At 44.4% G+C, this 72,089-nt stretch overlaps 1 protein-coding gene across 1 annotated transcript; it reads left to right on the plus strand.

The window, feature by feature from the left end:
- The first annotated feature begins 14,783 nt into the window (after positions 1 to 14,783).
- On the plus strand, positions 14,784 to 48,145 carry LOC142784780 (solute carrier family 41 member 1-like). Its single transcript, XM_075883280.1, has 8 exons — positions 14,784 to 14,885; positions 17,573 to 17,680; positions 22,760 to 22,831; positions 26,810 to 26,970; positions 42,092 to 42,237; positions 44,222 to 44,357; positions 45,228 to 45,304; positions 47,850 to 48,145. Exons 1-8 carry the CDS (start codon positions 14,784 to 14,786, stop codon positions 48,143 to 48,145), a joined length of 1,098 nt encoding a protein of 365 aa, XP_075739395.1.
- The last annotated feature ends 23,944 nt before the right edge of the window (positions 48,146 to 72,089 follow it).

The following is a 72,089-nucleotide window of genomic DNA, read 5'->3' on the forward strand; positions in this document are numbered from 1 at the left end:
AAGGTAATTATAAAGTGGGAAAAACAGGTACCCAAGCCTACAGAGTTAAAACGGGGGCTTAGGCAGGGGTCTCCCCTGTCACCCTTATTATTCATAATGTACCTACAAGGATTAGAGGCCAAATTAGAGGGAAGTGGACTGGGCTTTAACCTCTCTTCCGTCAAACAAGGAAAACTCATTGAACAGGCACTACCAGCATTGATGTACGAAGATGATATAGTGCTAACGGCTGACAACAAGAACGATTTGCGGAGATTGGTGGACATCTGCGGTAGTGAGAGATGTAGGTCAGATTTCAGATGCAGTAAAGAAAAATCAGCAGTCATGACATTTAATTACAATGAACGTAGTTAGCTTAGAATAATGGGGGTCACGCTAGAGATTACAGGTAAATACAAATATCTTGGCGTATGGATATGCAATGAGGCCGAGTACCTAAGGGAACACGAAATATACCTGACGACTAAAAGTAAGAGCAATGCAGCGATAATGAAAAACAGGGCACTGTGAAATTACAATCGGTATGATGTTGTGAGAGGAATATGGAAAGGGGTCATGGTTTCTTGTCTGACGTTCGGCAATGTGGTCTTGTGCATGAGATCAGAAGTTCAAGCAAGATTGAAAATTAAGCAACGTGGAACAGGTAGGCTTGCCTTAGATGCTCACGGGAATAGACCAAATCAGAGAGTACAAGGTGATATGAGTGGACATCATTTGAGGGCAGGGAAGCTGTCAACAAGATAAAATTTGAGAAGCGATTTAGAGAAATGGGGGACGAGCGTTGGGCTAGGAAGGAATTCAGCTACTTGTACAATGAAGAAGGTCGATACGAAATGGAGGAAGCGAACCAGAAAATTGACTAGTAAATACTTAAAAAACAGCAGGGGGCCAAACCAAGAATTACCGGTAAAGAAGAAGGTGAAGGAATCTGAGACCGATATGTGGAGAATTGTCATGATTAAGAAGTCCGCACTAGAAATCTATCAAACATTTAAGCAGGAAATGGGCAAGAAAAGGATCTATGATAATACTCGGGGTAGTTATCTACTGTTTGAGGCCAGGACGGGAGTATTGCGAACCAAGAAATATCGGGACAAATACGAAGGGGTAGACTCGGTATGCAGTGCATGTGGAGATGAAGAGGAAAGGACCGAACACTTGATAATGTTCTGTGAAGGGCTTCATTCTTTAGTTCAGGATGATGGCGCAGAGTTTTTCACAGCACTGGGGTTTAGGGACAGGGAGGGCAAGATCAGGGAGGGCAGGACTTTAAGCGGGTAGAAATAACTAGAAGGAGGTTATCTGATTGGTGGCTAAAGTCAAGGCACGAGTGAAAATGAAACACTTCACTGCAAAGTACGAATCCTTAACCTCATTATTTAAAGGAACAAAGATAAATATAGTTTTTCGTTCATTAAGTATTACGGCTTGGTTCGCTTGCCACCACCCGATATAAAGGGTACAGCCATATCCATCCATCCATCCATCCATCCATCCATCCATCCATCCATCCATCCATCCATCCATCCATCCATCCATCCATCCATCCATCCATCCATACATACATCCATCCGTCCGTCCGTCCTTCCATCCATCCATCCATCCATCCATCCATCCATCCATCCATCCATCCATCCATCCATCCATCCATCTATCGGACGGACGGACATATGGATGTCCGTTCGTCCGTCCGTTTGTCCATCAATCCATCCAAACATGTTCCATTTCTCGAACAGCATGTGCTCGATACTGTCTTCTAAGCTGTCTGCATGGACGGTTTAAGTGCTCTCTAAGAATTTGAACACAGCCAATATTCTGGGTTTTTTGTTTTAGGGCTCCGGTTCTAGATAAGCGCTTGGCCTGGGGTGGACGTATTTATATGTGTGAGTTCAAACGCAGCAGAACTCAAAATGTTTCGTTTCGTTGTTGACACAGCCGCTTAAACATTTAAAATTTCCTTCCTTTCATGATCAGGTTCTGCCATGCTCAAAAATTATGTACGCTACCTCAGCATTGCAGCTAAGATCTCTGCTTTCCCTTTCGCTCATGTTCGTCCATGTTTGCATGTTTATTTCTACGACACATTTTACGAGGAATTGTGTCGTGTCTAGGTGTAATGATATTCACAAGGCACAGGTAGCGAGATATGTATACTAAGAGCGTAACTGCAAAGACTGAAATCACCGGGGTCATCTGATAAAGCCACGTTCGTACCACTGATCTTAAGATACATTTATCGCATGTTGATTTTTTTGGCGTCATGTGTAAGCCCAAATTTGACGTGTTTAGGCGTTACAGAACGCACGGCACAGTGCTTGTATCGAATTAAATGTTATTCGAAGCTGGATTGCCCTTAAATTGCGAGGTGTTGCACGCCGAAAAAACAGAATCATCTTTTTCAATGTACCCGCAGTTCGTTTGAGGAGCTTGCAAATTTTCTGAAGCGAGGTTTGATTGACGAAAAAAGCTTGCCAGGTCCTAAACTTTTATAAAACCGTGCATAATCATCGACAAAACATGGCTTAAGCACTTTCGGTTGCGGACGGCTCTCTTCACAAAACATTTTTAGAATCAGCGCAGCAATTAGAGAGGGCTGGTGGCGGCGTTTTTCGAAGTGCCACCTAGGCAGAGCCTGACGTCTATGGCCGCCGTAGAGCGAGCTTGGACCAACCATAGCGGGATCGTAGAGCTCTACTGTTAGACTATAGAGTTATCTCGGGCTGCCCGAGAAGCTGGCTCATCTTGTATAAAACCACAGATCCAGTCTTTTTCATCGACACAGCCGCGTCACAATATCTGTTTTGAATTAAGTAGAGCTGAGCTATGTTGTAGTTTAGTGAATTATTATTTAAACGCAAGGCCAGTTTTTGACTGGTGTGTATTTAGAATAATACAAACAATGAGCAAGTTTATCGAATTAGCAAAATCTAAAATACATATGTGACAAATTCATGACCCAGTGGCCTACTCGCCGGCATTAGAAAAGTTATCTTTGCCTAAGCAATCAGGTTGACACATTTAACTTCCAACCGAACTAAGATGCGCTATGTATTCAAAGCTGGCGCAGAGAACGCTTAATAGCGCTATGTTAGTGTTAAAAAGTGCATTTTATTTCGAAGCGAGTAAGTTGTACCGAAGCAGTCAGGACACTTCGACAATAAGGTGCTATGCGCTTGACGTACGAGAAGACATCGGAAACACATACAATAATTCTTGCCTTAAAAGCACATTCATCTGCCCTAACGATGATCGACGATCATTTAGACATTGTGTAAATGAGTGATTATTTTCCAACAGGTGCTGGTAAAGTGATCCATTTCATAAATCACTTAGTGTCAGAAAACGCAATACAGCGATGCCAATATCTTATTTCGTTGTCTTGGTGACATTTATTATCGTGTTAAAATATCATCGTCAAAAAATTAACTTCAGTATTATAAATATTTTTTTCCGCTGCATACATCTTGAAGCGGTGCTTCTAGCTTTACTTTAACGTTTGAACGCATTGAAAAGCGTTTAGTAGGCACAATGTTTTTTTTCTTTGATCTTCTAGCTCAAATGAATGATTTTCTACGTGCAATGATGCACTTTCTTCCACTGATGACCGAAATGAAATAAAACCTTGAAAGATTCCGCTTTCTGCATTCGCTCACGGGCATCGATCAAGAGAAAACGTTTTTTTCACAATCAAGTCATTATGTTCGCAAAAAAACGTACAGAAGGTATCCCTACATCTAGGAAAGAGCATTTAAGATCCCAACAGACAAAATGATCTATGCACTCAATCGCCTTTATGTAATACTAAATTCGAGTGATTTCTTTGCGTATGGCAATACGGCAAGCATCCTTGGCTTCTATCTATCTATCTATCTATCTATCTATCTATCTATCTATCTATCTATCTATCTATCTATCTATCCGCCTACATTTGGCTGCGGCGGCGAGCACCCCATTACCTTGGGTTAAGCCAAAAGTTGCATGTGAGGGTAGGAGGGTTTCACAAATACGACTTGCTGGTCATGAACAATATTAGGCTACTATGCTATCGCGAAGTTGTCAAACACTTCTCGCTAGACAATGACACACACCCGCGGGCGTGTACATGCCACAGGTGATTGACACTTTATATCTACCTAGGAGTGGCGAAAACACACATGAGTAGTTTGAACGGGTGAGCTTCAAGGAAAAGCTGACATTGGCTTCGTTGGAGCGGCGAATGTAAAGAAATAATGTCCGGCTCCCAGCAGATATGGAACCGCAGTATTTTGCTTGGCAAAATGTATTCTACTACAGATAGATCATAATCTTCGAGAAGCGTGAATTGGGGATGCAGGGATGAATACCTATATTTTTTACCAATACATATGTACTCCAACGAAACAGCCCTCACATGGCGTTAAGATCAGTTGCAGTTAAACGCATTGCGCCGAAAGTGATTGAGAGTTTAAATTAACCAAAATGTGGCATGAACAGACAATAGGTTTACTTCGAGAGCGTTAAGAAAATTCAGTGCAGCTTCACGAAGTGAATGGAAACTTATGGGTGAAGGAATAGGTCCCAAAATTCATGATGTCTTTGTTGAAGACCCCGACTAGTAAAAAGGACGAACAGATAGACGGACCGATGGACAGGCAGACTTAAGCACGGGTGCACGGACGGTAGGACGCTCGAATGAAGAGACGAACAGATGGGCCGACGGACAGATGGATGAAAGGGCGAAGAGAGCGGGTGGTCATCTGTTGCGCTGTCAAATAGATAATTACACGCAATGCCAGTTGTTCACACTTATGTTCTCGTTTGTGTGTGTGTGTGCGGGGGGGGGGCTGAGGAGCTTCGCCCCCAGAAGCTGGAACCAGCAGCAAGGGCGGAACGTGTGCACAGAGGGATTATAATTGTCTCAGTGGGGATCCAGCCCCACATTCTGCGTTGCGACCCAGTATTCTACAACAAAGCGATGCTTTGTAGACCGTATCAGCTTTCCGCTTGTCATCAATTTTGTTCTGGTTCATCTCTTGTCCGTGGCGCATACCCACGGTGGGGGATTGGCCAAGAATTGAGTGTTTTTATAAAATACTAGGCAGTTTAAGAATAATCTAGTATATATAATAGAAAGAATTCCGATGACTTAGATAATTGTGGTGCTTAGTCTAGTGCATATATATATATATATATATATATATATATATATACTAGAAAAAAATTTCTTTTCAATGAGCTCAATACTCTGATTTTTATACGTTTATAATCTTGTAGACACGTTAGGATAATATTTTAGGATAATTTGTCAACTGACTAGTTTCATCAATATATTCCCGCACAGTCGCGCATACTGCCGCATTGTAGAACTCCAAAATGGAAGCTCCAAAAGAGAAAACGACATGCACAAAAATGCATACCAATACCACGTAAAATTATTTCTAAAAGGGGTTTTCCTATTGCGTTAAACCACCTGCAGGTCAAAAAGAAATCATCTATTGTTTCTAGTTAACCACAGAACGTGCATGGTGACGAAGGTGCCTGAGCGGACCTGTGTTTGTAGAAACTTAGATTTGGTACCCCGCAACAAAGCCTTGTTACTTCTTGTTAGGAGGTTGGCAAAAGGCTCTTCGGCAGGGATGTAATAAATGGCAATATTCAGTCTGTCAGTATTGTATCTTTGAAGACTTCCATAACTGCACGTCCGCGGAATGAAGCAACTTCAAGTCGATGTTTCAAACCATAACCAAACCTGGTTCACACAAAACATGAAAGACGTTTGCTACGTAGACAGAGCTTCCCAAGATCTCGTGCCCATGACGAGAAATGGTGTTGCCAATGACCACTTTTTCATAACAGACATGAACAAGTCCAAGCAACTGAACTATATGTTATACTTCAGTGTACATAGGCCTCCTATTGGCGCATTATTAAATGATTAAAGGAACAACTGTACTTTCGCTGAAGGTGCTGATATTTCACAGTGATTTGATCCAAATTAAGGAGGCGTCAACAGCCCCCTGGACGTGTATTCATGACCCATTGGCACAGGAACGACGCAGATGCGTGGCAGATGCACGCCCGTTGGCGATGTATGCGCACGTAACCTTGATCGCGTGCTTAGGAAACACTTCAACCTACCACAGTTCATGGTGGTGGTACATGTCGAGCGCGTATAGCTAACGCTATTGCATGAGCATCCTTCTCATAACGCCGATTTTCAAGGTTAGTGAGATCTGCCAAACTTTCGAATGACGAACGAAGGGCAGGACCCTTGTCACCCTTGTGCTTTCTGAGTTCTTGCCCATGCTTATACCTTGCAATATGCATGAAAAAAGAAATGTGAACTAAATGAGGAAGATAATTTTGTTCCTAAAATCTCGACTCACAGCTCTTCTGTTGTAGTTTCATATATTTGCTGGAGTCTATTTTTAAGCACTTAGGGTACTCTATCTTTTGAGCCGTTGTACGTTACGTGGTATACGCGACAGCAACATTTCAAAACATAGTTGAGATAACAAGTATGCAACGAAGTCGCCCAGAAAAAGATGTGTGAGTTAACCCATACCGAGTACTGTTTCATGAAAAGTAAACTACCTAAAAAACAAGTACAGAGAGACAGAAAAAAGAAAGGATGCAAGGGAAGGATAGGACGGTAAGGACAACCAGGTAATTCCTGGAGGAAAAAAAATTCTTTGCTGATGCGAGGTTCGAACCCGCGCATGCACCATACGTAGGTGAACGTTTGAATCATTTGTCTACCCAGGCTTCTTGTTCTTTATTTCCTCGTTTATAATTGGATATCAGGCACGATGGTAGAGCAGAAGTTATCCTTGTGTACGCGGGGAGATCGGGCTACCTCCGTGCACGTTTGCATAGGCGGTGTGCGGCACGTATACATACACGCAGTGGCGCTTTGTTGCCTGCGGACTGAGACGATTGTCGGCGAGTAGAGTGTGTGGATCGCAGTTGATTGGTAATATCTACGCTCCTCTCTACTGAATCGGTACACGAAGCCTATGCAAGGTTACTATTGCCAGCGAGCAAAGCACATTCTGCCTTTCAAAAGGATGTTCGCACGGGGTGACTCTCGGCGCTCTTTCGCACTAAATCACGCTTTGCCTGTATTGTTCGTTTGTGTTTAGTTTGTGTTCGCCTGCTACTTTCTGCTGTAGTTGGACGGAACTACTTACTTACCTCTTTCTCATCAGCATACAACAAAAAAGAAAGAAAGATAGTAGAAAGCACGCATATCTGTGCGATGAGTTCAGTATCATTATTTGCACTTATACCCAAATGATAATTTTTCCTCATTTTGTACACCATCATTTGTGATACAGTCGATTAGTCTGTCCAGGAAAGATTAGTGGCTGGCAGTGTTTTGTGCCCCACTGCTTTTACCACATATACGCACGCGTTCGTGCACCAGTCGATATAAAAACCTCATAAGTATTCAGCAGAAAGCTTTCATCGATGCATAATACCTGCATGATAGTGCTACATCAGAAGTCTGCTTATTTTATGGAACAAGTTCACATTTTTTTCCAAAAAAGAATGACCATTGCCTTCCGCTGGCCAATAACAATGCCACGCAAACGCTCAACACACTGTAAAAAACGTTCAGTTTTTTAGTAAATTTATGCAATAGTGAATAGAATTCATGCCGTTTTAATTAAATTTGAACGTGTGGGCTCTTTAAAGCATATGTAAAACTAAGCACACAGTTGCTTCGTTTTAAGTACAGTTTAAGTACAGAAAGGTCACAGTTTACGTGATAGTAATATTTCTCTGTAGTGGTATCATGGACAAATAAACCCAACCGATGCTCCTTGCCGATTCAATAAACTACAGTGCCGTAGATTTGCACCTACAAACAACTGCAAGTGTGGAGCCCGGAGTCTCATTTTTTTTTTACAAGCAAGTCCCTAAAACACTGCATTCACACTTAATTTAATAGTACTCACGCTTGCGAGGATGTCAAGAGCGTTTTGAAATATGCTTGAAGTGAAAGTGACACCTATTCCTAAATAACCTCAGTAAATGGACGGCATGCGACAGTCAACAGCACTGTGGAAAGTTGCTCTCGATTATCTTAATACATTGCATTAGCAAAGACCTCAGGTGGTAAATATTTCCGGAGCCCTTCACTACGGCGTTTCTCTTATGGTGGTTTCGGGACGTTCGACCCCACATATCAATCATCAATCAATGCATTAGCGGCTGAGCAAGGTCAAATTCATTCGTATGTCTCTTCAGGCATACGCTCAAGCAGTTACACTCGCGCTAACATGACCGGACAAACCACCCTTTGACAACGGGCATAACGTACGCACACATAGAAACCCGACATGGCTGAACATCGAATAAAACGATAGATGAACATCAAATAAAGCGTCCATGTGGCTGTACCTCAATGTAGAAGCTTCAAAAGAAAAGAAAAAAGAGCAGGTTCTGATAATTTCAAGACCAGTTCTCGAAGCAGTGTTTCTAGTATGCTTTTCCTGAATAAATGGAAACGGCAACAATGGCGTGCTTAAAACAGTTTCCACTAGGCGGCGACTCCCCTCGATCTCTCAGCCAATAGTAGTGCACAGTGAAGGAAATGAAACAATAACGACGAGAGGAGAAGGAAAGGACGGGTACAGATAGAAAAAAAGGGCAAAAGAAAGAGAGCAAAAAAGTAGAAACTCAGATCATTTCAAGTGAATGAGAGCCACAAAAAACGATGAAAGGCGAGAGGCTGACGACAGAAAAAAAGCGAGGAAGAAAAAGAAACAAATGAAAAAAAAACTCAAAAGATAGAATACGAGTGACTGAGTAGCAAAAAGAGAGGAAAATAGGTGCATGATAACAAAGCTAAAAAAACAAAAACAGAGAAAAAGAATGGTGATAGAAAAATGTGGAGACAAAGAAAAATATACAGTGAGAAAGTTTTTATTCGCAGTTAGATCTCTAAACTAAGTTTTCAGACTGGTTTTAGTTTTATATAGGTATCCTGCCACCCGGCTCTTGACCCATCCCCCTTTGTTGGTGAGCGCCATTCATCTCAGGTCATCATCATCCTCATCAAACCACACACGCACACAAACACACAAAAGAGAGACAAAAGAAAGACCAAAGGCATAATCACACTTTGTACAGTATTGTAAGTATAGTTTGCCGTGTGGAGTAAAATAAGCTATCATCTTCATGAATCCATACCTCGTCTCTCGATCGTCTAGTTCAACTTAATCTTGTCCGAACGGAACGTTTTCTCCGAATTGTACACAGGGAGATGAAATAACAAGGGCGGGTAAAATATGTGCCGTTAAACCGAATAAACAGACATATTGAATGCACTGCACCACTCCACGACCGGTTCAACAACTGTGTTGTTACTCAGTGTGACGCGAATTCGTCTAAACTGAGCCATTTTTTTCGGCAGAAGGAGAGCACGTGCTGTGATCGATTCACTAAAACGTGAACAAAAATTAACGATAAAGGCACGCGTTACACGAGGAAGCAGACGCAGAAGAAGAAGACTGCGTTCGCGCCTGCGCCTGCGTTCTGTTCCCGCCACGTCACAAGGAGCGTTCTTCTTCAGAAGAGGCTCAGCTATTGCTTTAAAAAGGTGAAAATCTTTTTGTCGTATCGACAATCAAGTCCTAGATGTTAGGGGCTGAACAATGGTCATAATTGCCGGAACAGAAACACTATATCGTCCTTCGTGCAAGCCTCTCTAACCAGCCACTCTTTCTGCAACGTTATTATCATAAGGCAGCATAAAGAAGCGTGGAAATAGAATCCCTTAACGTTTGCAATGTCACATGGACTTATGCTCGACTTAGCACGTCTTCCTCATTTAGAAAAGTAATGAAATCTCATTCACAGTCTCAATCAACTTTAATCCGCTTATAAACCGTGCTACAGGACTTACGTCTCGGTCAGTATTTTGAAAACATTTGACTACGCTAACAGATCGTGTACACTCCGCTGTGTAGGCTAAACTGTCTGTAATCTCTCTACACTACAACTAGGTTTGTGTTAGATACGCTCTTGGTGAAAATCTTTCAGAATATATCCACGTGTAATTGGCGAACCACTGTCGGAAAACACGTGTATCTCGCTTGCTCATGACTAGCTTCGAAAAGTAAGCTCGCACCTACGATGTTCAGCGGACAAAGGATGGCCTTGTTGAGTCTTACAATTCTGTTGTTCACGTGTGCTACGTGACGTAACGCTTCTACATTACGTAAATGAGAGCTTATGCATCCCTCTTCGCCGTAATTCTACAATTATGAATCGGCCTTTTTTACGGCGCTTATCGCACGCACCCTTCGTCTAGTTGAAATATCGTTAAACATTACTTCAGGAGGCTTTACTTCTGGGCCATCACAGGAAATGAAAAGGGCGGATTGGGTGACTGATATTCGGAAACGATAACTGCCAGATACGGCCTCGCATGTAAATTATATCTTAATGATTCCCAAGAAATGTGTGTGTGTGTGTCGTATGTATGTGTATGTGTTAAGTGTTGTTAAAAAGGCGAGACACCAACACGGTCCCGAAGGCGCTACTGCTCCGAACTTCTCCGCCGAGGTCACCAGCCGTTTAGTAGCGTAGGTTTCTCAGCTCATGACTGCTACTGCGCAGAGCTGATAGACGAGTTGAAACGACGGTGAGTAAAGGCAAGGTTTATGTACAGCAAAGAAATAGAGGCTTTACAAATTCGGCACTGGGGCCGACAGTTTAGGGACTCGAAGAGCCAAAATGTCTTCTCTCGCAAGCTGTTACGATGCGCACCGCCGACGAGGTTACGAAGGGCGCCACGAAACTCGGCGCTTCCAAGGACACCGGGCGCACCGACTACAAAGGGGCTCGAAGCAACGAGAGGGTTCTCTGACATATAGGTGTACTGCTGGCGACGCGCCATAGGGCTTTTTTTTATAGGCGCCGGGTGGATCCTTTGAGTCACCAACGTCCAACCAGAAGAGCCGCTGGCCGTGATGTCAGAATCCTCCAATGGGGCCCGCCGCTGGGCCACGTCATGCTCATCGAATCCGAAGCCACAGTGCGTGGTTGTACCCAAGGACGAGTGACGTGGCCATGCTTTGCATAGACTCGCCAGACTGGGAGGCGCCTATTGCGTCAACGGGCTCGTGGGCTGAGGGAGCTCACTGTGCGTTGCGTGACAGACCGGCACCGCCGCTTGATGACGTCGTTGAATTGATCGCGTCAGGTGGGTTCGAACGCTGGCGTTTAGACAGATTGCCTTTGCAGAGGCATTGACGTTCGGTGTGGACTCACAGGTGTAACAGTGTGTGTGTGTGTGTCTTAGTTTGTGTGGATGTGTGGGTCTGTGTGGCCCTGCGTACGCGCGTGCGTGCGTGAGAGTAGAAGAAAATGATTGTCGCTTTTGAATTTTCTGTCCGCCCTTCTTTTATCGATATGGAATGTGGCACCTACTGTTGTACTGCTCTTCGAGTTTCAGTCTTCTGTAATGAAACTTGCGCTCTCCATAAATTGACACGCTTACGACAGTAAGTCTGTATTTGATCAAACTTGCCAGGATCACGAGAAGTAGCTAAAACGGGGGTAAGTTAATCTTGAGCAATTAGGCACAATGGCATGTATATTCCTATTACCAACGACATGAAAATACTGTTCACCATTACATTGGAAATCACGTAGTGGAATTGACAAATATTTATCTCAATGAAGTTGGATAAGACGTTATCATTGTTATCGCGTGCTCCTTGAGAGAGATTTTTATATCCCCTACTCTTCCCGTATATATGGTGCTTGAGGATCACAATGAAATGCTTACTCGCGATAAACATCTACATCACAAATATCGATTTTTTTTTTCAATCCTTACACCCTACGAAATATTTCGCTATCGAAGACCCCCGCTCTTTTATTGCGGACGCAGTTCCTGACCACCGGGAATCGTGCACGAGTGAACTCATCCTACGCTATAGTTTCGTGAATTATCACGATTCTGTGTTTGCGAAAGTGTGCGTCTTAGAAGACTGATGAAGTTAAACATTTTAGTGTAACAATTCATTCCCAACGGTGGGGAGCCGATGATGTTCTCTTGTTTACCTGCGCTCATAAGAAAGGAAAACTTCGTGACAATTTTTGACAGCATGAGCAGGAAAACATCATAAACTTAGAAAAAATAACAGGCTACCTCTTCCCAGAAGAACACAAAATCAAGCCTGTGCATTCAAATTTTTCATATGGTGTTACCTTGACCGAGCAACAAAAAGAGAATTTTTAAAAATTTTCCTTTTCCATTTATGTTGTTTTTCAGCTCATACATCTGAATGTTTTACAAGCAGCCTAGTCCACCACCATAATGCCCCTCGAGGTTTCGTTGTTTCTGTCACACGGTTGAAATTAGATACCTTACTTTAGACGCTCACTCGTGCTGACAGTGACTATTTAGCGAACGTTCACTAAACTGGTGGTGGTAGGTCGGCGCTATGCCTCCTAGAAGAAGTATGCACGGAACGTGAGCCTCGAACGCGCCGCCCTACCCTTGGATTTTACCCTCCCCCTCCGGTATGGAAGTTAACGCCTTTGGCGGCTACCCCTTGCGAACGCAGCAATGCTCTCACAGTTGCTTCCGAGCAGCTGTGATGTCACGTGACAGTGAGCGTCATTGATTTACACGTCCAAGACGGCTCCGGATGGCCCCGGACACCGGCGCCGCATTCGTTGTCTCGGAGACCAACTGGAACCTCCGCCCACTGGTCCGGTATCACTCAGACGCATGTTCGTTTTTCGCGTGCCTGGCGGCCTGCGGGCGGCCCGGGACCGGCCGAACATTTTCAGGCAGCTGGCAGACGACCGCGCGGTGCGCATGCTGTGCGGCCATCTTAAGTTAGACACGGAAAATTTTCGATGCGCTACTCTCTCTATGCTTTTCTGTCCGCTTCTCGCATTTTTCAGGATTTCGCTTTGTTAGCGCAACCAGTTCTTGTCATCGGTGTTCTGCGCCACGTCGAGCATGTGCGTATTCCCGAAGCTCGAGCTAATACGCGTTATGCTCGCTAGGAAAAACAGTGGTGAAACGACCGTGCCGGTCTACGATGCACACGCGCTCGAGTAGTTCACTTACAGTAAGTTGCATCACAACAGAAATAGTGATAACTCACTACCTAACTGCTGTTTAGGTTGCAAATGAGTCAGCGTTGTGGCCTGTGCTTCAGCTATGGAGGGAGCAGACGGCATTGCCAGGCATAGCAGACGCCACAGCGGATGCAGTCAGCCGCAGTCAGCATCAAGCGCGCAGATGGCCCGAGGCCCCTTGGGCTGTTTTGGGACTTTTAGATCACGTGCATCGGACGTAGTCACCTGTGCGCCGAGGCGTCCGCGGGCCGTCCGCGAGTGATCCGGTACTGATTGATTGATTTGCGGGGTTTAACGTCCCAAAACCACCATATAATTATGAGAGACGCCGTAGTGGAGGGCTCCGGAAATTTTGATCACCTGGCAGTGATTCGGGACTTGGTAAATCGATGAAGCTCAGAGTGGTGAGGTAATATCACGTGACTGAGCGGTACGGAGGTGAGCGGTTCCACGCGGCAGATGGTCGCAACACGTGGTAGGAGGCATGGCCTCCGAGATTTCGTGCTAGCAGGAAGCTCCCAATTGGAAAGAGAGCGACGTTCTAGGCATTGTTTCTCTTGGAGGCGTTGGTCGGCGTTTAGGATTGACAACGTTTGACCGTCCTATAACTGAAATAAATTGCAGCACGAGAAATGCCACCTAAGAATAAGACACGAGATGACAAACCAGACGACATAGCGCCGGTATGTCATTTCGTGTGTTACATTGTGTCTGCATTTCGAATCGTTTCTGATGTAAAACCGCAAGACCCAATGAACTGTTTTCATAATTTGCAAGCGCGCTTCCTCTGCACTGCTTTTTTAAACAAGTAATGGCGGCACTTGTGCTTCACGCGAAGACGCGATCGTAGTAATGGGCATGCGCAGGGTTCGTGTTCAAGGGGGCGAAGGTCCATCGCTGTGCCGCCCCTCCCCATTAGGACAATATTAGGGGAAGATTTTACGATACCCCTCTTGTGGGGATAGCAGGGCACCTCGCTCCCTAGTCAATGTATGGAGCAGATCTCGCGCCCCCCTCTTAGGTGACTAGGGGGCGCCGCGGTCCTTTCTGCCTTCTTTTTGCGCACGCCTGGGGTTCTAGATGAACGTGCTCGGTCTTGTCTATTATAGGTGCTTAATTTTGGGAGGCGACTCAACATTTTTCACGCCTTTGCGTGTGTAAACCCCGCTTAAACAAGCTCTTTTGACTAAATGGCAAGCCACCATTTGTTGCTCAAGCTGCATAGCAGAAAAGCGAACTTTACAATTTTGAAAAGGGTCTATATTAGGCACAATTCAGAAAATCCTAATAATTTTAGCATAGTGCCTACACGCTATTACCCACAAGCGGTTAAACCAAGTCTCACGCTATTTTGAAGCTAGTCCCATGATGTCTCCACAAAGTGGCAGTATTGTGTAAAATGAAGGCAGCAGATCACAGTTTTTTCAACGCTTACGCACTGTAGCACGGATGCGGCCATCCACCATGGTACCGTCGGAGAAAGGCCGCCAGGACCCTCGCAACAACGACGTAAGCTTGTCGTTGCCTGTTCGTGAGATTGGCCAGGCGTCGTTCATGCTTTCACCAACGTCGGATCACTCTCCGAAGCGGGTGCACCCCTCTCGATTGACGCCTGCGTTGGCACTGCCCTTATCGGCCGTGCAAGTGTGCCACGCACGGATATTGGGAGCGCCAGTCCTAGTGAAGGAACGATGAACGCCCAGCTGACCTCGACGGCGCTGCAGGTGTTCGTGCCCTTTATGCTGGCTGGCTTCGGCTCCACCTTGGCTGGCATCCTGCTCGACGTGGTCAAGGTAAAATTGGCTGGAGTGTGACTGCGAACTAATGAGTCACTCAACATAAAAGCTTCATAAACCATTTTCATGAATGTGGCGAAATATTACAATGCATTTTTGTAACAGGAGAGACACTCACGAATGAAGAAAGGAAAAAAACAGCCAGAAACAGGTAGGCACAACCTCTCAACTGTGAATAATTTGTGAGGAAGCAATTGGAGCCGCTCTATGAAAGAAGAGAAGAAAACGAGAGTAGGAATAAAAGTAGATTATGGGAGAAAACATGGCTCTCTCTGTCTGGGAATTAGTATATCAGGAAAGAGAAACGTGCCCTAACAGAGGCAGTTAACAGTTTCTTTTGTTTTGTTCGTGCACAAAGGACAACGAATATATGCAACAGAAACAAATTATACTGTCACGCAAAGAACGGCAAGCAGTTCAAAACTTGCAGCGTGCAGCTAAAGGAGAAAGCACGCACGAAAGTAGCATACACAGGACGCGCGCAGAGTAACAAATATCAGGGATCGAATTCATACTTATTTCTGAGTGAGCAGCTTCGGATAAACTTGTTTGGAGCAGCTGGTGAAGTAACCTTCGCGTTTTCTTTAACTACTGTAACTTGAAAGCAATCTTGCCGTGGAAAGACAAGTACATAGCGTTCGAATCACGAGATTAGCGTGCGTGCATGAACCAGCGCATTTTGTGAAGACACGCGCGCATCTTCAGACACAGGACGATGACTTTGCCACGTGCCCAATGCATGTCTTTCGGGCCATTTTGTTACAGATGTGAACGCGCTGAACGACCAGTCATGTATATGAAAAGCTGGACAACGTACACTCCATGGTCTAGAGGTTTTGTGCCGCCCGCTGTGCATTGGGAGGTTGTATGTTCGAAACCCGGGGAGAAGTTTGCCATCGGTTAGGATATATTTTGCGCGATATCAGTGACGGAAATAGGTCATCGGAGTTGGGGTGCACCTTGGCAAAAACACATTTGTGGTAAAACCGATAAATCTAGAGATCCTATCGTGGGCGTGGGTAGGGTTGCCCATTTAATGTGAGAGTGAATTTTCATCGCACTCGCCCCCCCCCTCCCTCTTCGTTGGCAAAATCCAAACGACAACGTGCTTTACAATGGGTTAAGAAATTGGAAATTATGCGGAGACTTCCTTCACCCAAGGGCTAGCCTGAGTTGAAGACGGGAAGTAGACAGTTCCTGAAATGCAACGTCAGGTGTCTTCAGCTGCCAATAGTTTAAAATACCTGTGTATTCATGATTGAACAAACGTATAAGGCAGACTCTACAAACACCCTTTTAAGTGATTAATAGAATGCCGCGTCCCTGTGTCTCTCCTGTACGCACTCCTATGATGCTACATATGCAACTATTGACTTGAGGCACAACATCATGTTTAGATTGGTTCAAAAATTTGTTGCAGTTTCATCATAACATTCGAGCACTATTCAACTTTCAGATGGCTGGCGGTTAAACCCAATAAGTTGCTTATATATCACACATTGCCAGCGCCATAGCATTTTCCCCAGAAGAAACTTGCTAAAAAATAAGGCCTTATTACATGCTTGACGTGCCTTTACTGCAGGATTAGCGCAATGGAGCGTATCAAAACTTTATTCCATAAAAAAGAGAGCAACCCGTATTTACGACACTAGACGCACCATTGAGTTCATGTGCATGCACTGGTCGTGTGCGTGTCGCTTTTAACAATTCCTTCAAGTATTTCGGCAAAACAAAAGTAACGTGGAAGATATTTTCTATCACAGTCCTAAACACATAGCCTGAATTGATTATTCGCACAATGTCAAGCTTTGAAACCTTCAAATTGATAAATTGTTCCCGATCGCGCCCTTTAAAACTGCACTGCACGACCTGTGGTAATAGTGCGGAATATAAACTGTTGTACTGCGTAGTTCCAGTATACTTCATTCGCAGTAATTGTATTACCTCGTATTTCAAAGTGAATGGTTCTAGTTGCAACTTATGAATTTAGTAAGGAAATCGCAGTGAATTTTTCGCCTCCTTAAGCACGACCAAACAGTTTATGGTTATTGTTTTTGACGGCCACGTATTTGATATATACAAAGTGGCTGACCAAAAGCCACCACCTTCTAAAAATAGGCGGACTTGTTGGGTTGAGTAGCTATCCAATTTAAACCATCATTAGGTCTTTGTAAATGGAGTTCCGTCAAATTGAACGGATAAAAACTATTCGCATTGTTTTAAAAGTTCTAATTAAAGCTTTGTTTTAATGTACGGTACAACTGAAATCTGTTTTTTTAATGTAAAAAGTGGCCACATTTGCTATGCTTACGTGTCCTGGTCGAATGGTTAGTAAAACAGATTTTACCCTTATTAAATTAAAAATATATGGTTTTTGCTTATACACGCATTGCAGCATGAGGTGGTCGCTCAAGTTCTAGTACGACACGTGCATATTAGTCTTACTGCTCACAACCGAGAATTTCTAGAAATTTTCAAGCTGGACTAAATCATAGCAATATCGTTTGATTGCTCGTAGGAAAGCTCAAGAGACACTTGTTGAGTTTAGTTCCTCTGTAATAAGGTGCAAAGAATTGAGAGAAAAAAATGTTCGGACTTTTATTGGTGTTGGGGGACACCGCATTCTGTTTTGCGACTACACCTTGTTTGAGCGTGCTCTATATGTTCTCATTTCAACAATGCAGGAGTGGCCGGTGTATGTGATAGTGCAACACATATTCGTGGTCATTCCACCCTTGCTGGGACTCAGCGGCAACCTGGAGCAGACCCTGGTTGCGAGGCTTAGCACCCAGGTGCGTATTTAGTGTGCCACTCTTTGACCCACATAATACAGAACTAATCCACGTCCTCGCTTGTCTATTCCACTTGCACTATTCGAATATGCGTTTTCATGCGTGCCTGTAAGAATGTAGCTTTCAGTTGCTCTGTAGAGTATCATGTTTAAATTTTAATCACAATCTCACCTAAATTACAAAACTTATTGATTTTCGATGGCGTCTTTCATAGCATAAGCTCCTTTTGATGGTTGCACCTCATAAAACAACGAATCCATTGTTCCTTGTTTAGGCACACTTTTAAGACGCCTAACTGAAGTATCTGACTCACCCTAATACTCGCAGTTTTGTCCATAAGTGTGTTCCCCGTTCCACTACTGTTATTTTGCATGGTTTTCAGAAGATTTGAAGAGGAATCGTCTATAAGATGGTATCCTGAAGCTAGTTAAGTACAGTTACTAGACAAAATGCAGTCATTATTTGAACCAGTGTGGCCTAAAAGAGAAGCAAAGTTCACTAATTTAGGTGTGCTTGTTAAGGTAATAAAAATGTAAAACCCTTCAGCGCTCTGTATAGGTACAAAATAAAGGTGACGCTTTGAAAGTCATTCAAATTTGATGCTACTATTGCCACTTAGCATAACTTTAGTTCCTTTTTATCGCAAAAACAATGCAATAGACATAGATTCGTGTACACAACTTGGCATGCATACTGGAACTTATGTTTGTAAAGTTAAAGGGACACTAAGGTATATTAACTATTTCCGCCAGAAAGAAAGCTCAATGCATGACTGCATCTAAAACGACAATTTTATCAACGACAGTGCGCTACTTACCGTGAAATTGGGTAAATTCACAAGAACACAAGTGCCGCAGTGAGACATTCTTAAAATGATCCCGATTACATCAGATGAACCACGTACAGTTATTTTGTAGTAATTTGTTTAACTGCACTAGATAAAGAACCTTCCGCGCATCAAAATACGCAATAAAATGCTGCTTTTTGTTTCTGTTTGAGTAATGAAAAAACGAACCGGCTGACGTAACTATGGGGAATGGCGCGAGTTGTTCAGAAATGCAATTTCCGCGTAGTTACACTGTACAGATGGTGCCATATAGCGGGGCACAGTTGAACCGAAAAACGTCTACAATCTTGGAGCCAAGCGGGAAGTTGATCTTTGGCCGTATTTTCTGCTGTGGCTCCCACTGCTTTCAATCTGCTGCTAGAAAGCCGGGCAACCTCGTGCATTGCAACAGTGACGTGAGTTGGTCCGAACTGTCCACTTTTTGAGGCGAGTAATTTGAAGTGCGCTAACCTGTTGCGGACCACTAAAACGTGATTTTATTTCAAAATAGGCCTTTTTTAGTACAAAAATAACAATTGATGCTTATGGACCAGTATTTATACAGTCAACGTCGACCTAATAGTTTCCTTTAGTATCTCTTTAGAAGTCATCGAAGTCATGACCCGCTAAGTTAAAGCGTTGTGCCAAAGCCAACTTCCAATCGCTAGGAAAGAAATTACGCAGTCATAACTTAGTTATGAACTTTTTCAAGGGAGTTTTTGTATCCATGCAATATGACATAGTACATACCCAACAAAAACAGATGACAGTGGAGCCCTTATATCAACTTCTGACGTACAATTTACACGTGCGGCCTCCGTCAGATTGAGAATGAATTGAGCATAATCATAATATATTTCGTAATTCAGTGATGCATCTACCCCTCTCCCCCTCCAACGTCGACCTAATAGTTTCCTTTAGTATCTCTTTAGAAGTCATCGAAGTCATGACCCGCTAAGTTAAAGCGTTGTGCCAAAGCCAACTTCCAATCGCTAGGAAAGAAATTACGCAGTCATAACTTAGTTATGAACTTTTTCAAGGGAGTTTTTGTATCCATGCAATATGACATAGTACATACCCAACAAAAACAGATGACAGTGGAGCCCTTATATCAACTTCTGACGTACAATTTACACGTGCGGCCTCCGTCAGATTGAGAATGAATTGAGCATAATCATAATATATTTCGTAATTCAGTGATGCATCTACCCCTCTCCCCCTCCAACTCCACGCCCTCGCATTTTTTTCCGTTTTGAGGGAATGCTTGTTTCCCTTTGAAAAACCTAATTCGAAATGCCGGCCTCCTTATCGCCACGATGCCCGCTTTCAAAGTTGCCCTCTACTAATTTTTGCTTGTTTTGAAGGAGAGGGTATGAAGCACGCATACAGAAGCACTGAAGAAAGTAGTGCAGAATTGAAGACAAGATGTCGAAATGACGGCTCTAGCGTATACTGAATGCAGGAATTTTCCTTAACCATGCATAATATTACATAGCATAGCAAAAAGGTGGGAAGGGAAGTTAGGGCGAGGAGGAGTCTTGTGACGATGACAGAGGAAATGAGGAGGCGACAGGGTGAAACATGACGTAGTCTTATAAGGTTCACTTTAACAGAGAGCTAGAGCTTGCGCCCAGGCATATGAGGAATGAATGTGTAGCTTTGCTGCAGAAAGAGTCGTCCGGACACAAAAGTAAGTCGTCTTGGCAGGGCGGTCTTGCTACACGTCAGCAAATTCCAGTCCGAGCACATCTTGATAACGCTGCCCCAACATCTAACAATTTTCCCATGGATTAGCCACACTTTTTTCATGTGATAACGTTAGAAAGCTTGTTTCGCAGATATGCTGGCGTCTGCATCGGGGCCGCCATCGTTCGTCGGCAGCAAAAAATCATGATCTTGTCCATGATTGACACAAGAGTCAATGAAATGAATTAACAATAAACATGTCCGGGACCAAGTGAGGATCGAATTCCAGCCAATTTCTTTTCAAGCAAGTATTCTGCCACACAGCCACGTCGATGTTCGGAAATGCAGCTAAAATTACTTCCTCTACTAGGAAATGCAGTCAAAACAACTTTCATGCTTTACAAACACAAGATCGTTGTATACAGGCTTCATAATATAACGTGGCATAGCGCTGTAAAAATCGCGTGGTACAGGAGTACATTGACACTGGGTGTAATAACACCCGATAATCATAATGACGGCGTGGTTTGAAGCCGGCCACAGATGACAAAAATCACGGACGTTAAGGCATGTATCCCCTTGCTACCATGTAGTGGGTGCATAGAAAGCTAATATTAGATACTTCGCATAAATGTTTCTAGTTGAAAGTTTGCTACCCTCTACAGAGAGTACAGTTAAAACTTTATTGACACAAGCTACTTTCACCTTTATTGCTTACTTTCAAGTAATCCATGATTTGAACTCTTCGTGTTATATGACACATAAAACATTTTCGTCGAGGTTTTTGAAATACGCACTTTAAGAACAGGACATTGCTCTCGCGTTACACTTTTCACCCATTCTAACCGAACGTACTTTTCAAAGTACACTCCAATTTTCGTGAATAGAAAATACTGAATATAATATTCTGAACTTGTTCACTAAAATTTAGAATGCCAAACGTCCCAGCAAGCTAATTGTAAATGGTATATTCACTCGGTTCTGCTCTTTTTTGTTTCATAAGTCGTTAAAATTTATAAAAGTATAACGAATCTTAGAACAAATAAAATTTTCCTACCTTTAGGAAAACGCAGAACCCGTCAAATGCACGTAGTCATCTGCTTTACCAAAATTAATTTCAGTTTTCCCATTTATATATTTCAAAAACGAATTTCTTGTACTTCAGCAAGAACAAAATACTTCTTCCAACGCGCGAGATGCACATAGAGTGCATAGGTTTGCTTTGAGGTATAATAAAATGTGAGTGTATTTTGTATTCCACGTTAGAACTTCGTGGGAGCACATATGGCCTGTTGTGCATTGCCTCAGAGACTAAACTTTAGCTTTTTTAGGGGTGTGGTATTGGGGGAAGGTAGGCATTTTTTGCTTATATGAGGCTCACGAGACTGCACCAGTTGTGCGTTGGTGGTGCCTTGGCGCCGCCTTCAGGGCCACCCACGGTAGTATTCTGTCGTAAACGCATTTGTGTGGCATCGAAGGTGGCGGTAAGTCAAGCTAAAAAAAAAAGAGCGTGTATGAATACGGGCGTAGGAATGAAGATGTACTGAGATGGCTTAAAGGGCCCCGCGACACTTTTACTACAGCCTTATTTAGCACTGAAACGCGTCTAGCCGTGATTACTGAAACAAATGCAACAAGACTGATGAAAATTGGTGCACAGAAAGTGAAATTATGAGTCCTCAAAGTTCAATACTTTAGCAGACGACAACGAGAAACGTTCTCTTTCACATGTTACTCGCCTGATGACGTCAAACACCACTTCCAATCACAGCGCGCGTCTCATAAGGACATCCTAAAAATGTCATCTCTTGGTGGCTTTCACACAATACCTCTTGATCGCTTTTTTTAAGGGCGTGATGGCGTGCTTACTACAAACCACATGCGTCGAGTAGAAGATGTTCCCATGGTCACAATATGTAAGATACACACATGCGCTTTGGGCAAGGTCAGTTCTCAGTTTGCATGCAAGGTGCGTTCTATACGGCAACGCGGGCGTTCACCGCCTGTTGCATTTTTAGCTGGCTTAAAACTGGGTACAAGTTTCCACATTTAGTTGCCGGTGTGCCATAGCATCGTTCGCAGGTTAAGTGTTGTGTTCGTTGTTCTGAAAACACATCATTTTGAAAGAGGAATGGTTTCATTGTGAGAAAGTATAAAAAAAGATTTTTCTGTTTTAGCATTCACTCGTAGGCCTAGCTACCACCATATGAATATGGCCTGCTATTTCTCGCATCAATCTAATAAAAATAGTACGGTGTTTGTCGTCACGACACATGACATGACATCACTTCTTATAATTAACATAGCCGCTGTGTGTCGCGGTAGCCTGAAAAAAGGTAGTTTATCTCGTGAAATAAATTAGAACTGCGTCGACTTTGACGTTGCCGTGTGTGCAATGATAGTGGTGCGTTCCACAGCACCAGAATAACTAATAATAAATACGTGTTCAAATAGTGTCACAGGCCCCCTTGAGGCTCTTTCATAGTAGAGTATATCCTATACTTGAAATAGCTCAACCTTGTTTCCGAATGCAATATACTACAAGGCATATTTTATTTATCTCGCAGGCAAACTTGGGCAACCTGAACCGGGTTCGCGAACAACTACCCATGATATTTGCAAACATCGCCCTCTTGCAGGTAGCGTACCTATTTTTGCTCATTTAATTACTGATACAGTCTTCGAAAGCTTTTGATAGTGAACTGTAAGGGGAATATATATCACATGAATAATTAAGTGGTCATAATTGAGATTACTATATAGGGTGAATAAATATATGAACAAACCAACCCAATAACTAGTTTTAACATTTCGTTCTGCAATACAATGTTAATTTTTTCACTGAAAATCACTACTTTTGCTAGATTTAGTTTCATGTAAGCAGGTATTCCGTGTAGCATTCCTATCCATCATGCCATACTGGGGGTATAATATTCCTGCCTGTGAGATATCTTGAAAAAGGCCTGCATGATGATAACTTCTTGCGATAACTTGTCTGGTGTACGAAACAAATAAGTAATTATCTGTGGTCTGTTATGCCAGCACTGACACTAATGTAGTTCACGTGTATCAAAACTATAAACGCTAAAAACATGCTTTCGACTATAGAATCGAAAAAAGTATTTATTGTTAAGTATTTCAAGTAGGAATACACAGGGGACATGGATGGGGTAGTTTCGTTGGAAGTACTACAGGTTGGTGAATGTGGAAGCTCCTCCTCTAGATGCAGAGCTCTCATCTATTTGTGGAAACAGAAAACAAGCGTGGCAGTGGCACAGGTTGTAGGGGCAAACTTCTCCATTGTAATCATCAAAAATGCAACTCTAAGCACGCTAACACTGATTTGCTCACTTAATTGGTCACAATCTGCGGACGCACTTGTTTCAACTATATGCAGAAACACCGTTTATACTACAGTTTGTCTTGTCGCGTTGTTCTATCTGGATAATTTAAAAGCAATAAAAGTAAATATAACAGTATTATAAATATTCAGTGTATAGGTTGAAGTCGCATTCCTTTATATTTACTACGCGGGTCTCAGTAAAACTTTGCAGCAATATTTTTTACAAAAAGATCAACGAAGAGTTCAATTCGGGAGCACGATAGAATTGACAAGTATTCACACAGGCCACACTCGAGTAGAATTAGCACTTTGGGAGATATATGCAAAAAAAGTTATTTTTCAAAGTCGCAAGAACTTGTAAAACGTAGGTTGACGGGTATACGTTCATAGGTTGATTGTGGTTTGGCAATTCATAAAGGCTTCAGTGTGCCGTTGAGACAAAAAAGGCTAAATTATCATCTATGGTAAATGTTCGCTGTAGCTCTCTTGAATAAATTCGATCATAGTTCACGTTTTTTTAAATTTAAACATGAAACGTAACATCAGCAGAAAAGTTTACATTTTTATTATATAATCACAAACGGCCACAACTCTACAAATAGCAGTTTTCCAAATGTAATGAAGTTTTTCCTGTTTTGTGGTACTTTCTAGTACCATTAGCGCAAAGTTTGTATTGCTGTAAACAGTAGAGTTACATATTTTAGGTGCTAAGCTTTTGGTGTTGTGGGTCTATCCCTCCTCTTTAATAGTCTGTTGTAGTAGCCTATTTTAGTCAGTTTTAAAAATTGCTCACTAGATGGCGTTGTATATATGTGTCTTCAGAAATCTCACTAGGTGGCATTAGCAGTTTTGGTATAGTTTATTAATAAAGAGGAAAGATTGTGCAATCATAATAAGAAATTCGCACTAGATGTACGGAATACGTATTGATGAGTGGGGCGAAGTGCCCGTCAAACCGTTTGTCCATCTAATGCGTGCCCTAGTGTGATAGCAGTGAACGGATGGACTGACTGACAGACAGACAGACAGACAGACAGACAGACAGACAGACAGACAGACCAACCGACCGACCGACCGACGCTTCGCCCTACTCATCATCAGTTACTGCGTGGATTTTCTGTCAATGTTCAGGAGAGAGAGAGAGAAAACTTTATTTGCGCATAACGCGGAGCATTCCAAATGGTCGGACCATTATTCCAGGGCTCCGCTGGCACTAGCCATCATCTCTACCCGTTGGACCAGCCAGCGCTGATCAACAATGGCCGAGCTGGACAGCAGCGCCTCCCATTGTTCCTCTGTGTTGTTCATGTTGTGGTGTTCTTCATTGTGATGCGTACACTCCCACGTGATGTGAAACAGAGTTGGTGTGGCCCCTACCACGGACATATATCTTTGTATGCTGTGGGGTAGAATACATGCAGCCTGTGTAAGTTCGTGTATGTGTTTGTTTGGATTCTGCGTAATGCCACCGATTCCATTGCTGTGAGTTTCTTATGCGGTGCTGGATACAGTCAGTCAGTCAGTCAGTCAGTCAATGAACTTTATTTACAAATTGTCCTTAGGAGCCGATTCCCCTCAAGAGGGAGGGTCGGCTGCGGGCCGCACCCACGTGGGGACAGGAAGAGCGAGCCCCTCCGTCAAATTGCGGGCCCTCTGGACAGCCCGGATTTGGACCTCTCGGTCCGAGCTGGTAATTGCCGTCCTCCAGGCAGCTTCTGTGCTGAGGGGCTCGCCATCGCGCAGCGCCGCGCATTGCCAGAGCATGTGGGGTAACGTGCAACGTCTCTCTTCGCAATGAGGGCATTGCGGCTTTATGCTGTCGATAAACTTGCTGTACACTAAAGGCAACGGGTAAGTACCCGTTTGCAGCATTCTTAAAGTGACTGACTGGGCCCTAGAGAGTTGCGGGTGCGGGAGCGGAAAGCTACACCTGGCCAATTGATAATTTTTGCAAATTTCGTTAAAGGTGAGGAGCGAATCAAGCTGCCGGATGCCATCCCCAAAATTAGATGCCGATTGCCCGTCACGGTGGGACAGTTCGCGTGCTTGGGCATGGGCAAGCTCATTGGCATTGGGGATAACAGGGTGAACATTCTTGCCACTCCTTCGGCACCTGCCCCGACTCCCAAACCCGGTTGACCTCGTCAGTTAGTAGCTCAATGGATCTATCGTCCAGATTTTTAAGTAGCCTGTTAGTGATACCATCCGGCCCGGGAGCCGATTTTCCATTGAGATCAAAAAGGACCGCCCTGATCTCTGCCGTGTTGAAGGGGGAGTCCAGCTCCGCATCCTCCAGACCAGAGAAATCCGGGTAGTCTGCATCCGTGGTAGCCCCCAGGGGGAGGTACCTATCCGCCAGCTGTTGTAAGATTTGATCATTGGAGAGCCCAGCAGACCTCTCCTTGTGAATGAGCCGATCAACAGTGTGTTTCTGATTAGCTTTAGTTTGCTTATCTCCCAGGAGGTGCTTGAGAATGTTCCATTTCACCCCTGACCGCGTCTGCCCATCGACAGCGTTACAGACCTCATCCCATTGTTGTCTGGCCAGGGTTTGGCTGTACGATTCAATCTCCTGTTTGAGCAGAGCAATTTTCTTTCTGAGCCTCCTGTTGAGTCGCTGCGTACGCCATCTGTTAAGTAAGGAGTTTTTGGCTTCAAGGAGCCTCGCTAGGCGGCTGTCCATGCGCTCCGTTTTAAGATCCGTCTCCACCACCTTAGTGGCAGCTTTAACATCTGCCTTAAGACGCTCAAATAGCTGGCCAAGGTCATCGTACTCTTTTTCATCGCTTTGTCTGAGTTCCTGAAAGGCATCCCAATCAACAATTTTGAAAACCCGCGGCGGCGGTGCTTTAACATCGAGGGAGATAGACGCGATGAAATGGTCGCTCCCCAAGTTCTCATGCAAGTTCTGCCAGAAAGGGCACTCAACGTTCTTGACAAAAGCCAGGTCCGGCGTGGTGTCCCTTGCTACAGAATCGCCTAGACGTGTGGGAAAGTTGTGATCAGTAACTAGTAACATATTAAGATTGGTAGTATGCTGCAGAAGCGCCCGCCCCTTAGCCGTATTATTGATATAGCCCCATGTCTGATGTTGCGCATTGAAGTCGCCAGCAACTGTCAATGGAGCCGAGCCCGCGATTTTAGAGGCTTTGCAGAGAAGCGCATTAAAAGTTTCCCGAGTATCAGATGGTGAGCTATAAACGTTGAGAATGAATAGGTGCTCCTTAAGCCGAGAGTTTGGGATTAACTCAATGAGTATGTGTTCCACCTTTAGGTCTGGACGTACATCGTGAACCTCAAAGGAGAACTCTTTGGATATGAGGGTGGCGACCCCGCGTTTTCCTTCCCCCCAGCAGGCCACGGAGCGATAACCCCGGAGGGCCACCTCTCCTTTAAGGGTCTCCTGGAGGAGTATTACGGCTGGCTTATTCTCCTGTGAGCTGACGAACTGCTGCAAGGCTGCCTTCTTCCTGTGGAAGATCGCGCAATTCCATTGCCAAATGGCAAATGTTTTATTTAGCTTCGCCATGATTGCTACATAGGTTTTGCTCCACCACCACCACCCTTGCAGAAAGGGACTGGATGACAGAGCTGACACCAGCGATGGCCTCCTTAATTTCATGGACCACCCCCATAATTTCCTGTTTAAAGTCACTGAACTCCTTCTCGATATCTACCGGAGGGTCAGCGGCTTTTTGTTTACCGCCTCTAGGTTGTGCCTCGGCCTGCTGCACTTTCACCGCCCCTTCAGGCGTGCGTTCGCGCTGCCTAAGCTCCTCAACTAATGCTTTAATCTCCGGAAGCTCACTCCTTAGAGTTGCATTCTCATGCTCTAGCTGCTGTATTCTAGCCGTAGCTTGCTGTGGCACCTGGCGCTGCACGATAGTGCGAGACTCACGTTTTGGGCCCACTCGTTCAGCCCAGTTAGGTTCCTGCTGAATCCGGGCACAGGAGGCAGACCTATCCCTCGAGCGAGAGCGGTGACCCGCACCCCGCCCAGGGTTATCAAGGCCACCCCCTGGTTGAACCCAAGCCCGGGAGCTTGCTGTGGCACGAACTCCGCGCGCTGCTTGTTTGCTTTTCTCCGTCGTCGCCTTCTACGCCGAACGATGTAGGGAACCTGGTACCTGCTTTTGCAGGCCCGATCCGCCGTCGGATGCGCTCCTCCACAGATGGAGCACTTCGGCTGGCACGTATGATTCTCAGGGGGCGATGAGACCCCACAGTCCGGGCAGGTGATGACTGTAGGAGTGGGACAAACGTCCGAGCGATGTCCCAGCTTTCCGCAGGTTCGACAGGCGTCGATTTGTCGTGGGTAGAGCGTGCACCGGATCAGGTTCGTCCCACACATGACGTAGTTTGGAACTTTCATACCGTCAAACAGGACGATCACCGTGGGCGTTTTCTTGATGCGCCGTACTCCAAGAACCTTCGGATTTCTCGCGTGCACGAAGAGCTCACCAAGCCGGTCATCAGAGAGCTCAGGGTCGATACCGCGAACAACTCCTCTGCACGTATCCCTGGGTGGCGTCACGTAAGTAGAGACTTCATGGAGCGTTTCTCCCACTCGAATTTGCTTCACTTTAGCGTAGGCTTCTGCGTTCCTAGCGTGTGGCGTGCTGATCACAAAAATGTTCTGCATTTCAATGGCACAAACAATATCTTCCTCAGCCTGCGGCGGGCCGAGACAAGCAGCCATCACCAAAGCTTGGGTAACCTTGATTCCACTGACCTTGCGCACATGCATGCCTCCCTTGGGACGTACGACAACCCGGTAGTGATCTTTAGGCAATCGCGGCAGGCGCGACGCGGCGATGAGCTTGTTTATTGGCCCTTTCGAGTGCGCTGGACGGGCGGCACGATGACCGGCACTGGGGCCAGGGCTGTCGCCGGGCGTAAAATCCTGACGCTGCTTCTTCCGAGAGTGGGCAACAATCCATCCGGAGGCTTCATCCTCCTGTCTGGAGATTTCTTCGCCGATGACCATCTCCTCGAGTGGCATCCTCGAAGCGTCTCGCTCGGCAGGCCGAGCTGAGCGCCAACGTGGCACAGGGTGAAACACCCAAATAAAAGTTTGAAAGCTTGACCTACCCGCAAAAGTCGGGTATCCACTCGATCTTTGAAAGAAACTGGATCAGATGAGTCAAAAAACCGAGGTCGATCGGCAAATTTGCGGTCAAAAACATTTAAAAAAGCAGGAGCCGATGCGAGCGCGTCCGGCTCGCGTCTAGCAAGCGGCCATGCTGGATACACTTTTCTATTGTCCATGTAATACTGAAGAATTGCACCAAAGTTAGGGTCTAGGGGCGTTGGATCCTCTATTGCAGTGTGCAAGGAAGCTCGGTAATCTGTGAAGCCTCGATCCGCCTCATCCGCAAACTGGTTCCCGGTGACGCCCTCGTGCCCTGGCGCCCAGATAATGGTTTGGGTGTATTCAATTGGGAAGTCCTTGTGAGCTTTGGTTAGAATTTGGAAGGCCTTCATACATCTTCTACCTTTTTCGTAATTTCTACATGAAGCCTTCGAGTCTGTGATTATTGTCATTGGGGCTTTTCGCTCCCTGCCCTCCTTGATTGCCAGCGCGATCGCTATCTCCTCCGCTTCTGTGATAGAGGCTTGGGCTATGGAGGCACAACTTGTGACGTTTCCTTTTCGGTCTGTGACCACGGCCTACATGTTCTTTGCATTTGCCTGACATGGTGCGGCGTCAGTAAATCTCGCCGTATTCAGATATTTTGTCTGTTTATCTATGTAAACGGCTCTTGCCTTACGTCTTCCAGCATGTAAAACTGGGTCCAAGTTCTTCGGTAGGGGGCATATTTTGTACCAGGCTCTGACTGAGCACTACAATTCCTTAGCTCTTCCATGTGCCTGTACTTGTTCGCCGAGGTCGATCCTCTGAAGAAGTTTTCTGCCGGTTGTCGTCTGTAGCAGGCGGTTAATCTGGGTGGTTACTTGTGCCTCAGCCAACTCATCAAATGTATTGTGAAGTCCGAGTGCTAATAGCTTCGCAGTCGAAGTGCTTTGTGGTAGTCGCAGAGCCGCTTTATACGCCATCCTTATTATTTTGTCTGCTTTTTTTTCTCCTCTCTATTCATGTTGTGGTAGGGTAGCGAGTATGTTAGTCTGCTGAGGAATAAGCTCTTTACCAAATGAAGCACGTCTTGTTCTTTCAGTCCAGCACGATTGTTCGTTATTCGAACTATCATACGAACAATTTGTTGAGCTGTTCGTTTAAGCATATTCAGTGTGCGGAGACATCGCTGATTGGACTGTAACCACATCCCTAAGATCCGAACAGTTGTTTTCTCTGGTATAATATTGCCATCTAGCTTGACCTCAAGGCGGAGGCTCGGGTCTTTCCTTTGTTTTTTACTCTTGGAGAACCGAATAAGTTCCGATTTGTCTGCTGAGCACTGAAGCCCCCTTTCTTTAGTGTAATCTTCGATGGTTTTAGCTGCCAGTTGAAGCCGCTCTTCTTTTTCCGCCAAGCTACCCTTGGTTGTCCATACAGTGATGTCATCCGCATAGAAGGAGTGTCGGATGTCGGGAATACCTTCCAGTTTTTTGGCTAGACCAATCATGGCTATGTTGAAAAGCGTAGGCGAGATCACAGCGCCTTGTGGTGTGCCTTTGCTCGGTGGGTGGAAGACATTGGATTCGTCTTCTCCTAATCTGATAACAGCGGTTCTTTTAGTAAGGAAGTTCTGTACATATTTGTACATCCTTTGACCACAGTTTGTCGCTTTTAGCCCATCTAATATGGCCTTATGGCTTACGTTGTCAAAAGCGCCTTTCATGTCGATGGCCATGAAAATGTGTTCTGCTGCTTTTGGAACATTCGTTAGTACTTCCTCCTTTAAAAGCAGAAGGATGTGCTGTGTCGAAAGGTTCGAGCGGAAACCAAACATGGTGTTTGGCAACAAGTTGTTTTGTTTAAGGTGCCATTGAAGTCTGGCATTTATTAATCTCTCAAACACTTTGCCTAAGCACGAGGTAAGAGAGATTGGCCTGAGGTTTTCTATTGCCAATTTCTTTCCTGGTTTGGGTATCATAATTATTACAGCATGCTTCCATTGCTGAGGTATAGTGCCATTCACCCAGTGTTTGTTAATGAAGTTTAGAAGCGCTGTTATGGCTTCGTCATTCATGTTGCGAATCATGGCATTGGTGATTTGGTCTGCCTTAGGCGCTGTGTTGCGTTTCATGCTGACGATTGCCGCTCTGACCTCGGCATGCGTGAAAGGTGCATCCAGTTCTGAGTTTGAGAGCCCAGTGTATTTAGCCTGGTAAGGGGCTGTGATGGCTCGGGCGCCGAAACACTTAATATAGATGTCTTGAAGCAGGTCATCTCTTGTGCCTGGGTATGTGTGCAATAATCTTTCTAGAGATTTTTGTCCTTCTCGTTTAGTTTTCAGAGGGTCAATCATGGCTTTTAGGATATTCCATGTCTTTGCTGTTCCTAGAGTTCCATTTAGTGAATCGCAAAATTGTTCCCAGTTGGCTGTCGCGAGTTGATTAGCGTACTGTTCGGCTTGCTGCGTTATTTCTTCAATTTTCGCTTTTAGTTTCTTATTATGTTCAGGAAATGTCTCCGCTTTTGTCTGTATAATAGGCCAACTGAGCGCTTTATACTAAGACTACACGTTGTTGGTATGAAAGAAACTTTATTGCCGTGAAATTGAGATAGGAAAACTACTTGTAGGTGTACCACCATACTACAATGCGTAACAATTGTCTTGCCGTGGTTCTTAAAAAAATCAGAGCACATCCACAGAATGAATGATGATGAGTGGGGCGAAACGTTCGTAAGTTCATTCGCGCTGCCATCCTTTCGTTTGTTATTGCTTCCGCCCGTCCGTGCGACCGTCCACGCATCCATCCTTGCAACCATCCAAGCGTACGTCCGTCCATTCATGCCTCCTTCCGCGTGTCCGTCTCTGCGTCTGTCCGTCTGCCTGTCCGCACGTCTGTCCATGCGTTCTTCCGTGCGTCCGTCCGCTTATATGAGCGTCCATGCGTATGTCCGTCTGTGCATCCGTGTGTCCGTCTGTGAATCTGTATCTCTCCATTCGTTTGTCGGTTCATCCAGCAAATGAACGCTTCAAGTACCGCCATCTCGCGTCTTTTCATCATATGTTCATGATATAAAAGCAACACCATCCAGCGGACATTCTAAAGACTAAAGGAGAGGTGACTACCTACTACTATTACATACATCAGAGATGCGCGACCCACGGAATAAGAAGCTTCGCCCCTAAAACATCGCTGATCCCTCCGCGATAGGAGTCAGTAAAACACGAAAGTAATATGCATCGTTAAGGAACTAGTTTAAAGTTAATAGTACATTGAGGTAAGAGGGCTTGAACAATGTCTATTGGTTAACTTGTATGCATCCACGTTGTCGCTTAGTCACACATCTCTACCCCACGACTGGCACCCATAATTAAGGAATAAAGAAACCCTTGTGGCCACAGATGCTTGTGGTAGTTCAAGTAGTTAAGATGAAGAGCACAACTAGAGAATAAAATGTGACAGCCGGTAATGTGTGACTGATTGGACGAGAAAATCGCGCTAAGGTCACTTATAAACACCACTTACAGATCAATGCCTGGCCCGGCGACAGAGAAACGCAACGCGCGTCGCCTGCTCCTTTCGGTATGCGGCGATTGTTCGCGGGGTGAGCGTTCGTGGGGAACGCGGAGTTAAAGCCAGATGAAGTCGGTGGGCGTGTCGGATCTCTTTGAAACAGCTAAATGCTGTGAACGACGCCGACGAGTGGCTGGATAAATGGTTGTATCCGGCTGTACCCATTAGATTAGGCGGTCGCTCAAGCCACCTAGCCATAAAGTTAAGTACTACCACTGCGTGTTTAAGAATTGAGTTTCACTCGCGCCTCGATTGTAGCCACCAATCACTTAGCCTCCTCCTGGTTATTTCTACCCGTTTAGAGACTATCTTGCCTTCACTGTCGCTAAACCCCAACTCTTTAAAAAATGGCAGCATAACCACGGAGTGAATGATGGAGAGTGGGGCGAAGAATTCTTCCGTTCATTCGTTCTTGCTTCCATCCGTCCATGCGTCCGTCAGTGTGACCGTCCATGCGTCCATCAGCCCGTCAGTGCGTGCGTCTGTTCGTGCGTCCATCCCTGCGTTCATCCATGCAGCCACCCCTGCGTCCTTTCATGCGTCCATCAATGCATCTGTCTATGTGTCTGTTCGTCCATCTATTCAACACTCCAAGTACCATCATCTCGCATCTTTTCATCATATATCCCCATATAGAAGCACCGCCATCCAGCGGACATTCCGAGGTATAAACGAGAGGTGGCACACGCACACTTTCTTACGGCTTGCGCTTCGGGTCTACTTCCCACCTTTAACCACCTCGAGTTCATGGTATATACTAGTTCAATGTATTCATGGCACTGCGACCGAACGCTCGCTAAACCTTTCGAAAACCAAGGACGTTGCGCCCAGCGAGTATGACGTAGCAATTTTTTTCAGTCAGATAGTGCTCAATGTACATGCCAATGACTGCTAATTGGAAATGAGAGGCGGAGAATTCGGCTTTTACTTTCTTACGGCTTGCGCTTCGTTTCTACTTCCCATTTTTAACCACCTCGAGTTCATTCGTGGTATATACAAGTTCATTGTATTCATGGCACTGCGGCTCAATGCTCGCTAAACCTTTCTAAAGCTAAGGAGGTTACACCCAGCCAGTATAACGTAGCATCTCTTTCTTGTCAGATAGTGCTCAATGCACATGCCAATGGCTGCTAATGTTGATCGCAGCCTGCGCGTTAACTAAAAGCCGAATGCTCCTGTCTCTCATTCCCCATTAGCAGCCATTGACATGTACATTGAGCACTATTTTTATTGTTCAAAAACGCACAGAAGAAGTCTCTCACCGGCACCACCTTGGAGGTCAAAATGTTATACTTGTTACAGAATACGAGGGATGAATGCGTGCCGCTATAAGGAGCTTCGACCCTAATAATCGGCGCCAGTATCTTCGGCTATACGGCGAAGTCCTTTACAAAGCATTATCAAAGGTTCAGCCGTTTCCTCCTGCTCTCCACACGCAATACATACCGTGTCTGTGCCTTCAAATATACTCGGTACGTCTTGGTCGGCAAGTGTCCCATTCTAGCCTCGCAGAGCAGAGAAATACCTCGAGAAATATCGTACATCTTTTCCTTCGCAATTTACTTCTGGAAAGTTCGGTTGGTCTCCAGTGATGATTTCGTAAGCAATCCCATCTTTCACATGTCCCTTCTCTGTTTCCTTCCCCTTCTTTTTAATCGTTGCATTCTGCTGTTGTCTAATACCTGCTTGACAATTTTGAGTTCGTTTTCTTCATTAATTATCGACTTTCTCATCGTCATGTACAAGTACCTGAAATCTTTCCTAATCCAACGCTCCTCTCCCATTTTTCTCAACTGCTCCTCAAATTGTACTTTTGCTGCTAGCTTCCCTGCATTCAAACGATGTCCATCCGATGTCTCCGTGTACCCGCTGATTTGGGGTATTCCCGTATGCTTCCAAAGCAAGTCTACCAATGCCGCTTTGTTTATTTTCCAATCTTGCTTGAACTTCTGGTTTCATGCACAAGACCGCATTGCCGAAATCGTCAAACCCGAGACCATGACACCTTTCTAAATTCCTCTCGCAACGTCATACCTATTGTAGTTCAGCAGTGCCCAATTTTTCATTACAGCTCCATTCCTGGTGTTCTTCGCTATTGTGTATCTTCCGTGCTCTCTTAGGTACCTAGCCCCGTTATTTATTCATATGCCCAAGTATTCGTAATTATCTACTATTTCTTGCGTGACTTCTTGTATCCTATGATCACTGGCTTTCTTATCAATAAAAATGATTGCAAAATTTTTAATGCAGAACTTCCAATTTAACATATCTCCCTCATTATCAGATATGTCTATCAATCTCTGCAGATATCCCTTGTTGTCGGTTATTATTACTATATCATCTGCATACATCAATGCTGGTAATGACTGTTCAATGTGTTTCTCTTGCTTGGCAAAAAAGAGGCTGAATCCGAGTCGACTCTCCTCTAACTTGGCTTCTACTATCTGGAGATACAGCATAAATAACAAAGGTGACAAGGGATATCCCGGTCCAAGCCCGCGTCGTATCTGAATAGGTTCAGATACCTGTTCTTCCCATTTGATAACTACTTTGATACTTTTAAAAATGTCCTTTAGAGATTTGGTATTCCATCTTCCACATCTAGTGTGTCCAGTATTCTTCAGAAGTCTTCTTGAATCACACTATCGTAAGCTCTCTTGATATCTAGAAAAGTCAGCCACGGCGGCATATGTTCTTTTTTCCTATTTTATTACAATGCATCAATGAAAACAGTTTGTCCTCCAACCTTCTTCGTTTACAAAACTCATTTTGTTGTTCTTTAGCACCTCGTCGTTGTCCACCCATGGCTGTAAACTTTTCTTTACTATCTGCATCACCAGCCTGTAAACTACTGTTTTCACTCTTATGAGACGGTAGTAGTATGTATCGACTTAGCCCCCTTTACTTTATAGATCATGCTCATCCTGCTTAGCTTCCACCCATCGGGGGCTGCACCATCCATTATTGCTTTGCTCGCTGCCTCTCTTATTGTTTGCTTAGAGTTTGGTCCTAGTTTCTTTATTATCCATGAGTCGAATGCCGTCAGGGCCTGTTGATGTGCTATTAGGAACTCTTTTTTTCTGCCCTTTACCACTCTCGTTGTCCCAGGGGAGCCACTTAGCTAATAGGTCCATCCTCATCTTGTACGGTGCATGCAGTGCTGTCTTAGTGTTTAAATTTTGCTGTCATCATTGTTATTATGAATCCCATTGCCTCATCCCCTTCTAGTCTGACCCCTTTAACTGTAGTTATAAACCTCTGTTTTATGCTTGTCTTATTACTCAAAGAATTGAGATGGTTCTAAAGGTTTGCAGCTGCCTTTCTAACCTTCCTGTTTACTTCCGCCATTCATTGGGGCCCCATCTTATCTTTTCACTGATCAAATTGGGTGCTTCCTTCTGGAGCTGAAAAAGTTATCCCACTTTATTTTCACATCATCTTCCGGTTCACCCCTCTGGTTAGCATACCTGTGTTCCCTGGAAGCTTCCTGATGTCTTACTATGGATCCCTTCACCCCTCTGGTTAGCATAGCTGTGTTCCCTGGAAGCTTCCTGATGTCTTTCTATAGATCCCTTACCTTCAACAACCCGCCAGTTCTTGGGCTTGCGTCTGCTTTTCCCGGCTGATTTGACTCGTACCTTAGCAAGCTCTAACTCAAACTATCGAGGTATATTTGTGTACGTCCACTTTGCTTTAATATCCTCGGTGAATATTTTCTCAATCTCTTTAGCTGCTTTTTCTATCTGCATTTCTGAATAAATATTACCGTGTGGTTGCTCGCAATGCCGCCTTTCCGATTTCTTTCTTTTTCCAAAACTCAGCTTGATAGGCTTGTGATCACTGCCTAAGCTTCTGGACCCAAATTCGTCTATGTTCATCACCCTTAGCCGATCATACATCCTTTGTGACCTTAATGCGTAATCTATCGTCGGCTTCAGCCTTCCCACCTCCCATTTTATCTGCCTTTCGCAATTCTCGGTGCTGTTGCAAATGATTAAATCATGTCTTTCACACACAACCATTAGCATTCTGCCTGTTGGATCAGTATATCCATCCATATGTTCTATGTGCGCATTCATATCTCATCATATAAATACCTCAAACTCTTCTCCTAGTTCGTCAAAGTCATTTCCTCTGCACTGCACCGTTTATTGACTTCCTCTCTGCCTTTTGCCCCTGTCCACAAGTATACAAAACCGAGGAGCATCACTTGCCCTGCCACTTTTCCTTTTAGCCATAAATGTTCCTTGCATGCCTGCTTAACCCTTTGCCAGTCGGTGCTTTTATGAATGAATGTTCCAATACCACCCGCCTTTCAGCGGCCATCTGTTCTATTAAGATATTCCCGCGTATAGTCGGATGGTTAGGAGGTTGTTCCATGCCCCTAAGATGTGTTTCTTCAAAACCATATACCATCGGCCTCTCATTCCTTAGCTGTTCTTCTACCTTGTCCCACTCCAGCCTATTCCTGCCACCCTGCATGTTAATACACCCTAAGCGCAAATTGACTCGGCCCTCGTGGCTACGTCGACTTCTGCCCCAGACTCTACGTGTCTTAAATATTGATGCCTATTTGGAATCGTTTGTGTCTATACAACCTGTCAAAGAACTCCCCTGGTTGTTTTTCTTGATACTAGCTATCCTGCACCACTAAGGGCCTGCATGCCCCCCAAAAAAGCTACTGCGCGTCCTGCAAGTCACTAAGCCACCTCTTGGCCTAGCCTCCTATCGAAGTGAATTCTGTCTCGTTGAAAAGAACCCCATCTATGCACCTCTCAGGTTATTTCCACAACCTCAAAGCCTTTCTTTCGACTAATTCGTCATATCTCTTGGTTTGCGTTGACAACCACTTTTTGCAGGTTGCCGTCACGCACCGGTACCTCCGGTATCGTGCATATCACTACCTGTACCTGAGGAGAAGTGGTGCACACAACATCGACTCCTTTTGCCAGTGTGGTCGCTAGTCCTGCCGTATCTACATTTAAGACATCACTTAAACCACTCGAATTTATCACGAGGTTTCGTCTATAAGCTGTAGTTTTAAGTTTTGCGCTCGCTTGCCTCATGACTGCTTGCAGCTTGCGTCCTGGGAACGTTCCTACTGCGACCTTTTTGTCACTTCTTGCTCTTTCTTTGATTGCTTCTGCGCATCGAATTCCATTCTAGTGCTCGGCGATTATCACGTGCTGCGACTTTTCAGCTGGAGCATCCTGCACCGGGAGGGGGGGGGGTGTCTCTTGCACCTGTGACGCCAGCTGCTGTGTCCCCTTCCAGCCCCACCACTACTTCGCTGAAGCTAGCTTTTGTGACCATTGAACCGACAGAAGCGGTTTTTTTCCAAACTTCCTTGCTCTTTTTTCTCCGCCGTTCTTGTGTCCAGTGCCCTACCATTCTCTCTGTCAGCTGCTCCTTTGCTCACCTTCGCTAGTGCCTCCTCGGTGTATTTGAGCCTTTCTCTCAGCCTTCGTTTTCTCTTGCTCTGTCGCCAACGCGATCTCCGGCTCGGTGATTCTCATCAGCAGTTTACTCCGGACAACCATGATTTTCTCCATTTTTTGCCTTGATCTCACATTGCCTACACTTGGCGGCAGCCTCCACTTCATTCGCGTCTGCACTTGGGTCAATTTTCAAACCCACCTCACATCGTGAACATTTTACAGCCTTTTAAACCATGTCTTTTTGACACCAATTGTCCTTATGAATTGTCCCAATCGATAATTACAAAACACGGCATACGACAAACCTTGCCCTACGAAAAAAGGAAGTCTAAGCTCTACTACACAAATTTGCGTGTTCGGTGTACCTGCACGTCTCCCATGAGGTGGCAAGGGGAAAAACACAAACACACACACAAACAAGTAAATACCTGGAGACTGACCCCGAAAACGCCGTGCAATGCAATAGGTGTTACATAGGTTTTAACTCTTGCATACAGTTATAAAAGCAAGCTCGAAAAATGCAAAACCACTTATCCCCGCAGTCAATTGGGAGCGCCCAAAACATGTCCATTCACCGGGCCAGTCCAAACGGAATGGGGTAAGGGTAAGGGCGCCACCTGGGGGTGTGTTAAACCGTTGACAAAATCGCATTTCAACGGAACACACCGAATGGTATGAATGCTTAGAAACGACGCGTTGAAGAATCTAATGGCAGATGCGATGGCCATATTGCCTTGCTGCTCTATACCAAGAACATGAAAGGACAGTGGTACATATAAGTGACGCATCTTTAAAAGCGTACAAAACATGTGACTATGGCACAGGGGAAAGTGTGCCCAGAATATGTTGTTCTAAACCTAGGTGTGATGGTTTCAATTGTCTATAAAAAATTTTTTTTTTGTTCTCTGATTGTGAATATTTTTTCGACGTCATTTCCGTGACGTAAATACGTCACTGAAATCTTAGTGAACTCCAGCATAAAACTCTTTTGTGTTTAAAAACAACCTTCAAAGTAAACGCTAACCTGAAAGGAAAAACATGGCAACAACCTCTTATTGTCAAAGATTGCTGCTACTGTAGTTCTAATCCAGTACAGCTTGAAATCGATGAGTGGACAGAGCAGAAATTGGGAAATAAGTGTACTAGTGGAGTATGCGTATCAATATAAAAGTTGAGTATGTCGAGATTAGTCCGGCGAGATCACACATGAAACATTTTCTTTAGCGAATCTAGACACTTGAGAAGCAGCAACTGGGAACTGAAGTAAAAGACTAAGGTCACATGAACCCAGCGCTTTCGTCTTTATTTCCGCATGCACGCTTGACGTCAGCGTAGTGTCGCTTGCGCGCTTATCACGAGGCCTCAACCACATAAAGAAATCGCATAAACAGTGGTGTCAGACATTGTTGTCAAGTTTTCACTCGCGATAACTATCCTACTATGTAACCTATTCTTCGAGTTTTCTCCGTTCATAACTGTATCACCTTGAGATTCACGCCGTATCAAACATAGTGTGTGAAAATATTTAAATCATAACTACAGTATCTAGTATTTTGTTCGTTAAGTGCTGTTTGGGCTGGAAAGTGAGGTCATTACTAATCACCTGTTTACCTGCAGAGGTTGAATCACTCATTCATTATTCAACTCATTCAGACTCACAATAGTCTGTTCTGGCCATGAGCTTGAGTCCAAGGTAATCCTGTTGAGAAAAAATTTGTGAGTCCAGGTTTTAGTGAGCCCTGAATGAGAAAGTTTTCTTTATAGTGAAGCATTTCTTATCAAAGTACAGTGACATTGAGCGTATTCGTCCGTCCGTCCGTCCGTCCGTCCGTCCGTTCGTCCGTCCTTCCACCCATCCAACCACCCATCCACCCAACCACCCACCCACCCACCCACCCACCCATCCATCCATCCGTCCATCCATCCGTCCGTCCGTCCACCCACCCATCCATCCATCCATCCATCCATCCATCCATCCACCCATCCATCCGTTCGTCCGCCCGTCCGTCCGTCCGTCCGTCCATCCATCCATCCATCCATCCATCCATCCATCCTTCCATCCATCCATCCATCCATCCATCCATCCATCCATCCATCCATCCACCCACCCATCCACCCACCCATCCACCCATCCACCCATCCATCCATCCATCCATCCATCCATCCATCCATCCATCCATCAATCAATCAATCAATCAATCAATCAATCAATCAATCAATACATTATACAATCTCCATTATATAATCTCCGACTATTAGCTCTCCAAGCCGTTTAAATGATGGTATCAATACCAAAACTGATATGCGATATCATGACTCTACGGCGAGCATATGTAACTAATCATAAAATGAAAACCTTGATAGCTATGTCATGAATGTCATGATTTAGATTACATGCTTTTGCTGCTCTTGCGGTCGTTTCGTTCACATGACACATTGAAAAACTGGTAGGGTATCCCATAACTGCATGACGATGATTCTAACCTGGAAACTGTGACATGCATATCATGAAAGTCATGGCTAAACTCCACGCTCGTGTTGCACTCGCACTCGTTTCGCTCACTTCACATATACCAAATTCAGTATCACGCAACGTGAGCAGACTACGAAGGTAAATGACACGCCCAGACATGATAATCATGACATGCGTGTCATGTAAAACATGAATACATGCCATGCTCAAAGCGCACTCAGGGCCGTTTAGCTAGATCTACATATACGAAATTTGGTAGCAAGAGGTGTGAATAGAGAGCGAAGGTATATGACACGTCTAAATATAGCAATGATGGATTGAAGTCGGGTACTGCATAATTTACGTCCGTCTGGTAACGTCAGTTTGGTTTTAAAGGGAGATATTGACCTTCCTTGTTAGTGCTTCGCATGTCATCGGTTCCCACTGTACGTGGCATCTGCTATTTTTTGATGAGTCTGAATGAGCCACCCCTTGTTTTGTCGATCTATATTGATCGACAAAATATTGAGTTGACAAAACTAGAAATAGGCACGGTGTGTTACATAACATAAACAAATTTGAAAAGCGAGCGAATTCGTAGTCATCAAGAAATGAGGAATATTGTTGTGATGACACACATGTGAAAATGCACATACATATTGCGGTGCTCTATTCAGGTGCCCACAGAATTGTATACCGCAGGGGTTTAAAACCAATAAAACTAGAAGGCACGATAGGAGCTGAATTATAAAGACGGAAAACTGTATTAGAACTCATTTCGACAATCGCCTTTTAATACACTAGGTTGATATCTTGAACATTTTATACAGAGGCATATGAGTTGGCTGGCTTAATATATCGGGAGCTTTCGCGCTGTACGAACGGTCACGCTTCCTCAAGCGGATAGGGTAAAGTGTCAATCATCCATGTTCTGTCGTTTGTGCGTGACTATTTTAAAATATCCATGTGCACATAATTAGTGGATTCCATTCATATCGCATTACTTCACGTATTTATGCAGGGCGTTTGAAAAATGTGTCTAATATTGCTTAGAGATCAGCAAAATGCGCTATTTGCTCAATGTCTACATAGTCTTCTCTGTAGCCAAAGGCATTTTAGAAGGTTCACTACATAATTTGAAATAGTACTTAGGAAACTTGCATTAATCACCTTTTCAATTAGCGGGGTCAAGTAGTTAAGTGAAATGGATAATTTGAAGTCCTTGATGTGAAGAACACATTGCTGCTTGTAGATTTTGGAAAAAGGGTCTCTTGTAATAACTATGCAGGTTACACACCCACACAAAGGATTCGGTAGATGGTTTATATACCGCCCCCTCATTTTGGTTTCGCTCTTTTGCGTTTAGGTTTTGGTTTCACCGCAGAATTGGGGATAACTTTATTCATTTGCAGTTATATTACAAATCGTTTTTGTAAACTCTCAATGCAGACATCGGGTTTTTGCATAAGGGGCTTAAATTCTGCCTTTTGACCTAACTGTCTAACTACAGTAGTTAAAAAGCAAATAATTTTATTGCCTAATTACTGTTTTAAATGATATCTTACACCCTCTTAAGATGCCTGCCGCTACAGAAAAACCAATTGTGAAGACAGCGAGCAAATAGCGCCTTTTCATGAAATTTTAGGAGTATAACCTAACTAATAAACTTAACACGTGCATTGGAAAGTGTGAGCTCAGCTTCATATCACTGAACAAATGAAAAAAAACGTTGACGACCTGAAGGAAAATTTTTTTAGAGATATCGCTTCGCAAGGCTGTAAGGCGAAGTCAAAGCCGCGACATAAAGATCCCCTTCACTGCTTTTCAGTACACTCATCTGAGCGCAGTAGTTAACCTAAACAAGGAAATGTCAACAGAGGCTCTTTTTATCCACATTGTTTGCAAATTGAACAATTACGAACATTTATCTACATGCTGCCCTATGAAATATAGAAAGCTGACGTTTTGTACTCTGGAAGAGCGCTTTTTCAATTCCTGTATTTATTGTTCACGCAAGCTTCGTGATGTCCACGGTCGTGGTGCTGTCCACCAAGTGCGAGAAAAACCCGGACAACATCGCGCCGGCCATCGCGGCTTCGTTCGGCGACCTGACCACGCTTTTCTTGCTCTCCGGCTACTCGTCTTTAATGCTGTACCATCCATGTGCGTCTTTGCCACGACCAATTTAAATGCGAAGCATTTCTTAGCGAAATTCGATGACTTTGGGCGTATCTATCTATCTATCTATCTATCTATCTATCTATCTATCTATCTATCTATCTATCTATCTATCTATCTATCTATCTATCTATCTAGCCACCTACGACATTTAGCTCTACGGGCCGTTTCGAGTATCGATTCCAAACTTGGTATGGCAAAACATGACTATATGAAGAACATATCTGACTAGTCATAACATGAAAATCATATCACGTGTGTTATGAATATCATGATTTACATTTCATGGTCCTGCAGCTCTTGCGGTGGTTTCAATCACATGGCTTCTTGCAGAACTGGTATGGCATGACATGATTGCATGGCAAATACAAGAGATAGACCCTAACATGAAAATCATGATATGTCTGTCATGTAACAACAGAACTATAAGCCACGCTCATGATGCCCTCGCGGCCTTTTCGCAAGCGTTCCATACACCAAATTTGCTATTACGGTACGTGAATGGATGACGAAGGTATGTGACTGGTGCAAACATGATAATCATGAGAAGCGTGTCATGTAAAAACATGACTACATGTCAGAGTTAAGGCGCTAATGCATGTCGACGTGAAGCGGTGCGCGTGCTCGCTGGCGTTCATTTTGTCGCGTCACGCCGGCGTTGCCACGCCAGGCACTGGTGCTGCCATATACTCGCAGGCACGCGCCGTGTTGCATCGCTTTGACGCATGTGCGTTTCAGCGTTTTCGGCATCCCTCCATCACGAAAAGAGAGAGAGGCAGTGTTGTTTGGGTAACGCATTGGCGCGAAACTCAGCATGTCGCAGTTTACACCGGTTGCCGTCGGGCCGCACTGACGGACGCTGATCGCACCGGTCGCGCCCGGCGTCAGACTATAGAGCGCTCGTGTTTTTCTAACGTAGCGTCGCTGTTCATCGGGTTCGCGTCAATGCTCTATTGGAGTATATTGGGCCCTTCATGATGCGCTCGCAGTCGTTTTGATAGCTCTACATATACCAAATTTGGTGTTACGTGACGTCAATGAATGACTAAATATATGACTGGTTTAAACATAATAATCCTGACCCGCGTGTCATGTAAGAGCATGACAACATATCACGCTCATAGCGCGCTCGCCACCGTTTCGCTAGCGCCACATATACTAACTTTGGTATCCTGTGACGTCAATAGATGACGAAGGTAAACGTCACATCCAAACATGATAGTCATGACACGGAAGTCATAGAAGGCATCATTTGCCTTCAACTCGTCACGTTGTGCTGATTTCAAAGTGACATATGAACCTTTCTCATTCATGCTTCGCATTTCATCGATTCCCGCTGTACGTGGGATCTGCCAACTGTTATCAGCATTGTAACGACCAGGTCTTGTAAAAGTAAAGTAAAGCCTGTTGATATGCGTTATTGTGCAATTTACACTACGCTTGTTCACTGCGCACACGCTTACGTGCTTGCCGCCGTGCTCCAGGTGTTCGGTTAACTTTCGGACCCACTTGCTATAAGAATAGTTGATATCGATTGATCACAATGGTTACTATACTGACACCATTGGTTCTGATGGTGCAAGTTGTGGTATTATACGCGTAGGCTTCAGGCACAAGTGCGACCGCTCTAAGCTAAGTTTTGCGTGCGTTCAGAACACGAGCTGTGGGTGGATTGGGCAACTTGACATTGATAGTATATAATTAAATGTGCCTGAGTAAACGGACAAGAAAGTGTTGCGAACAAAGGCCAGCAGTTATTCACTAAAAGCTGTGTGCATCAGTTGTGCATAACTTCAAAAGTCTTGCTGTAGCAATATTGCTGATTCATCTACGTATAATATAGCTCACTTTCATCTCTCTTTTCTTTATGCGCTCCCGTCTTTTCATGCGTGGTTGCACCACAAGGCAGCACTGACTGCCCCACTTCCCACGCTTCTGCATACAATATGCGCTTGATGACCTTATGCAGATCTGGCGCCGCTGGTGATCGTGTCGTGCCTGCTCCTGCTGCCAATGTGGATAGTTCTGGCCCGACGCAATAACGTCTGCCGGGAAGTGCTGCGCGTCGGGTGGCTGCCAATTATTATCGCACTCACCGTCTCAAGGTAAGTGTGCAGAGAACGCACCCATTGCTCCTTAGGAAAGCGAGTGTTACACTCGAAGCTTTTGCGTTAATTCAGGTGAAATTTCTCCCCATAATTTACGTCTAAATCGGCTTTCCTTTCTGTCACTGCTGCTGTTCTCTCTACTAACGCCATTGTACAGCATTGGCAGCAGGCCCTACTGTGGGGTTCTAGTTGCTGAGGAAATCGTCTGCTGACTGGCAGGTGGTGAGTTCGATTGCCGGCTGCGGTGGCTGCATTGTCGGTGGGGGCGAAAATCCTGAAGGCCCACGTGCTGATATTTCTATGCACGTAAAAGAACCCCAGGTGGTCGATATTTTTTGAGTCCTTCCTTGCAGTGCGTCTAATAATCATATGGTGGCTTTGGGGTGCTGAATACAACATATCATTCAAGCATTTGCAGCAGTCTCTAAGTTATTCTGTGCGAATGCAATTTATGGGATCATTCTGTTTTGTTTTGTTCTCTATTTCTTTTTATGTTTTGTATGTAGCAATATGATGTGTCTTCTACCTGCAATTATGTGAAATTCAATAAAAAGAATTGTTATTAAAAAATAAACCCTCAAATAACCAAACAAAGCGGGGCAACAACAAAACCACAACAAACGAAAGTAAATAAAACTAAAAGCACTCCTAATTTCAGACATTCAACATTTCCCATGTCACCAATAATACCGTCTCGTAATTAATACCGTCTCGTAATTAAGGATAATTGAATAGAATTCGGTAATGGCAATGTGAAATATTGGAAGAGGCTTCAGGTTTCATTACCCGACAATTTGTGAAGCTCTTCGTACGGAAGCTCCTAAATTCAAGTTGCTAGCAACTTTAATTGTGCATGCGTTTTTGCAGCTTCGGTGGGTACATCCTGGATTACGCAGTCTTCGCTTATCCGCCAATCGCCCTGCACCTTTCTTCAGTAAATGCTGAGTCAGGCTATTTCAACACTGGAATCCACCCCATTCTACGCGATGGCTTTAAACAGCTACTTTTTCAGCTGTATACACGGCTGCATCATAGGTTCAGGGCTTCAATTGAAAGTCTCTATCAGTGATAACTATAGAGTGAAGTAAATAAATAAACAAATAAATAGCGCTTATGTATTGCCTTTCCTATTTTTGCGAAATGCCAGCCAGATGTGCCAGATCTTGCCGTTCGTTGCCATCTCCAGCTCTTGCCCATCGCCTAGCTTTGGCCTGTGCACACTTAACCAAATCTCACCCTTAAGGGTGTAAATGAGCTTGTCGCCAGACGAGCACCCTTTACTCCCTATGGGGTGTTCAAAAAAGGGTGCTGAGGAAGCGTGCAGAGCTCAGCACCCTTAAGGAAAGGGTGCAGAGCAAAAACTTTAAAGGGTGTAACGAGTGCACCCTTTAAATAAAGGTGCTGTGATGTCATAACACCCTTTCAAATGGGTGCTAGAAGGGTGCTCCCCATCGACGTACCTGTGGGCTAAATCTAGGGTTGATGCTGGAGATGGCTAAAAATGCAGATTGCTGTATACTCTGTAGACCATGCTGAGTGACAGCCCACATACGGTTTGTTAGTACTTGGACACATGTACTAAGTCGTCCGTTCCCATGGCACCTTGAACACGTGCACCATGCACGCGGCCGGCCCTCCACAGAGTGCCTTCCGCAGGCGCTTATGAAACTAGCACTGAAACACAGTGACAACACTAAGTGGGGCTTTTGCATCATCGTCTTTTAAAACACAGTGTCTCTGCAGTGAAGCTACTGGTAAGTTGGCTGCAGTGTTTTGCTTTCTGTATGTGTAGACAAATAGAGAATCCGGCACTATTATCGAGAAGTGTTGCAATTGTGCTTTACCCTGTCCAGGTGCTGTTCCTCGGGTTTTTGTTTTTTGCTGCTCTGGACAGAACAAGCTGCACTCACTGCACTTCTTAAGAACAGTGTCGAATTTTAAATAAGTTGTACTGTTGCAAGAGCAAAGTTTGCTTCACCACAAAGGAAGCATGCTATGCGGTTATGCAGGGAAATAGCCTATCATGTAGTGCCTCACGACGCAAATCGTACGAAGTATCGTTTTGTTCGGTTGTGTACAGATCCGTGAGCGGTGTCTTACATTCCTGGTGTTCAGAATGTTGGCGCTCACGCTGCCTCTGTAAATGCTACGTTGTTCTGAGATAGCATGTCGGCGTTCATGGCGCTATGTAAGCAAACAATGGGGAAGCATCATTACGACACTACTTCATGCACTGACTTTAAGAGCACCGTGAGGTGGCATCGGCAAGGCTTTGAGCCACAAACTAAGGGGCACGAAATAAAAAAAAATCGGACATAGGTATAATATTTCAGACATAAATGTGTTCAATATATCTACAACAGAAAGTGCTTGAACGAGCGTGTGACGCAAGCAGCTCCACGTGTGGCGACACATCACTACCACTCCCCGAACTAAGGTGGACCGATGGCTTCCGTTGAGGAGTATGCAATTGCACTGGCTATAAAATCAAAGAAAGAGGTATTGGCTATTCCTTCCTTCATAGAATAGGCTTCTACCCGAAAGGTAAACGTATCTTGACAGAGGTATCTGAACAATTACTGCGCATTTCCACAACGGCGAAGGAATGAAGGCGGCAGCAGCTTATTCAAGGTAACTTGAAGAACGGCATGTAGCTCGAAACTTGCCGCGCGCTGCTCAAGCAGAACAGGCGCACAAAACGGACATACAACAGGACGAGCGCCAACTAAGAACTGTGTACTAGCTTCTCACTAATAGCGGGCTGCTCAGACACAAAGGAACGCGTACGAAATGAACGCTCAAGTATACACAGGACCAGTAAGAATCAGCAGCTCACACAATTGTTGCTTCTTAATTTTTCAGCAGTGCACTCCTTTTGTAAAGGCAGCCACTGCTGTGAGTGAATCGGCATTTGTGCTCTCCGTAACTTACACACAAACTAGCTGTGAAACGTTGAAACCACCCGCATCAAGGGCAGGCCTGCATGAGCGGCAATTACCGTCTTGCAGAGGCGTGCTCACTCGTGCTGACCGTGAGAACACATTCAGAGGAAGAGCGATGACTTCTAAAGTTATATCTAAAGCGCACACTTCTCACTATCTCGCCAGTTAATAAATGTGAACACGCTGAAGTGCCACCAACTTATGATCACCGTCGACAGAAAATAACGTGCATAAATAGCTCATCATTAGTGCGCTAATTAATGTGCGTTCGTGTTAGAGTCGCTTCACTCCGCATGCTGCAGAGCTATATATAGGTGTCATAGGTGTGACTAGTGGTGACTGAACAATTTGTTCTTTTCTTTGGGTTTTTCTTGGTCATCTGTGCGGGTATATTTCACAACCTATTACCCTCGATGAAAAGGCGTGAGTGGAGCGGTGGTGTACCCCAGCATAAAACATTTACGGGTAAGAAGTTCGTTTCGAATCACGATCGAATCAACCGTGAAATACTCTGCTCCGCGTGTCTGATGGTTACCGATTGCAGCGCTGGGCGGCAACCTGGCGGCTGTCTTTAGCTGCAGCTTGTCCAGCTACCTGAACCGGGTGACGCCACTGGGAGACATACCGTTCGGGGAACACGTCTGCGTGGGGCCCCTACAGATGTACTACCAGGGCGGGGAGATGGCCAACGTGGCCTACGTGCTCGTCGGCGTCGTGGTGCCCGGCCAGACGCTGTTCGCCGTGCTCTCTAAGATTCTGCGCTTCGGCAAGGTCTCCATGACCATCACCTTCTTCGCAGCCTATTGTGGTGCATCGCTAGGGCAGGTGGGTCCCCACCGATGATGTTGCGTAATTACGAAACGCGAAGAATTCACTTTTCGTTTAGACACAGGAGGAAAAACATGAGTATTCCGCACGCGACCATCAGGGCTACGAGCAGCGCAGACAAACACTCCCAGGTGTCGACGCACAAATACACCCAATAAAGTAGACAGGACGACAACAGCCGCTTTATTTCAAATCGTTCAGCATTGGACGCCTTATTTGATGGCTGCAGCTGCGGTCTCGGCAGGGCCTGGAGGAAGAAAGAAAAAGGAAGGGTGCATCATCACACGAGTGAAGCCCACCGTGTCGGTCCAACACATGATCAAAATGTCAGAGCGTGCGCAGGGTTTTGTGGCCTCTGTGGCGTTTAGTTCCTGAACCTCTTACGTGAGCTAGCTGGTCTGCACCGAACAACAGGATTTAAAATGAAATCTGCTACGTGCCATACTCCACAGCCCGCCGCTGTATCGGCAAGGATCGTTGCGTACTTGATCTTGAAGTGAAATGTCACATGTTGGGCCGACACTGGTGGCTTCAAAACAGGTCGGCTTGCCAAAGCTGGCTCAATTACATAATTCTTTCTTCCCGTGTATGCCATTTAAAATTCTTCCTTTGACTAATGAAAGGTCAATACAAGATTGACCCGTCACACCTTCTATATTTGTCAGGTAACGATACCAGACAAAGGAACTCACTAGCTGTAACACCATTCGCGAAACGTACGAAATTTTTTCTTTCCTAGAATTAACTGTAGTGGATCGGAACAAATAGCCCTGTAAAAAGGTGACGAAAGATTAACTCTCGCAATTTGAATCGCACGTTCAGTAGGAAGCAATTATCTTGTCTAGCTAGAATATCTTTTGTATGTTTCTGTTTTTGTTTAACTCATTCTAACTCGTCTGTTGGACCTAAAGAACGCTGGACTAACGCCTATTGCCCCTACGCTTTGTTCATCAAAGCACACGTGCGAATGAACCCAATGTTTCCCGTGTTACTTTTTTTATTTTTATTCACCTATATAATGTACCAGGCTGCCAATATATAATGTAATGGCTGCCACCTATATAATGTACCGGCTTTGACTCACTTTGACCTTCCATGAGTCGTTGGAACCATCTATTTAAAAAACTCGCAAACGCACTCTAGGGCGCCAAAAGGTGAATGGCTGTGTCCGAATTCCCTTGTTAGCTGATTGAGTTTCATATAACTACTGCCCATGCGCAGCTTGATGGCTTTTTTTTGCATGACTATATTGGTATCTTTGTGTTCGTAATTTTCAGTTCAGTATTTCCCGGGGTAATGGCCACTGCAGCTATATACAAACTTTGGTAGTAAGTTTCATGTTTTCAGACAGTTACTAATGTTTACTTATCTATTTTATTTATTTACAGAATTTCTGCTGGCTTTAAAGTGAAGCCATAAGCAGGAGTGGGTAACATATATAGATATAGCACGCTGAACATTTTCACGATATATTACACACAGAGAATGATGCGGACACACAGGTTTTAACGTGGTAAAAAGAAAATTATACAGTGCATGACATGCAATTGAGCATAGCATAATACCTATATAAGTGCGTACTAACATAACTTGTGTACTAACAACGCAACGTCACAAAACAAAGAGTACAAATATGGCAGGAAGACATGCTATAAGTTTTTTAGCTCCGATAAGAATGACGCCACTGTCGCCGCCTCCACAATCCCACCAGAGAGGCGATTCCACTCGCGTACAGTTCGTGGGAAAAAAGAGCCCATGTACAAGTTCGTTCTGCAAGAAAATTCCTGTAATTTTTTTGAGTGATCCGCCCGCGTGGGTCGTCGCACAACTTTTTCTATATACGCACTTGAATCAATGCCAAGCTTATCGTGGTAGAGCAGATACATATAATTCAGTCTTTCGCGATATCGCCGCAAATGTAATGCTTCCAAGTTCGCTGTCTGAAGCAAAGCAGTGACTGACGTAAGGCGATTGTATGAGCAAAAGATAAATCGAGCAGATTTTCTTTGTAGGTTTTCTAGCTTATCAATATTTTTTTGTGTATGGGTCCCAGACCACGCAACGCATATTCCAAAAGGGGACAAATGTAAGTTTTATATGCTAATAGTTTTATTTCTTGCGTTGACTGTCGTAACAATCTTCTAAGATATCCAAGCTTTTGCATGGCTTTCATTTCTAGAAAAGTGATATGTTCATTCCACCGGAAGTTTGAAGTGATTATTAAACCTAAGTATTTATAACGATTTACAGCACTAAGACAGCGACCATTTATTGAATACTGGAAAGTAATATGTGCCTTCTTTCTTGAAATTGTCATTGAGATGGTTTTTGTAGTATTGAAGCTCATCTGCCATTTTTCACACCAATTATGCAGTTTGTCCAGGGCACTACATAATAATGCCTGGTCGACAGGTGTGTTTACTTCCTGATAAAGGATGCAATCGTCCGCGAACAGTTTGATTTTGACAAGTATATTGTTTACGATATCATTTATATAAACTATAAAGAATATTGGCCCGAGAACCGACCCTTGGGGAATGCCTGATTGCACGGGCGCCGGGCGTGAACACGAGCCGCCAACTGATACGCATTGACTCCTATACGATAAGTATCACTCTATCCATGAGAGAAGTGAGTTATTTTGTAATATGGGTTTTAATTTTAACAAAAGCTTATGGTGCGAGACGCGATCAAATGCCTTCTGGAAGTCCAAAAAAATTATATCGATTTGACTCTGTTTATCTAAGACTGAGGTAAACTCGTGTATTGTCTGAAGGAGTTGGGTAACCGTCGACATTCCCTTACGGAAATTATGTTGCCGGCAATCAATCAATTTATTTTGTTGCAGAAAGTTTGACAAGCGCGTAAAAATAATATGTTCTAGCAATTTTGAGCAGGTACACAGTAAAGATATTGGTGTGTATGACGTGATTAGTGATGTATTACAGAGAAAGATATTATGAGAGCACAAAAGCCTTCGTGCCGTAATTGTCCGTCGCCGGTGTTCGTATTCGCAATCGCGCACTGTGAAAAAAAAGACACAAGCGAAGTAACCAAAAACTCTGAGGCCCGACTGGGATTCAAAACCAGACCCCCTGTCTGCAAGCCCCGTATTTTACCACTAAGCTACACCGGTGCTTGAGACCTCGTGCGTAAAACTTCATTTCAGATTAACACTAGGCAACTTTCATGTTGAGAAAGAAATCGCGTTAATATAAGTAATAAAGTGTTCCAGAACAGCAAAGGAACAACCGGGCATCACACAATGCCAATTGCGTTATGACGAACAATAGCACAGTGGATGCCTTTCTACCACAAAGAATTGTTATTTATGGCATAATCGCTAAACTGCAAGTGTGCTCATAGCAGTTACATAATGCATAAATAAAAAAAGTCTTCAGAAATGCCGCTCTTCCTGCATTCGCGGTGACAGTGCTGCATGGCCCGCGCTGGCTTGGTGCTTTTTGTTTTTGAATAAGAAGTCACGGTGAAGTGCTGTAACTGCCCACTAGTCATCATGGCGCTTTAAGCCTAGCCTGAGGCGTACACACGAGGGATGAAGGATCTGGGAATTCACTTTACCCGTCAGTTTATCACCAGTCAGTTCATTACTAATAATGTTATTGTTATTACCTAATTTGTTATATTTAATAATATTATTATTTATTATTATATCACTATTTTTGTTGTTGTCCTTTGAGAGGTTCCGTGTTCCGAAATCTTATGAGTGCGAAAGGCGACGCGGATGCCTCCTAGATAGACGCTTCAACAGACATATTGCATGCAACACTTCACAAACGGAGTAAAAAGAAAGGCGAGACGAACAAAAAAATACTCGCTAGTCACATTCACCCTTTTCAAATTCAAAGTATCCGGATCATATACTCTATAAGGTAACCTAGAATTTCTTCACCTAAGCGCGTTGTTTTCTAGCCGTTCGAAATTTACCCGAGGCTATCCTTATTATGTTCGTTCTTCAGCCTTCAAAGCCCCTTCAGGAAGGTATTTAAAGTAGGAGCTCAGAATTTGGGTGTAGTAGTGCGAATTGAAAGCACTGTGAACGTCAAAATGGCAACAAGAAGGTACAGAGCTAGGTGGACACAAGCATGAGCAAGGGGCCATTTTTGAACAAACGCCACTCTCGGCAATGTATTACGGAATCAAGTCGTTTTTGTTGAAGTAGCGGTACCTAAACTGCCGCGAGAGCCACGGTTACTCTGGAAGCTCATTGTAATGAAAAGGTCGACAGGAAATGCTGTGAAGAACATAGTGGGAAATTCCTAAATACAAGTATAAATTATAGGTTGACGTTAATGCTCCTAACTAACTACACCAATCGGCCAACAAAGCATTTTAGAGACTGTTTAGCCACTTTTCGTAATTTTCGTAATAGCACCTGTCCTATCTGAGTCACGCCATGGTGGTCTAATAATTATGGTGCTCGCGTGTCAGCAGGAGGTCTCGGGATCCTATCCCCTCTGCATCGGCCCCATTTCCGATGGAGGTGGGAAAGCTATAGGCCAATGTATTTATTTCTAGGTGGACGTTGAAGAAGCACGAGGGATTCAAATTTATAATAATAAAAAATTTGAACCATCTCTCCGAACAGAATCCTGAAGGGGTGCGAAGCATAAGCGCTGCGCACGTGTGGCGTGACGGATTGAAAGGCGCTAACGTGGGTGCTGCGGTGAGCGCTGGAAGATTCGTTTCAAGCGATGGCTGGCGTCGGTCTGGTCGTTTCTTCACAGTGGACACGGGCGCTGAACCGGAGCAGGCGCGCGTTTCACCGTGATGATCGCCGCCTTGTGATCGGTGAAGTGCACGCTGAGAGGTTCCTGCAGACGTTCTGCGTCGAAAATGGCAAAGGCCAGATCGATGCGCATTCCTTTTTATCGTGGTGGGTAATTTCCGTTCCGCTGACATGCACTTCAGCGAGTGCACGTCTAGCATGTAATCGACGAGCCATTCTCGTCTTCCTCTACTGACAAAAACGTTGAAGTCTCCCGCGCATATAAGAGGCGCACATCAACACGCTTCGCTTCAATCAGTCAGCATCTCCTCCAGACAGCGCTGGAGGATTCTACGTCAATCCCAACCTCCTTCGGCAGGTTGGGAGTGACGTAGAGCCCGAGGATTGAGACGTCACCGATGCGCACGGCAATGCACTCAGACCAGTAGTGTCTTTGAGAAGGTCCTGATCGTTTTTACACGTCACCTCCTGTTCGCCCGGCGTAACCCTGCTGTTGCGGGTAGGTGCTTCAGTGGAGGGCGCGTGACGCTTTCGAGACGTTGCCAAATGACGACGACGTCAAGGATTCCTCAGCGTTGGCCTCCGCTGTCGGTGCTTCCACTTGGCTTTCTTGACTCTCGTCTCGCCGGTGTTGCCGACGTGTTGAAGACGCTTGCACTTCGCTTCCTTGGCTTACGTCTCTTCGGTGTTACCAGCATACCTTCTCTATTCTCGCACTGTTGTCGTTGATCTTCCACTTCCGACGCTTGAATTCAGCTTCCCTGGCCCGCGTATTGTAGGTGTTGCAGGCGCGACGTCGCTATTCACGAACGTGATTGGCTCTGCTAACCCTCGCAACGCCAAACAACGCCCGGGTTAAGCCAAACCACTGAGGCGAATCTTCTGGCGGGCGCAGCAGCTAGCTTTCTGGTGTCCCCTCTATCGCAGGTAAACGGGTCAAAAGAGTGTTCACTATACTCTGCGACAACTTTCTGTGTCAGCACAGCCAAGGCTATGAAGCCCCAACGCCCCTTTTTACTACGCTTCTGCTGTAGCGCGCTGTAGTGCCTTTGTTTCAGCGTACTTCGTCAAACAGTCTGTGGCTGCTATGATACACTTGTTGCCGGCAGATGTCAGCGGAAATGGCCCGCGTAAATCTATTCTTATTTGATCAAATGGCACCCTAGGTGGTTCGATTGGTTGAAGAAGCCCCACGGGCTTCATTGGCAGGAATATGCGGCGTTGACCAATCCGGCAGATTTTCTCGTATCGCTTAACGGATGCGTAAAGCTTAGGCCAGTAGTACGCTTGTCGAGCGAAAGTTCGAGAGGAACCTAAGTGACCAGATTTGGGCTCATCGTGGCAGGCGAGAAAGATGTCGTCACACATGTCAGTTGGCACGACTAGAAGATAAGGTCTCTCATCGCCGTTGGAGTTTTTCTTATACAAGGCCCCATCTGGCAGGCAGAATGACGACAGACTTCGAGAAGTACAGTGAGGTATAGAACAGTTACGTCTTTCAAGTTTTAGATAACTGCGCGTATTTCGTCGCCCGCGCGCTGTCGTGTAATCAGGTCGGTTGTAGTAAGGGTAGTGTAGTTACCACCGTCGTCTTTGTTGTCGTGGGCCACAAACTTCTATAGGTGCATGGGACAACGAATCGGAACCTTCTTGCTTGCGGCCCCATTTGAAAGTGATCGTGAAATCGAAATTCTGCAGACGAAGATGCCATCGTGCCAGTCGCCCGCATGGGTCCCGTAGGTTGGTTAACGAGCACAACGAATGATGGTCGTTCACTACCTTGAAGAGGCGTCCCTAATGGTAAGGCCTAAATTTCATCGTGGCTTATACAACAACAAGGCACCCTTTTTCTGACGTGGAGTAGTTTACGTCGGCGCGGGAAAGAGTGTGATCACTTGTTTCGTGCCCTCTTGTAGTTGGACGACGTCAACACCAAGACTCATGTTACTGGAGTCAATATGAATCTCAGTATCAGCATCTTAGTCGAAGTGAGCGAAAATTGGTGGTGTCTGCAAATGCTCCCGTAGTTCAGAGAAAGCTGCGTCCTGTTCTTCTTCCCAGACAAAGTACACGTCTTCACGAAGGAGTCGAATGAGTGGTTCAGAAATCCTAGAAAAATTGGCTATAAAGCGGCGATAATACGCACAGACCCCAAGAAACTGACTTGCTGCCTTCTTATCACGTGGAACAGGAAACGAGGTCACGGTGGAGCTTTCGTCAGGGTCTGGTCAAACACCGTCCACACTCACAACATGACCAAGAAACGTCAATTTATTATTACGGAAGTGGCATTTTTCTGGCTTCAACTGCAGGTTATCAGAGTGAAGCGCTTCCAGCACTGCCTGCAGACGCTTCATGTGCTCCTGAAAGGTCGCAGAAAACACGAAACCTTAATTCAGATAAAGTAGGCACGTGTGCCATGTTAGACCGGCAAGAACAGTGTTCATATATTTTTGGAATGTCGCAGATACAGAACAGGAGCCGAAAGGAAGCACTTTGAATTCATATAGGCCATCCGATGTAGCGAAGGCGGTTTTTTAATGTTGTCGTTCATTGACTTCGATCTGCCAGTAGCCACTTCTCAAGTATATCGATGAAAAATACTTAGTCTACCGCAGTAAGGGAATCATCGAGGCGGGGCAGCGGATAGACTTTTTTTCAGTCACGCTGTAGTTTTTTGTAGTCTATGAAGAAGCGCAGTGATCCATCTTTCTTCTTTACGAGAACAACCGGAGATGACTCTAGCACTCTTGGATGGTTGGATAACGTCCTCTAGCAGCATCTCTTCAACGTGAGCATTACTCACTTCACGTTGCTTGGCCAAAACGCAGTAAGGGTGTTGTTTTATGGTTGAGGCGTTGGTATGCGCATTTTTCGGTGTTTGGGGATCAGTGTTTGACGAACCTTCGAGTTGGATGCTAATCACTCTATAACTTTATATAGCAGTTGAGTAATTCAGTCTGTTGCTGTTCCGAGAGGGTTAAATTGACATCAACTCTGGCAAGTAATGAAGTCACGTCACTTGATGTCGGTCGAAGCTCGTCGTCGACTGATGTAGGTGTGAAACATTCAGCCATGTCTGCGACAGGGTAGGCGAAAGTGTTGGTGGTGTGACAAAACAGGTGCCGGTACTCGTTACTGAAATTAGCCACAATATATTTGTTTGGGCTTAACATCCCAAAAAACACTGTATGAATATGCGAGAGACCATAGAGCAGGACTCCGAAAGTTTCTACCACCTGGGGTTCTTGAACGTTCTCCTAAATCAAAGCACATGGGCCTCGAACATGGGCGTTAAGCACATGGGCGTCCGTCGCATTACGGCCGGTTGGGCTGGGATTTGATCACATGATGATAATATGTGGGATTGATTGCCCCAAACCACCATATTTATATGAAAGGCGCCGTAGTAGATGGCTCCGGAAATTTAAACCACCTGAGGTTCTTTAGCGTGCACCCAAACCTGACCACACAGGCCTACAGAACTTTCGCCTCCATCGAAAATGCAGGCACCGGAATCGGGATTCAATCATATGACCTGCGAGTCAGCAGCCGAGTGCTCTAGCGACTAGTCCACCTTGGCGGTGTCGGAATTTCTGAAGCTCTCTGCTACGTCATTACCTAATAATTATGTCGGGGCTTTGACATGTGCGACTGCAACTAGTAATATTATGCCGGAGCAACCAACACTTACTCGAATTACGAAGGTGCTGGTATTACTGTACCTGGCGCGCCTCATCGTGTACAACCTCTGGAACTGGGGCGTGGACCCGGACAACGCGGCCATCCCCTGCCTGACGGGCTGCGGCGACTTCCTTGGCACGGGGTTTCTCACCATGGCCTATGCGTTGCTCTACTACATAGGCGACAAATCGGCCGTTCGAGACGAAGAGCTGCGCTCCTACGTGCACGTGACCACTCATCTCACTGTGCATGCGTCGTCTTCTACGCCAAGTTACGGCAATTCTACCTTGTCCTAGCGATGCCACGTACTTTGCTCCAGCAGAGTAGACGAGGCGCAGTTTCAGTGCTCAAGGCTACTTGTGCGCTTTGATATGTGATGACAAGTCTACTTTCTTGTCTTATTTTTCGTTGTTTATAACGTTATAATGCTTTTATCTCTATTACGTCAATGATATTTGCCAACATTTAAATTTGCCGATCATTTTGCTCTTTTTACTATGTGCGTGTATGCATGTATACGTCGTATACCTCAAGTACGCTTCGACAACCTACTGGTATCATAATGTCACCTACGTGAAGACGTAAGTATGAGTGTTCCGCAAGTTACATGGGTTTTCTTTGCGATATTTCAGATAAAACAACGCCAACCTATGCCTTCTTTTTCTCATTTTTACTTGTCATGGTACATTTTTCCAGCGCTGTATAGTAATGAACACGAATGTTTATAAGACGCTTTGGCCTACATACCAGTGATCAATAACTTGAACTATCGAAGGCAATACCGACAAAATCAACGATGGGTGAAGCGTAAGGCAAAACAAACAAGTGTTACAGCGTGATAAAGCACCGCGCCAACATAAGCTTAAATTATTGAGAGAAACATCAAGGACACTAAAAGGGCCAGTTTCACAAGAAAAGAAGATATGCACAAGTTAACATTGACCTAATATCTTAATGAAGTATATTTATTAGTTCTACGAGTTTCTAAAACATCTTTGATAGCTAATATTACAGGAATGGGTACAGACAGTACGCTACAGTTACTTATATGAATAAAGAACAAGCGTAACAAATTTCTTGTAAAACCCATTCATTTCATGGTACTAAAGAAGAACTTTTGACGTCACTCTTAGAGATCTAATGTTGTGTATTTATCAAGAGGCCCAAAACCGAATGACTTCTCAATTTATTTTACTACGAGAAAACTCGCTCTACGCTATCGGTGAATATTCGAACGTGATAGCGCTAAAAAGTTCATGTCGGAGAAATTTTGGTATGAGTGAAGCCTTCGTTGGTTCACAGCTGAAAATCACGATGAGTGCCTAAACTCAAAATCTTAAACACATGAATAAAAGTGATGTCATCTGGGTAACTGTCGCGTCCTCTACCAGTGTCACGTTGTCATTCTCTATGTGATGTCACTTTGCCGCAAAATGTTGTCCAATGTATTGTGCACTGGGATTGATCGCACTAGGTCGTCCAATACATTCAACGTTGCGACTCAAGGGTTTTTTTTAGGGAGGGGGGGGGATACAGAGCATACAATGCACTGGAGGTCGGTAAAAAAAACAAAAACTCGCATCACAAATACACATTTATTATCTGCTGCATGAAATAAGAGAATAAGTGCACACATTTATTATCTTCTGCATCTTATACGCGTGTGAAAGTGAATGGCCGTTAACCTCGATGTCTACAAATATAGGTTCAAGACGAGGAAACAATTTGAAAACGTTGTTGTTCCTTCATTATACAGTGAAAAAATTGGCGCATTGCCTTTACAGCATTTTTCAGGACAAAAAAAATTCGGCAGATTCCTCGTACGATGGGAATTGATGTTATGAGAAGTATGCGGAGGGAAGGAGATAGCGGTGGAATTTGTTTACTGCGTAAATTGTTACAAAATAACGATAATAATATGTCCGAATATAATACATTCAGACATGTTGAACCATCGCACATGCTTTCCATAACCTGTTAACAGCTGTGTAACGATGGCAAAAGTAACTGGGGCATTAATAACACCAGAAGACATAAGCTGATATGTTGTGCTTGTGCTTGCGAGGTTAATGATTGATATTGATTGATATGTGGGGTTTAACGTCCCAAAACCACTCTATGATTATGAGAGACGCCGTAGTGGAGGGCTCCGGAAATTTAGACCACCTGGGGTTCTTTAACGTGCACCCAAATCTGAGCACACGGTCCTACAACATTTCCGCCTCCATCGGAAATGCAGCCGCCGCAGCCGGGATTCGAACCCGCGCCCTGCGGGTCAGCAGCCGAGTGCCTTAGCCACTAGACCACCGCGGCGGGGCTGCTTGCGAGGTTAGCAGCAAAGGCTAATGCTTCATAAACTAACTTTGGTGGATGGCGCCTAAGTATTAAAGAGACGCTAACCAAACGTAACGCCTGTTTTATACGAGAACTCATGAAATTTCTATAAAATAAGATATGCAGCACTGCAACAACAATTGACCTTTCAGCAACATTACGCCTTCGTATGGTCAATTACAAAGTATTTCCGAGACCTTTCGTGGCTGTGCAGTAGAATATCAGATTTTTATAGAGGCTAGCTGCGTTCGACTCAAACTGACACCCTAATAGTTTCAGATTGCATTTGGCGGGCTCACACTGCCAATGTAAGTTCATCTGAACACTCTCAAATTTAAATTGCCCACATTCTTGCATTTAAACCTAATATGCGCACAAACAGTTATTCCTTGAGAAAACTTGCGAGAAAACTCTGCTTTTATTCTCCTTGTACAGTTCGTTTTATGAAAAATACGAAATGTTGTTTGGTACATAACCTAATTATTAGGATATGTAATTATTAGTTAATATTGCATAATATGCATGTCACTAACTTTTTATACCATGTTAAGTGAGCAAAAGCTGCTTATCACCACACCAATAGTAGCTTTGTTCAGGTATTATATTCACTGAAGCAAATATTATACAGCGGGCATTACATGGTTCAATCTGTGCTCCTACCGTGCTTTGGTAGATATAAGCTACCACCTGAAGCGTAACTAGTGCTTGTACGCATGTGCATTCCCGAATGCAACAAGCAACACATCATGCAGTTCGGCGTTTGTCGCCAGCATGGAGTAATTTCGTTTGAAAGAGTGATGAAATCCGACAATGCTACGTCTGAGACATTGAAGACGGTATGGAATAACTTCAAGTGAATGGAGTGAGAAATGTATGTTAGTCAGTAGTGACTCTGAAGCTAGGCCTGAAAAAAAAAGTGAAGATAGCTTAAGCGAAAAAATTGTCATTCTTCTAAGGGGCGCAGATGGAAGAGGGTTTCAAGTAAATTTCTCAGTCCGTGTTTTTTTACGAATAGAACGAGAAAGATCTGCTTTGTTGCACAAGAGATTAAAAAAAAAACTGCAGGCTCTAACGGGCAACATAACCGTTCCTTGCAAGAAACCTGAGATGACCGCTGTTTATGAAGGACAAAAATAAAAGCAGGAGACAAATGCGTTTGAATGTTTCAGGCTTTTCTCTTACGTAAATCTGAGATAAACGAGAAGAAAATTCAAGAAGCACAAACGGTGCCGCAAGAACTTTATTTCAAAATGAGTCTGGTAGCTCGTTTGGAGGAATGGAAGACACATAGGGCGAAATTTAAAAGGGATCATGAGAGGAACAAAACGACACCGATGAAAATAACAAGGTATATGCACGAGTAACAATCAGAAGCGTTCTAAGAACTGAATCTTGGTCACTCGCATTGCATCGTACGGGCTGCTGCTGCAACATGCTACATGCGCAATGCCACCATTCTATCAAATATGTGCTTGAACAAGTTTGAATGGAATGCATGGTGAAAGCTTTTAGGCCACGACCAAATTGTGTCCCTTGTCACAAGAAATCTTTCTGTCTCATATTTCGAGATTTCGTAAAACAGCCCGCCTTTCCCCTTTTACTTCCTTTCCTTTACGCCGGTATTCTTTCTTTTTAATGAGTTGCACTGCACAGTCATATCGAAGTATAAACGCGGTGCGCTTGTGATTGTGTCCTAAGGCGAAACACATAAAATTCCTAAGGTTCCGCTATACGCACTTTTTATGGTATAATGAAACAGAATTCATTCTCCCCTGCAGTCTGTCTGCATTTGATTGGTACAGTGAAGTTTATAATTTTGCAAGTAAAGTTCATACTAACTTCCTTTGTTAACAAATTTATTCTCCGTGCATAGAGTCTCATTGCATGAAGTTTTCGCTCCAGTTGGTTTATATTAGAGGGTGGCAGGACAGAGCAAGTGCCACTGCATTAATAAGAAGTCTCGCCATTTGTTGAATCTCTCGTGGATACAAGCATAATTCATTGCGCTTTCGTAGACTATAAGGAATGGAAATTTAGGCATAGCGGAATGTGTGTAATATATCTTCATTGCGTACAAAAAGATGCTATTTGGACACAACCTATTTTACACCAGCAGATGAGGCAAGACTATTTAGAGAAGAGTTAACGAGACGCCGACACAAGAACTCGGGAACACACACACAGAGAAAGAGAGGAAGAGAGAGAAAATGGGAGCACATAATGTGCACGTTATTTGCGTGTGTTCTTCACGTCCATACCTTTTGGCTGCTTTGTTATCGATCTTTCGGCCCCCCTATTATACACCAATGGGCTAAGTCGCAGCGCTTGTGAGCTTTACACATAACACCGTAAAGTAAGGCGGTGTTTAGTCCAGCCGGACGTTGAAAATGAAAGCGTGAAGTTGCGATTGTGTAGCCAGTGCGGTGGGGTACTTGCTGTAGCCCAACCAACTAGCTGAAGCAAGGGGACAGGGGAAAACGTAGCCTTTTTGTTCGCCTCTTCGTACCCGTGTACAACATATTTCCAGCAAGTCAAACTAACACCTACACTCTGATTAACCTCTCTGTCTTTCCTGTACCTTCCTCGCCGTAAATGCATTCTACCAAGTGTATTTCTGTAGTTAAGGGTCTTTTGTAACCGTTACAGCTTTTTATTTTCTGAAATCCGCATGCATACTGCATAGCTATTTTAGTTTCGTCAGAATATCTCTGAATCAATTGGAGGACACGTGCCATGAATAAAGGTGCTGAATTCAACATGGAGTGTTAATGTAGACTTGTTAGTATATGCTAGACATCGGATAAAAACACTACAACGGAACATCGAAAGAAGAAACAAGAGCAAGGGCTGACTGACATCAACGAGTCTTATTTCACCGCAACAAAATATGAATTGATTGATTGATATGTGGAGTTTAACGTCCCAAAACCACCATATAATTATGAGAGACGCCGTAGTGGAGAGCTCTGGAAATTTCGACCACCTGGAGTTTTTTAACGTGCACGCAAATCTGAGCACACGGGCTTACAACAGAAATATGAATTCAAGGAAAAACGAAGAAAATTTGATGACCAGCCGATGCGTGAAGACTGCATTCAATCCTCCAGATAATAATGTTCTTTCTTCAGTAGCACTACTGATATCATGCTGAAAGATCTCTCCTTGCGATCCTTTTTCAGATAATATATAATCCGCTGCAGCGAAACAAAACTTGCTTTTGTGTGTTAGCGCTTCATTTTGTGCTTGTTGTAGGGCTGTTCCCGTGGTATAATTTATATGTTCAATACACGACTGACTGCTTGAGCTACTTGTAAACTCTAAAAAAAAAATGGCCCCGTATATACATGTTACACTGCAAATGTTGTCGAAAGACGTTAGAATTGCGTTTGGAGAAAGGGAAAAAACGTTTATTCGATGTTCTGCGCAAGAAAATTGATGAATGGTATTCGGGAGGCGCTGCGTTAGAGTGCTTCGAGCGTGCTGCGGAGGCGAACGAGTGCATAAAGTCACGTTACACGTGATACATGAGCGCTATCTGGCAGTTATCTTGGAAAACGAAGCGCACGGCGGTCTTGCAGGCGATAAGGTGTAGAAAGCAAGGCAACGGGTAGGTGTGACCACCGTGTCGTCTTAGCAAAGCCGATGCAAGCGTTGAATCGTCAGCGCAGCGTGCTAAGCGCCGCGGTCCTTATAATTACTTATGTATGCCTTTTGTAGTAAACAGACACATATACTGAATATTAAGGTGTTGTTACGGTGCCTCAGTTATGCGCCTTAATTTCTCTTTTATTTGACAATAGCACAAGTATGAACGCAAAATATTGATCGATAGTGGTGGGCGCTGCAGATCGGGTTCGCGTTTGGGTTATTGTTTGCTGCCGTTTGAAGTCGCGTCAAAAACGGACAAACAGACAAATGTACAGACAGACAGACCAAAATTCTTGCGTGGATTGTCCCTAAGAAAGACTATCATCTTAGAAAAACCAATCTGTTATATTGTAGCTTCTAGGAGGATCACAGTTTGATCACACTCCACTGTGAGAGCACTTGCCTCATTAGTGTTGTCGTCTATGATAACTTGAACGACTCAAAACTTGTCTTCTTTTGTTATTTCGGTCATGACAAATTTGAAGCACTGCTTGTTACACTTTAGTATATTCTAATATTCCCACACTGGGTAGCTGCTGAGATACACTTTTGCTATCAGTTTGCTCTGATTCATGCGTTTTCTTTTCTGCGCTGTAGGGGCACGAACGAAATTTTTTAGTGTCCTATTCAATTTAGTCATGAACATAATGTATTTTGGAGGGCCTTCAGAAAAAGTTTCGTAGTTTCCGTACTTTACCCGTAAACTTTCAAGGGGTATTGATTGTAAATACAGAAATCTTTGAAAACACTGTTTATTGTAGAAATATATAAGGTAGTGCTAAAGGTGTCATATTAGGACGAGAATTCGAAAATTTCTGAATGAGAATATAGTTTCCTACGAGCATTTGACATAGGCCTACCTGTAATGAACTTGCTAAACGCACGACTCAGAGATAAAAATTGCACATTGAACAGACTTCAACATATTATCACTCTGTTAGGTTGAGGAGCGACAGCATTTTTCAATGGTAGCTGCTGCCACAAAAGTATGCGGTACAAGCCAAACTATATTAATACACAGAACATTTTTTTTTCAGTGACATCGAAAGGGTTTCTATTCACTCCCGCTATATAAATTCAGAAGTTGTACAAGATGTGAAATCCTTGCAATACAGTCGTATTGTACTTGTCTGCTGCATCACCATTGGAGTGAGTAATTACGAAAAATGGTTTGTCTACGTCATCAATTTCGGCACTCTCACAAAAGGTGTTTGTGTCATTAGGTAATAAATAGTGCAAAGTGAGACTTCTTGACCTCAAGTGCGTTTTCATCCACAGAAAGTGACAGCCGTACTCTTTGTGGCATTCGGCTCTAAAAGATAAACTGCAGCAAGTACATTAATTCACAAGTTATTACAACTGGTGAAAAGAGGCGTGACAAAACTTTACTCGGTGAAAAAAGTGCTGGTGGTGTCGATGGGAATAGTGGCGCCAGGTAACTTGTTGTGCCGGAATCGCTCACTTTTTCCAGATGATTTCCAAGTGTTACACCTGAAATAGCAACCCTATCAGGGTGGAGGAATCGGGTGTCTTGGAGGTAGAGGCATTGAAACGTGTTGGCAAATATCTTTTCTATACGGGCATTTATGGGTTGTATGTAGCGACCGCGGAATAAAACGCTGATAGTTTGACTGAAAATGGCAGCAAGGTTTGGCGAAAGTGTTAGGGGAAATTTTTTGGACGAGCATTCAGCTTTTGCACATCTAATTGCTTACTAAGCGACAAACGTGCCATAGCTGTGTGACCTAAAAAGGTGCCATACGGGTCGGAGGTGTTAATCAAATTTAAAGGCTTTCAAATGAAGCGATAGGAGTGAAACGACATCATAGAAGATGCCCTAAGTGCACCCATACGTGTCACATAGCGAATAGCGCATGCCACAGTCTCGACAAAAACACACGCAACAAATAGGAAATGAGAAGCGAGGGATGTATGCCCTGTGACATAAAGAAGAGAAAAGTCTATTTTAAAGAGGGAGACAGTGGCTCCACACGTAACTTAGCATACGCAAGGCAACCTTCTATTTACACAGAAGGCAACACGAAGAGAGATTGGAAGCGGGTTCTTGGCTGAAGAAAGGTTTGTCCTCTGTACACGACTAGGAGCACACCAATTCGAGGTCACGCGCTGAATTGCGGTCGTCTTTCGTGCTACACTATAAGCCCCATGTGCTCGCGCAGCCATGGCAACATCACGGACAATGAAAGTTCTTTCCGGCAGCCGAGGATGCTGCACTCAGAAGTGTGTTTCTTTGTAGCGATCATTGTGCACGGCAACGGGGCTATGACATGAGAGTCTTCGTGTGTGCTCATGTCATATATCACCATGCCCCGAGCACAGGGCTCTGAAGCCTCAGCTGCATTTACACGTATTTATCTGTCAGCCTGAAAGGCAGTGCGATAAAGCAAGGAGGGCTAGGCCTCCTCAGAGGACAAACGTTCTGCTTTTTCAAGAAATCAAGGAGATAAAGCTTTGCAGGGCATTGTTAAAGAAAGGAGTAGCCTTCGTGAAGTACGTAAGCTCTGCTTCCGTTACGCTCTCATCTCAAACTTTTTATTTGTCAACACATTTGCCTTTCTAACATTGTGGTATCCTACTGCGTAAACTCAATTTCTTAGTTGGGTTCCTAATTTGAGGCTGCTGTTGCGCATTAGCGTCGGGAGAAGGACAAGCCCACAGTAATGGAAGGCATCGCTCTATAATGGTTTTAATGTTCCGTGAAGTTGCGGTTGTGGTGGTGGTGATGATGGAACTGACAGTGCTGGGAACAAGTTTGTTGAAAACCGCAGCAAATTAGTGGTCGGGACCTAAGCCAACCTTCGAAAAATCGGGAAGATCTGTTTTCTGGCCTCCTCACGGGCTTGCTGCCATAGTTGTCGCACGAGGATATCCTAACATAATCGTATTATGGCTCATACCCAAGTTGCTTTGCGTGGTGTCCTGTTTTGGAAGATAAACTGATCGTCAGTCACAATGTTATAATGAAAGCTATTATCCTAGTTGCTAGATAGAACTGTCTTGCCTTGTTCCACACAGGACACTTGGGCACAACGATAAACTTTCAAGTAAAAAAAGTTGTGTCTGCTTTCATTCCTTTTTGCAATAAGCTGCTTGCTACAAATGCAGTAGAGCGATGATGTTGGAAAGCGAAAGAGTCGCAGTAGCTTACGCAGGGGTGCTACCATGGTAAGAAAGCAATAGCTCTCTACCTGCGACAGATGTAGCTATCGGCGCTTTCATTTATTGTATAGGAGTTTTGTCCTATAGTTATTCCACATCTTGTGGCTCTCAGTAGTTCTATATAGAGAAGAAGCAGTTGCACAGATGACCATGGAAATCAAGAAGGCTCTCAAGACAGCGACCAGCAAGGAAGGTTAACAAGAAAAAAGGGCAGATCCCACGTACAGTGGGAATCGAGGATATGCGAAGCGCGAAAGAAAATCTTGTTATGTTACTTTAAAATCAGCACAATGTTACAAGGTGGAGGTAAATGATGTCGTACATGGCTTCCGTGTCACGATTATCATGTTTGGATGTGTTGTTTACCTTCGTCATTTATTTACGTCACTTGATAACCAATTTAGTGTATGTGGAGCTAGCGAAATGGCCGCGAGCACGCTATGAGAGCGGTATTTTGTCATGTTTTTGCATCATATGCGTGTCAGGATTATCGTGTTTGCACTAGTCACATATTTAGTCATCTATTGACGTCACGTAACAACAAATTTGGTATATGTGGAGCTAGCAAAACGGCCAAGAGTGCATTATGAAGGGCCCAGTATACTGTAGTGTGGCGTTGAGCACGCGCACGCGGGGCGTAGCGACGCTACGTTACCAAAACGCGAGCACTAGGCGCGACTAGCGTCCGTCGGTGCGGCTGAACAGCAACCGGCGCGAAATGCGACATGCTGCATTTCACGCCGATGCGTTACCTACCCAACTCTGCGTCTTCCTCTTTTCGGCACGGAGGGACACCGGATGTGCTGAATCGCACATGCATCAAAGCAACGCAGCGAGGCACGCACCTACGAATATATGGCAGGACTGCGGCAACACAGTCGTGACGCGGCGAAATGAACGCCGGCGAGCAAGCGCACCACGTCACGTCGAAATGTATTGGCGCATTGACTGTGGCATATGTTCTCACATAACACGCATGTTATGATTATCATGTTTGCACCAGTCAAATACCTTCATCAAGCATTGGCGTCAAGTAATACCAAATATGGCTATGTAAATCTAGCGAAACGGCCGCAAGCGCATCATGAGCGTAGCATGTATCATGTTGTTACATGACACGCATCTCATGTTTAGCATGTTTGCGCCAGTCACATACCATTCGTCATCGATTTACGTACCGTAATACTAAACTTGACATATGTGACGCTATCAAAACGCCTGCGAGCGTATCATGAGCTTGGCATGAAGTCATGTTGTTACATGACACGCATGTCATGATTTTTATGTTGGGATCTGTCGCCATGTGTTCGCCATGCAATCATGTCATACCATACCAGTTTTGCAACATGCCTGTTCTGTTCTGTTCTGTTCTGTTTTAACTGTTTTGCTGTGGAGAGGTTGAGGAGCCTATTGCCTCGGCTACTCCATATCACAGAGTTCTGCAGCGAAAAATAAAATAATGTTACAGAACTTGACATGGCAACATGCCATTTCAACATGCCTTGTCATGGCAACATGCCTTGTCATGGCAACATGCCATGTGAACGAAACTACTGCAAGTGCTGCAGGACCATAAAATTGAAATCATTAAATTCATGAAATCTATATCATGATTTTCAAGTTATAACTAGTCAAATATGTTCTTCATACAGTCATGTTATGCCATACCAAGTGGTATCGATATCATTATGGAAACAGCCAGGAGAGCTAAAAGTCTTGGGCGGCTAGATAGATAGATATGCGCAAGGTCGCCGAAATTCGCTAAAGAATGCTTCGCATTTTAAAGAAAATATCAAGAGCATGGCCAAAGCTGGAAACAGTGCAGAAAGTGTCTACTCCCATCTTTTCTTATGTCCCCGCGTGGTCTTGTCCTGGTCATGAAAAGCCCCCAAACCTTCCTTCGAAGGAAGGAGAGTGTAGAGCACTAAATCTAGTTTGGCCGTCAGAGCTACGGACCTTGCAGTATCCAAACCTCAGATAGACAAAGAAATTGAAGGTTTAGCGAACAAAAAAAATTCTGCCATCGTAGTAACCACCCAGAATTCTTCGATGAACCGACCAGCACATGACTAAGTGACCGTGGAAAGTTTCACTGGCGCGTTTCCAGTACACATTCGCCGCGAGGATCTCCATAGAGAGGCCAGCACTGCGATCTTTTCGACGTCACAGTTAGGATAGTAGTTGTTAAATACGGCAGCTTTGCTTTCGCGACACCACCTGAATTGTCCCCCATGGCTGTACCGATTCTTAGTCGTTATTTTGCGATGCAAATGAGACATGAGAGTGCTACCGGGGCCACAGATTCGTAGTTTGCTTCCCCGTATTATCAGGTCTTACCGCTTCTTTAAGCACTGAGCTTCAAAACAAAGGGAAGCACGCGCGGTGTCCACAGCAAAAGCGTAGAAAATGCGGTGTTCTTGCAGACAAAGTCAACCAGGCATCCCATGAGTGACGTCATCCCGTGGGTTGCGCAACGGTATGTCCTAGAGTCCAATAATGTGCAAATTTAAATTGTTGAACATAGACTGCACTCGTCTCAAAATGTTTTATCTTCCAGTAGTTGCTAAAGTGGACAACTTATTCAATGTTTGTTTGTTAAACGATACAATTAGGAGTGTATATTTTCAGAAAAAATTTGGACGTTTCATGCAGCCTCCTATTTTGCAAAAAGCCTGATGTTATGCTTTAAAGGGGAACTCCACATTCTCAGCCATACTGAGAAAATGCTGCTTTCAAATAACAATTCGTCAGCAGTTAGGCTGGCTAATTTTGCCAAACACTCGTCAATAATTTTCTTTACGCAATCAATGATGAGTCCGAACAGAAACTCTGACAGGGAGTGGCTCCTTTCTCCATGGTCAGTATCGAATGACGTCACTAAAATGGATACACACCCCCACAGCTGGCGAGAGTGTTAACATAGCTCACGTGCTTTTTCTGACGTGCGGAAAGCGATTCAGCGATGTCATCCGACGCAAATTCAACCTGTGCCAGCTCGTCTGAGCATACCAGTGTTAAGTTCAGTGATGATTTCAGCTACTATTTGAGTGCGACAGCATCGTCTTTTGGTTTCGAATGGCCGGCGCAGGAAGTATCTTACGTGCCCCGCCTCGATCTCCTCGTTGTGTTATATTCGGGTGATTTCAACGACGACGACCTCGCTGTATGCAGTTGACAAAACTGAACTTCGTCGTACCCTTGTAAAAGAAAGCGTGCGCCGCACCCGTGTACTAGAAAAGGCAGGCTTTTGAAAAAAAAAAGCAGGCACTTACATTGTATGCATACGCAGTGTGATATTAGGTTACAGATGATTCCAGAGATGGCTTTCGATTTCCGAAATGGGTTTTCTAGAAAACTCAGTTAGGGTAGTATAGGTAGGCGCATATTCTGATGGTACCCACGAGAACACATGTTAAAAGCTTTTTTTAAATCTATAAATATAAAAAAGTCGTCTGAGATGCATTAGTGCACTTTTTTGTGATGCTTTGTCATCGGCTGGCTACAATTGACTGTGTCTAACATAGGGCATACTACTCGATTCATTTTTATTAGTTTGTTCATTTACCAGTAAGGGTCTCCTTCCGACATACAGAATCATTTTCAGTATAATGCAAAAGTTATTTTCTAATCACCAATGAACTATCGCTCCCGGTCACGAGCTACATGATACAAGAGTACAAAGGAAAGGAATGTTCTACATCCGGCCCCATGGCTAGAAGTAGCGCCGGCTAGCACTCCTAATTACACGTACAAGTAAACCCATTGCTTTTGATGTATACGCATTGGTCCACTTCAACTGAACACTATCACGACATTGCCTATTCTTTCTTTGACGTATTATTTGTTTACTTTGCTGGAGCACCATGCCGAGATCTCCTCACGTTCCACCTATGAAAGGAGTGCACCCCTCTATTCATTTCTTATTCATATAAGAAAAGAAAGTTTGTAAGCACATTACTCAGCACTCCTTGGTATGTTCCTACGAATTGCGCGTTCTTGCACATGACACTTGTTTATTATTGGCTATGATAAAAAAATGGCGGCCAGAAAAGCACCTGCCAACCTAATTTGTAATATATATTTTCGATACGAGCAAGAAATTCTGTGTTCAGATAATTCTGCGGGCCTTGAAGTTGCGTTGCTGACTGTAGCCACGGCAGATTTGATGCCGATTTCCAGCAATGCATAAAGGGTGGGTATAAATTTTTAAACACACAGTGCCAAATTTGTTTGCGGTACTTCTTGCGGAAGCATACCTGCATATAGGGAAATTCATTCTGCTCGAACAACAGTAATAACCCTAGTCGCAGTGAAAGATGAACTAGACTTCCTGAAGAATAATTCCAGATTTCATTTTGTGGATGTAAGTAACTCAATGTAGCAATTTGTTTTGCCGTTGGTTCTTTTGCCGTCTTCCCAGAAATGTGCGTACCACTAGCTACATCTATAAAAAACACGCGTAACTGACCAAGTCGAAAGATCCACTTCTAAATAACCTACGGTAGCTCCGGGAAACAGTGCGATTTCATGCAGCACTTGAAAAAATTTGGCCCGCCATTTCAGTCTTTGCAGCTCATACATCCTTCCCACCGCACCTGCTACTATAAGAACCAGTGTTCGCGATCAGAGAAGATGACAGGCTTTTTCATATCTGGAAGAACAACCAAGCTATGCGGTGATGTTCTTTTTACTTCATCAAAAACTTTGCAATGCAGTCTGGCGAGCAGGGATCATTTTGAAAGCAGCGACGACGACATAACCACTCGTGTATGAAACGTTTTCACCCGATCAAAGTAGAAGTTTGAGATGTTCCAGTGCGACAGGTTTTTCAGGAAGCGTACGCCTTGCCAATGAAGAATGAGTGCGAAGTATGTTTGCGATGAAAACAGCGAAGACTGCACCTTCGTCGACTGTGCTGTTCTCTATGTAATGCAGCACTTACTTCTACGTGCGATAGATCAATCGCGGAATGCGTAAGTATGACTCGAAGAAGCCAATGTGCCGTACGTGATTCAGGAGGCAAGTGCTCAACACTTTACGATAATGTTATAAAGTCTGAGGAATCTGCATGCATCTCGCGCGTGTCGTGAGCTATCGGCAGGTGGGTAGGATGTTTTACCCGTTTGCATGGACGCCTGTATGTGCGTGTATTCATCTGTGTATTGGTATGTATAAACGTTGAAAATACTTGGAGGGACGGCTTTCAGCGGCCCTCACCACGCCCCAATGGCCCCGTCAACCCTTCAGTCCTGCGATATGCCTTTGACGTGGTTGGTGAATAATGTCCGCGACTTTCTGTAGGGAGAATGGTCGAGCCAGTTCGTTTATGTTTAAGGCTGCAAGAGGGGGACTACTTGAGTGCGAGGCCCTAGTAAAAAAAAACAAAACAAAAAGTAGGCAATGGGCGTCGCATTATCTCCGGGAGTTCGATCTTCAATATCATTCTTTGTCGTGCTCTTGCTGTATCCCCATGCTTGCTTTGGGGGAAATTGTTCGACTATAAAACAAAAAAGCCGACATTAAAGGCTGCTGAGTGTATATTACGTTTACATTGACGACGCTCCCGTTGTAAATGGACATTAATGCCGCCAACAGAACACTCAAAAGTCCCCCATGTAATATGAGCTTCAGGAAACACTACAGGCAACCTAAATGTAAGTGAAAGACACCAGAGAATAATAAGCTTTTGACACATGCCGTAGTGGAGGGCTCCAGAAAGTTTGACTATGTGGTGCGTTTTAATTTCCATGCATATCGCACTATACGCGGGCCGCAAGCATTCACTTTTCCACTGAAATGCGACCGCCGTGGCGTGATGAAGTCCATGATTTTCGCATCGGCCGCTGAGAACCACAACCGCTGTCCACCGATGTGAACAGGTTAAGATAACCTAGCCCCGACGCGGCGGTAGTCTAGTGACTAAGGTACTCTGCTGCTGACCCGCAGGTTGCGTAATCGAATTCCGGCTGTGGCAGCTGCGTTTGCGATGGAGGCGCAATATGTTGTTGGCCCGTGTGCTCAGATATGGGTGCACGTTAAAGAACACCAGGTGCTCCAAATTCGCGGAGCTCTCCACTACAGCGTATCTCATGATCATATGATGGTTTTGAAACGTTAAATCCTGCATCTCAATTATCAATTAAAATAACGTATGCAGATACACGCAAAAATGTTAAATGTTGCGTGTTCACCGATTTCCGGAAATATCAAGATATTCCTTGCATTGTTATTATAGCCGTCAAACGTATAGAGCATTTACCATATCTGTAAAAGGCAATGCTTATGTTAGAGATCCATCTGTATATTTCCTAGTGAGCGAAACGTATTGCGTGTATGCTTGTGATATATTTGACCACGACCACG

This window comes from Rhipicephalus microplus, unplaced genomic scaffold (assembly GCF_043290135.1).
Source record: "Rhipicephalus microplus isolate Deutch F79 unplaced genomic scaffold, USDA_Rmic scaffold_15, whole genome shotgun sequence".
Classification (NCBI taxonomy): Eukaryota; Metazoa; Arthropoda; class Arachnida; order Ixodida; family Ixodidae; genus Rhipicephalus; species Rhipicephalus microplus.

Coding starts and splice junctions, on each gene's coding strand:
- LOC142784780 (XM_075883280.1), top strand. CDS start 14,784: ATGAACGCCCAGCTGACCTCGACGGCGCTGCAGGTGTTCGTGCCCTTT. Junction 26,971..42,091: donor TACGGCTGGCTTATTCTCCT/GTGAGCTGACGA, acceptor TGTTCACGCAAG/CTTCGTGATGTCCACGGTCG. Junction 44,358..45,227: donor ATCGCACTCACCGTCTCAAG/GTAAGTGTGCAG, acceptor GCGTTTTTGCAG/CTTCGGTGGGTACATCCTGG.